We start from the raw sequence: 72,089 nt of genomic DNA, 5'->3' as shown, positions 1-72,089 counted from the left end.
ACCATCTGGCACAACAACCCATACACTCCATATATCCTTGGGTGGCATCGATACATAGATGATGGCCTATGCCTATGGACCGAGAGCAAAGACACACTCCAAGAATTTCTTAACTATCTCAATACTAACGACCTTAATCTCAAGTTCACTGCCCAGATCAGCGACAAAAGGGTGGAGTTTTTAGATCTCGATATCTCCATCACTGATAATCATATTCAGACTAAGACCTTTCTAGAACAAGTGGACTGTAATTCCTATATTCCAGCATCCAGTAGCCACCTTAAGAGACGGCTTACCAACATACCTAAGAGGCAGTTTTCCCAGATTAGGTGAAATTGCTCCAATCTTAGGCTATACGAGGAACAATCTGAAATCCTCAAGAATAGATTTCTGGAAAGAGATTACAATAGTGATATAATCAACACAGCATTCGAAGAAATCAAAGAAACAGACAGGGAAACCCTCCTTATACCCAGAACCAAGAAAGACACAAACGAACAATCACAACCTGCTTTTATAACCAAATAAAGTTCCAATCATAAGGAACTGTAAAAATTGTTAGAAAACACTGGCATGTACTGCTGATGGATGGTTCTCTGAAGGACATCCTTTTAAAAAATCCAAGGGTAATTTACAGAAAGTCTGATTCTCTTAACACCAAGTTAGTCAAATGTTGTATCCCTACAGAAAGAAAAGGACAGCAGGAAAGTTGGCTAAAAGAAAAAAGTGAGGGTTTCTTTTTCTGTACTAGATGTCAAGCTTGTACACTTACTAAACATAGGGGACTCAAACCAACCACCAGTTTCCATTCTAACATCACAAGAGAGTCCTACAAAATCAGAAGTAAAATTACCTGCGACACTATGGGTGTGGTCTACCTGTTAGAGTGCCCTTGCGGGCTACAATACGTTGGATGCACTATCCGCAAACTGCACACAAGAATTTCTGAGCATTTCTGCAATATCAGAAATCAGTCAGAGAGCCATAGTGTATCGGCCCATTTCCTCAAGCATCACAACCACGACCCTGCCACACTACAATTTTTAGGGATCTGTAAAGTTAATAAACAGTGGAGAGGGGTGATTATATCTCCCTTATCTCCAAAGAGGAGGCCAGGTGGATCTTTAACCTAAAAACCCTGACCCCAAAGGGACTGAACATCAATTTCGATTTCTTGAAATCTTAGGATTCAGTTCAGAAGGTACCTCCCATTCCTACCCGGGGTTTCCTGATATAGCCAATACCTGCGGGACATCATATCCATGTTCCAGCAATAATTACTGTTTATTCATCACTATTCCCAATATTAATCATAATCATGACATCTATGTTTGGAATACATTGTGTACCATACAAATATTTATTACATGTTGAACCAATACTCCGTTTTTCTTTTTTCTTTTTATTTTTCATCCAATCAATCAATGCATATATCTTACAAATAACATCTTGCAATATTGCCAACAATATGGGACTTCTTTATTAGCATGGCTTTTCGAATATGTCAAAGTCCTTTGTATTTTCCGCCTATTGTTTTGGATTACAATGCATCAGATTAACATCGTATTACCCACAATCATTCCAACAACAATTACTGTTTATTATCAACATTTCCAAAACTAATCATAATCACGATATCCATGTTTGGAACACATGATGTACCATTCAAATATTTATTACATGTGGAACCAATACCCTGTTTTACTTTTCAGTTTTTTTATTTTTTTCTTCCAATCAATTAATGTATATATTTTACAAATAACATCTTGCAATATCATCAACAATATGGCACTTTTCTTCTAGCACAAATTTTTCGAATATGTCAATTAAACCCTTCTATATTTACCACCCACTGTTTTGAATCACAATGTATCAGCTGTACATCAGATTAGCCACAATCATTGTTTGGACTACCACACATCAGCTGAACATCTGACCAACTATCTAATCACTCACATCTGGCAAATAAGGTCCGGATCTCATAAAAACTGGCAAGGATGACCAGTACGGTTACATTAATCCCTGCGGAAGACCATCTGCATCAACCACGGACGAAACGTGTTGGTTTACTACCGCTAAACACCTTACTACACAACTACCGAGACTTGTATATTTGAATACACCACCTAATAACATCTCTAGCATGCTAGAACATCTTTTATCTAAATATATATATATTAATTTATAAATATATATATATATTATTAATATATATATAATATATTGCGAACCAGGCCCGCAGCAACAAGGCAGGACTGGTTCGCGATTGTAAGAGTAGAGCGCGCATGCGCCACCTCCACAATAGAATATGGCTGCGGGAACTTCAGCAGGAGAAAGACGTACCAAAACTACAGGAGGAAATATCGCCCTGGACTGGACCACCATGCTGTCCTTTGCAATGTAAGTCCTTTTGGAACTCTTTACCTATTGCTTATTTTTATACGACATCCGGACCTCATGGCTATTGGAACTTTTACATGACTGAGTCGTACCTCTACTTTATAGCAACATTATCTTTAAATTCCCCTTTACATCATCATATGGACCTTACAATATATACCTAGCAGGATAGACTCTCTCATACCCCATCTTCAACCCAAAGATTGTTTTTCTCATTCACACACATTTTGGTCTATTCCTAAACTGCTAGTTACTTATGGACATAACACAGCTATTTAATAATGTTTAACTGTAATGTTACCACACTGTTGTTTTATATTTGGAATGTCTGACTATTTCCTCTGTTTGTAGAAATGTGATTTTGTACTTTTATACGGTTTGAAAATGGTATATTGATATATTGATATAATTGTACTAATATGCAATATTTGTTTAGAAGCTAAAAATGTTGATGTTGGTTATCTTTATGTGGCAATTACCTATTAACATAAATCACTCTGGTTACCTGAAGTACATTTTTTCATAGGATTTTGATTCAAGCTGCTATTAATTATTTTCAATTTGCTGAATGAAAAAAAGATTACTAGAGGTGCTCAAAATAGTTTATCAAAACAGTTCATTAAAGTTTCTCGAACCTTAGAATGTTTGAACCATGGTCCAAACAGCTGCTACACAGACAGAGCACTGGCAAATAGGAAATATGTTTATATTCTTGTAATTAATAAGCCAATAATTGATGACGCTTATTTTAGCTTTGGGTTTTTTGTTTGTTTTTATGCAGGTTCCGTATCCATTGTAAAGTACAATTCCTCTTGTAGCAGCTGCAATTTCAGATTTGGGTACCTGACCTCCGATGAGAGACCCGGAAGCTCTGACCTGCGCTCCCCTTTTGCCGCGTCTTCTACATTCAGTCTTAGTTTAAATATTAGAGGATGATGCAGTGGCGATCGCCCCCCCTAGCAGACACTAGCTGCCAACGGCTGCACAATATGTGCAGGTCCGTCCAGCCGTGACAGGCAGGGACAGTGTTCTGCCCGGCTGTTCTGATTGTGTTTAAAACACAATCAGAGCAGCCGGGCAGCACACTGTCCCTGCCTGTCACGGCTGGACGGACCTGCACATACTGTGCCTCCGTCGGCAGCCTAAACATTTAGAAAGGGGCGGGGCCTAAATCGCCCCGGGTACAGTACTTTTCTAGATCCGCCCCTGGGATGATGTCCCCTTTATCCCTGAGGGGAACTTAGCAGTTCCCAGATAGTAACCAGCCTGCGGAGATATCCCAAGGCCTCCATGACACAAGCTGGGTATACTGGCTATTCCCTTAGTAAAACAAAAAACACTTCACTTACACTACAGTACACTGTGCCTGCTCTGCTGGGCAAAAGATGAAACAAAGATGGAAGAGAAGGAGCCACAGAGGAAATAATAAATACAATCTGAAAACAAGTCGGAGAGAGCAACAAGAAAGCACTGCTTTAGACTAAGGCCATGTGATGTGGCAATGTGTGTGTGTTTGGAGTAAAAAATTCATTGCAGTCCACCCTAACTATAGATTTTTTTCTTTTCATGTTTTTTGTATCCACACAATGATTCTACAAATATTGGTCAAAAATATATTTTAATAAAATTGCACAAAACACTTTCAGAAAAAATGCAATGTAATGAACAAAATATATACTAAACGTCAGTTTAATTTGTGTACAGTTCATTCATCACAGATATCTAGATTTAAACTTGTGTGCTCGCAAAACTACAAACCACAAACATGCAAAATTGTAAGTAAGAGATTATGCCATAATCCTGCCCTTTGTTAGTTTAACACAATTAATGCTACCATAAATGATGTCCCTAACTTTATCCTGTGGGGTTTAACATTTATAAGAATATAAAGACTACAAACTTTCTTGTTTGGTTTGGTTAATGTGTGTGGGTTTCTTTATTTTTCCCATTAGTGAAAGCCACATTTAATTAACCATATTTTTTTTAATCACAAGGATCTGCCTCCAAATGATAATGTAAATAGGCTATGTGAGAGCAAGCTATGACCCTTATGGGCCCCCGACCTCCCCTCACTGTTGGAGGCAATGTGGACAATAATGCTCTCAAGGAAAGATCTGCTCCCTCCTTATGTGGGAAACAAAGGCAGAATTTGCTGCCAAGAAGCCTGTGAAGTTCACAAAAAGAGGAGATTGATCTCCCATTGTTGATCCGTTCATCAAACTGGCCAGTGAAAAGTGCTTTGGCATTTCAACTCTGGGAAGTCATTTAACTTGGGGAAACCATTAGTGGAAAAAAATACCTTTCACCTGTCACCCAATGCTGTAATCTGAAATCAGGTAGTATGCTTAATCACTGGTCTATTAGTTACAGAGCTACACTTTATTTGATTGTGAGGACTCATAGAATCATAGATAACGGGGTAGGGCCTGGACACTGAGCAGATAGGCAGCAGATTGTTTGAGCTCCTGTACTGCCGGCACTTTAAACCCATTAATTGGCCTCTACCTTATTACCACACAGTGTGCCCAACTGTTGTTTAACCCTCCTTCGGCCGCCAACTACCCAGTGCAATGAACTTTATTTCTCCATTTCTGCTGTAGAGTGGAATGCGGCTTACCCACCTGCCTCGATCATCCGAAGCGGGTTACTGCACAGACGCCCTGTTATGGACTGTCGACAGCTGGCAACTCATTACCCCACACACCTTATAATCCTGGTGCCCGATGTCAGCCAAACAGTCTTCCCGCCTGAAGTCACCTGCAGCCACCCATTTTTGACCCCTTCATCATCACAGCAGCTGCTCCTCATATGTCCAGTGACCTCGCCATGGAGGGAGAGTGTCGGCTCTCCTGGGACTGGCTTGTTTAGGGACCCTGGACTTGGAACTGGACTGAGTCCTTTCTCTGATTGCGCTACTCAAACATCACCCACGCTTTCCCCTACTGCATTTGGGAATCTCCCTTGGGGAGAGTTGCCGTCATTGAGGGGCTGCAACCATTTTGCTGACTTCCCTACTTGCAGTTCAGGCTACACTCTTTCTGTGCACCAGATTAATTATCTGCACCTGACTCCATTTTGAGCTGTTATTCTGCTTGTTCGCTCACCTCAACAGCATCAGGCTGTCAAACTAGGCAGTAAGTTTAAAACTCCTGTGATCACTGCCCTATAGGGGAACTTGCCACACAATTTACCGAAACTGGGATACTGTTCTGCAACTCTCTTAATATTGTCAGCTACCACACCCCTGATAATAATAGTGAGTTTGTGAAGGGTTTTCTTCTCCCTGGTCCACCACATTGCTCCATCCCAGCTTACTAAGTTTGGCTGTTGTCTCTCCCGCCACTCTGCAGTTATATTGGAATACTGCACTTTGGCTTTCTGACCCTTGGCCCGGGAATAGTGTTTCACTGCTTTTTTGCGGCAATGAACTCTCCAGGGTGAATTCTGCGAACAACTGGCTTCTTTAGACCCTGGTTGGAGCTTTCTACACCTATTTCCTTTGACACTGAACCGCCATGTCAGTTAAATAAACGTCCTTGCTTACGATCCTAGGGTTATTGATACTTTTTGCTCATACTATAACGCACTGTATAATTTAGCCCAAAAGCCCCCCTCTCCGGCTCGCCAAGCCTTTTTGGATAAAAGCCCTTTTCCAAAACTATTTCTTCCTCAGGTTAAATCCCTGCTTCACGATATTACTGAAGAAACAATTATTGTTGCTCTCAAAAGCCAAAAATCCTCTGAGGCCCTGGGCCCTTATGGCTAAGTCATGTCTTATTACAAGACATTTACCTTTGACTTGGTCCCTCACCTATCCACGGTCTATAAGATTTTGTTACATGGGGGTAAATTCCACCTGGATTCGACCCGTTCCAATATCATTGTCATTCCAAAACCTAATAAAGATGTTTCTCACTGCTTCTTCTATAAGCTGATATCGCTCCTGAAAGGTGATGTGAAGCTCTTCGCTAAGGTTCTGGCCAATCACCTTAACTATTATGATAGACCCTGACCAAGTGGGGCTCATCCTCACCAGGCAATCCCTGGAAAATGATTGACAAAACATTGGGTTGACATTGAGAGCGCCATGACTCAGTTATATGGAGTGAAAGTTCTCCCTTGGCTCTCAAGGAAGCCAGACACTGCCTTTTCTGCCCCTCCATTCGCTTTACCTTCATCCATTGAGATAAACTTCTTAAGCTCTACGACCTCACTGACTTTCCTTTCTCCTTTACACCTTTATGACATCTTCCCTTTATTCCGGCGGGTAACTCCCTGAAATTCGGTAGCCATCACTCAGTTTACACACATATGGGGGATTTCAATTGGCCATGTTACGAGTAAAAGTAACGCGGCCTGCGTCTTATTACCGTTATTACGGTAATAATGCGCTTAAATTACCATTATTAGAGTAGTTTCAACGCCGGCTTTTTGTTCGCAGCTCCCGAGCTTCGAGCAGAAAGCCGGGTTAATAGTTTTAATGCTGCGCTAATTCGGGGGGAATTGAATTCCCCCCATAGGGGAATTTTCTCCCCAATCATTCGCAGATCTCTGCAAGAAAACTGGCTTCTCTCCACCCTTGTATCTCCAATATTTACAGATCAAGGTTTCTTGTTTGCAAATACTGACTAGAAGTGCTAAACTTTTTGGCCCAACTTTCTTTTGAATGCCAATGTTTGTATCGAATAGGGCATGGTGGACTGAATTCCTTGATGTATTACGATACTCTTACCCCCACTGAAGTTCCACAGGAACTGTTTGAACTGGCGTGGGAACGCAATACCCGGCCGTCGATTGAAAGTGCGACCATCCCTCTTTGTCTTTCTCGTATCGCTAAGGTTTCCATAAAAGGAAAAGCATATAAGAAAATTTTTTACTCACCATATAATGAATTTCTTTTACTCCATTGGGGGACACTACGAGACAATGGGGTATAGTAGTGGGTGTGGGAGTTTAGGCACTTGTCAACTTCTTTGATCTTTACTCCCCTCCTCTACTATGCCCCTCCTCTCCTGTGGATACCTCAGTTTTGACTAACCAAGCGAATGAGAAGGAGGCGCCCTGAAGGGCAGAGAATAGAAGCATACAGATTCACATAACAGACTATTTACAGAGAAAGGGAGGGGGCGCAGTGTCCCCCTATGGAGTAAGAGAAATTGATTTTACGGCAAGTAAAATTCTTCTTTTCTCTTTCCTGCCTTTGGGGCACACTGCAAGACAATGGAGACATACCAAAGCTGCCCTTAAGGGAGGGAATGCGAAACACGTTGGAATATTGTCCTTTAATCCACTTATCACCTTCTACACTTTGTGCTCCGTCGGCACCATCTAGCATGCTAGGACTTTTCTATTGTTCTATTACAGACATTGATTTACGGAGACCAGTCTGCAGCGTGTACACGCCCCCCCATAGCAAGACCACCCCCTCTTCTGTTCAGCTTCAATCTGTAACGAGGAGTGAGGATTTAGATGAAATAGGAGGACCCAGAGTGGGTCTATGCACTGATACTTTGTCGGGCATTTACTTACCAACGGAGGTAAGCGTTCAGTTCGCAATTAACATTTGACAACATTGCAACAGACTGCGGGACCATCATTGAGAGCCCGTCTAAATCAAGATTTGCAGACGTTCCCGCACTACGTGAGTAACTGTGCCACTTCAGACTTTTTCTTTTTGGCCACATTGTATGTATCAGCTACTCCGGACATCTCCATTCCATTGCTGCTGTCACTATCTGCATCATACTTCTCTCAGCACGCATTTATCATATGATATTATCGGGGAACATTGCGGGTTTGCTATTGATTCATTGTGGCATCTCCGCATCTTGGGAGCCGCCAGGTCTTCTTAGATTTGTTCCTGTGATCACACTGCATGTGCCTATTGTTATTAGCAAACATTGGACAATCTCCAAAGTGATATACCTAATTTTGCACTTCCACACCCATTACTCCACAGTGAGTTACCAACTTGTGTGCAATTCAATTGGAGTTTGATGCATTAAGTGCAATTGTTTTTATTTATCAATGCCATTTGCATGTGTGTATATTTATTACATTTACAGTAACATTATATGCTGTTGTTTTTCCGGCCGGAATACATTGTTTATGAAGTTTTACCACTATTAAACTCTCTTTACACTCCTTTACAAGCGCCTAGAACCTGTTCATTGTTATATCTATACTTCTTGTTTGGGAGTTTTAGGGATTTCCCTATTCATTTACAGGTTCATTTCTTGGCTGCTATACATATTTGGAGGAAGCGCAACCCATCCCTTTTTTATACATCCCTAAGCGAATCTGGGACCGGGAGAGATGCTCAGACATAGTCCAGGCTGATGGTGGAGGTGATCCACTGAGCAATAGTCTGTTTGGACGCTGGCCAGCTGCGCTTTGACGCATTGTACAGGATAAAGAGATCTTTTGTTTTGCGAACTGTTGCGACACAGCACCGGAGGACCCGGACCATATCCAGCGATTGCAAGTCGTCAGTGGTGAAAGGCGGAGTGGAAGGCGGGAGAGGGCAGAACGCCGGCACCACGATCTCCTGGTTCAGGTGGAACCTGAAGACGACCTTTGGGACAAAGGAGGGTTTGGTGCGAAGAACCGCTCTATCTTCGTGGAACACAAGGAAGGGTGAGGTGCAGCAGAGCGCTGCCAACTCCGACACTCTCCGAGCTGATGGGATAACTAAGAGAAAAACCGTCTTCCAAGTGTGGTGGTGTAACTCTGCCGTCTGAAGGGGTTCAAACGGCGGATGGCTGAGTGCCCTGAGCACCAGATAGAGGTCCCAGGGCTCTACAGAGTGAGTGAAAGGGGGCTGAACATGAAGCACCCCCTGCAGAAACGTCTGACTTCGCTGAGAACCACAAGTTTCCACTGGAAATATATAGAGAGCGCCGAGACCTGGACCTTAAGGGATCCCAGCCGGAGTCCCTTATCTAGATCCTCCTGCAGGAAGGCCAACAGCCTAGGCAGGCTAAACCTGGAAGTATGGGCACCCCGTGACTCGCACCAAAGTATGTAGGGTCTCCAGACTCTGTGATATATATAGCCGAGGAAGATGACTTTCTGGCCTTGATCATAGTGTATATAACCCGTGGCGAGAAGCCTTTGGCTTTGAGGATTAAGGTCTCAATAGCCACACCGTCAAAGCCAGACGATCTAAACCGTGGCAGAGAAGGGGGCCCTGAACGAGGAGATCTGGGCGCATTGGCAGGCGAAACAGAGGTTCTGTCGACATTCTTAGAATGTCTGAGAACCATGCCCTGCGAGGCCAATGAGGGGCTACTATGATTGCGGGGACCCGCTCTCTTTTTAGTTTCTTTAGTACCCGCAAGAGCATGGGTAATGGGGGAAACAGGTACACCAGTCGGAACATCCATGGAGTTGCCATGGCGTCCATTGCGTGTGCTAGAGGGTCCTGGGACTTGGAGCAGTACAGGTGGACCTGGTGATTTAGCCTGGAAGGCCATGAGGTCGATCTCCGGCATGCCCCAGCGTTGTGCTAGGAGGGCAAAAACCTCCTTGCATAGGGACCATTCGCCTGGGTGGACCTTCTGCCTGCTGAGGAAGTCGGCTTCCCAATTGTCTACACCTGGGATATACATGGGCGAAATCTGGGGCACATGGCACTTCGCCATATCATGATTTTGCCAGTCTCTCACATGGCCCCTGCACTGCGAGTCCCCCCATGTGATTTAGGTATGCCACGGCCGTGGCATTGTCTGATTGAATTTTGAGAGGCTTCCCTGCTATGAACCTCTGCGCCCTTGTCAAAGTCCTGTGAACCGCCCTGAGCTCTAGGACATTGATCAAAAGTGTAGCCTCTTGGAGAGTGCCTGAAACCTTAGGGACCCTGTGACCCCTCCCCAGCCTACAGACTTGCGTCTGTGGTCACTAAGGACCAGAGGCCCATCTGGAGGGTCTGACCCATGGCTAGATTCTGCGTGGTCAACCACCACGCCAGGATTAAGAGAGTTGGTTTCGACAGGCGAATAATTTGCCTGTCTAGATGTTCCTGAGACCCTGACCACTTCCGTGGGATCTCTAGCTGGAGAGAGCGGGAATGGAACCAAGAGAAAGGCACTGCCTCGTAAACTGAAACCATGGTCCCCAGAAGCTTCATGCAGCTGAGCATGGATACATGAGGTCGGGCCAACAAGGTCCTGGTTCTGCACTGGAGGGCGCTGATCTTGGTTTGTGATAAGTAGACACTAAGTAACCGTGTCGAACACTAGACCCAGGAAGCGCATACACTGAGCTAGGAGGAGGGAGGATTTTGGTAAGTTTAGAATCCACCTGTGGGCTTCCAGGAACCACATGGAGGTTCGGATATGGCGAGCTAAAAGTTCTGCAGACAGAGCCTTAAAGAGATCATCCAGATAGGGGACTATTGTGACTCCCTTCTGTCTTAGAATTCCCGCCATAGTGGCTATAGGCTTGGTGAACACTCGTGGTGCGGAAGCTAGGCCGAAGTGTAGGGCCCTGAACTGAAAGTGGGCCGACCCTACTGCAAAGCGGAGAAGGCAGTGATGCCGATCCCATATGGGGACATGCAGATAGGCATCCTTGATGTCGAAAGATGCTAGGAACTCTCCCTGCTCCATACTTGCGATGACCGTCCAAAGGGACTCCATCTTGAACCTCTGGATAATTACCTGCTTGTTTAGGGACTGCAGGTTTAATATTGGACGTAACGATCCGTCCTGTTTTGGCACTAGGAAGAGGCTGGAGTAGAACTCCTTGATCTCTTTCCTGCGCTGGAACGGGACAATGACGCCGGCTCCCTGTAGCTTTAGAATAGCCTTCTGAAGTGTCTGGCGCCTGAGGGGGCAAGAGGGGATGGGGGACGAAAAGATCCTCGTGGGGGGAGACTGGGCTAGGTCTATGATGTATCCCCGCGACATGACCCCCCGTGTCCAAACGTCTGCAGTGGCTGCCCACCACTGGCGTTGGAAGCAAAGGAGCCGTGCCCCACCATGGATACCTGTGTGGGGGCGGGGAGGTCACGCTGTGGACTTATCATTAGGCCTCGAGGCTCCGCGCCTGGGCGCTCCTCTACCTCTGCTATAACCTGCCCTGGGTGCAGATGACTGACCTCTTGGTGGACCGCCCCAGCCCCGGGAGAAGGAGCGAAAGGACCGAAAATGACCCTGGCGTGGTTTGTGATATCCCATGGGGAGAACGTTACTTTTACCCCCGTGGCCACCTCAATGACCTTTTTCAGTTCTGCCATGAACAGAGTGACCACATCAAATGGCAAAATCTCTAATGATCTTTTAGAATTGGCATCCGTGGTCCACGAGTGTAGCCATAAGGAACGCCGGGATGCAATGATAAGTCTGCCAATCCGAGCATTGACGGACACCGCATCCATGGCTGCCTGCCCTACATAGTCAGAGTTCTCCTCGATATGCTCAGCCAGGGAGAGGAGTTCAGCGCACGGAGTGTTGTTTTGGATGCCAGTGATTAACTGCTCTGCCCACAGCTGGACAGTCTTGTTGGCCCAGGCCACAGCCATTGTGGGTCTGAACATGCTACCAGAAGCTATGTAGGCAAAGCGGAGTGATCGCACTTCTTGTCTGTAGTCCCTGAGAGACACTCGCTCTTGGGTAGGGATGGCTGAGGAAGAGGATAAACGGGCAACAGGAGTGTAAACCCTGGGAAAAGCCTCTCATTTAATAGAATCCTCTGCCGGAAGGGGATAAAGGCTTTTAAATCTGCCCGGCATAACAAACTGTTTACACGGTCTAAGCCAAGCGTCGGCTACCATCTCCACCATTTGCGGAGATGGTGGAAAGGCCTCCACCTATGCTTTCGTTTTTTTGAATAGGGAGAATCCTGAGGGGGCCGTGGGTTCAGGGTCCGGGAAACCTAAGGTATGTCCGATACCCAAAATAAGATTATCCACATTATTGGACGAGGCAGAATCTATTGTGCTAACCAAGTCCTCTTTCGGTGTATCCAGCTCTAATCCCCCTCTCCTCATCTGAGGAATGATCTGATTCTGGATTGCGACCACATCCAGAATGACTATTTTGGCCCTGTGGGTGACCGAGAGCAGGCGCTCTTCACTGTGAGCTAATGAGCTCTGGGAGGATGTGCCTGCGTCCCCTATGGTGTTCAAACCCAAGGCCTCCGTTTCTGCAGCCTGCTGCTCTGCTGACTGAGCTACGCTGGCTGCTTGTGTGTTTGCAGTAGTGTGTTCACTTACCTCTGTGGCCCGCAACATCACATTGGTGAGCTTCTCCATGGCTGAGGGGCTAGGGACTTGATCCAGAGTAGCTCTTCCATGGCTGCTGGTTGTTGTCCTGGGGCGGGATGCTCCTGAGTTCCAGCCTCATAAGCGGTGCAAAGAGTATTCTTGTCACGCTGTTCAACAGATAGCTTTGTTCTACATTTGGCACAAGCAAAATACACCACAGACACTCCAGAGGATCCCTTACTGTTAGGGATTCCCTTGTTAGACATACTTGAACAGTATTACAGTATCAACAACTGATAATACAATTTACAAATATAACTTGTCTGAATAGTAAAGTCTCTAGTCAGCGCAGCAAGATTTGTACAAAAGTCTATACAGTAGGTCACAAAGCTTGTAACAGCACTCCAATCTTTATGCAATGTTAAATAATCTGCTAGTGAATGCATATAACAGGCTTTCAATGGCAAAAACAAAAGGACATTTAACAGAGGAACGATACCAGTCGCTGGAGAGGAGAGGAGCAGCGTGCAGCTTGACGATGAATGAGACCCAATATGGCGATCACCGAGCAGGAACAGGAAGATGGCGGTGGAAGGTGCCTATTTAAAGGCAATTCCTATTTGGGGCACCTAAAGCTCTAATGGCCAAAATTAATAAAGTATCCTGGCTAAAAGCTCGTCTTTAGGGGATGGTCTGCCGACAAGAGGTGCAAGGTAAGAGGGCAGCAGCCGCTTCTTACCTTTCGCAGGAACCCAGAGTGAAGGAAGCCGCCAGGCTGTTCACCCTTCTGGGTCCTAGGATCAATCCCCGCGAGGCACCTTAAAGAAGAAGGTAAGAATTTAAAATAAAAACATGTAAATATCTAAACTAAACTACGTATAGGCAGGAGCCTATACCAAAGTGACCTAACTCCAAAGGCACTTAAAAAAAACTGAGGTATCCACAGGAGAGAAGGGGCATAGTAGAGGAGGGGAGTAGAGATCAAAGAAGTTGACAAGTGCCTAAACTCCCACACCCACTACTATACCCCATTGTCTCGCAGTGTCCCCCAATGGCAGGAAAAAGAAAAAATGTATACAAGTTTGTATTTAGTCCTGACCAGACTTCACAGAATATATTCTGGAACTTCCAATCTATGCTGGAGGAATTGCGGTCACAATGGGTCTTTCCTTCCCTTCTCGTGGGAATGCCCTATGCCATCTGCTTTATGGGACCAGGCGGCTTCTCTTATTTCTCAATTTATTGGCTACTCAGTGGGCCCAGATCCCCAAGTTATCTGGCTTTACTATCTGCTGCAACAACTCCCTGAACCTACCGATAATTGATCCAGCATATATACTCCACTGCTCACCTCCAAATAGTTAGAGACTGGAAGCTCCTGTTTCCCTAATCTTTCAGTGGTTATATCTAGAGTCTGGTATATTGCTTCCATGGAGTACATTACCTGCCTGCTTCACGATAAGAGTGCACACTCCACAAGGTGTTGGAACACTTAACATTGGTGGATGTTTCATCGGTCCTCTCTCCATGGATTCCATTAGTAAACCTGCTTCCCTGTCATTCTGTTTTGCAAACTCTGTTCAAGTATAATCCCCCGACTCCCCTTCCTTCTTTCCGTTCTTGACTTCAAGGTAGTCGGCAGCCCTTTCCTCTCCCTTCTCCTCTCAGGACCCCTGCATCCTACCTTCCTTTCCTCTCTTCTCACCTTTATCTTTTCCTCCTCCCGTAGAAATTCAGTCACTCAGTACCGGTTGATCCTGTTTAACACAAGTATTAGAATTTTTTATTTTTTTTCTGTATAACTTTGACCTCTGCATAATGTTATCTGGTATACCACTTTTGCAGATATTTTCATGTCGTGTTTCTTTTATTCATTTGCTGTAACATCTCTATTGCTGTTATAAAGATATAATAAATAATAAAAAAATAAAAAAAGTCATAGATAACACAAAGTTTGGACTGAATAGTTCGTCAACTATCAAACCAATGCTGATACTCACAAGATGACAGCAGGCGGCCAAGGACCCCAAAAATATGAAATTTATGTATAGCGAGATGGTACAGCTGGTTAGTCAGGTTACTGTCTCTAATGTGTCCAGAGAACAGAGATACTCTAGATTCCCAAAATAACCTTGTTTTGGTGTGATGGCTCTACTTTGTAACGTGTACTAGAAACTAGTGGAATCAAAAGGGATGAAGTATTTTGATCCTGATACTTAGTTCCTCATGCTTCAGCGATGTCACCAATTCGTAGTAAATAGATGGATATACTCTTGGCTAACAAATATGACTGTTCCTAAGGTTTGTTTCTTTAAAAGTGTACTTAAATCCCTTAAAATGTAATATAAAAAGACAAAAAACATTTCAGGATGCTCTTCATATGACAAAATCATGTTCTAGCTGTCATGTTTCAGTCTCTCTCCTCCAGAACAGTTGCTGATCAATATTGAAGTTACACATGGAAATTCCTACCAGATAAATCTCCCTTGAATTTGCCAAATAAAATATGCACTTCCCAAAACAGTTAATGCAAAAAAGGATTTTATTAAAAAATCAAAATTGACAAAAAACAAAAATGCACTGCCTAAAATTAAACTGCAAAGTTTCTAAACTTATATTCCACAACTAATGAGAAGAGCTGCAAAACCTGAACACTTTTCTGATGTCCTATGGTTGAAATATAGCACTTTTAAATGTTGCATTGAACAAATCTAATTGCCTGAAGTAACACCATCTCTCTTACACAAGACCTTGATAAGCAGCCAGTCCGCATTACTTGGAACTGTCCTGAATTACTCTCCAACACACTTATGGAGTCTATGCATTAATATAATGCGGTACTAGTAAATATGCATCGCTGCATATTTAAGCACTGCAGAAAACCATCATGCCAGGGCTACTCTAGGAGCCCTGGCAAAGTGACCCCCTCTGGTGCAATGTGTTTCACCTATCGCTGCCGTTGAAAAGGAGGAAATGCAATGCGCATAGCACTTCCACAGTGAGGGATCCAGCGACAAACAGACATGTAATGCCATCCTGAGATGGCGTTATCTTTCTGTGAAATGCAGAACTTTTCAAAGCCTCATGCATTGCAGAACTGCACAGTCCTCATATTAATCTTAAAAAACGAAAAGTGGATTATGGCAGCAGAAATCTTCTATACATCTTGCGACTGCCATTTTACAGAGAAAACTACTCTTTTCTCAGTTTTAATGGCCGATTGCAGTTTACTGCATAGACCCCTTAATCCTTAATGCTGCAGATAAATAGAAAGTCATCACAACTTATAATAAGGTTGTGAAATTATCTTCTGCACTTGAATTATAAAAACAAGTGGAAATCCTCTTTAGAGAAACAGCTATTTGCCTGTAATCATGAAAAAAAAAGTCTTTCTGTGCTACAAAATAAATGAACAGTTTTGGCTCAATGCACACCTATAAGTGTGTGTGGTATAAAATGATGAAAACCTGGAAGCAGTGTAAGCTGGCAGATGGTGTGAATGACATATTCTAATATGTACAGATAGAAAGAGCCGTGCGGGCTCTAGGCTATACAAGCATTGGGAGGATAAACAGCCCACACAACTCACTGCAGGCTGGCTTCTGTATTATTGTTTGTTTCCTGGGAAACAGAGATAAATCTTTTCTCAAGGACTATACCGATGTAGGTCAAATCTTGGCAGAGACTGGAAAAATTCCAGTGTGTGTTGGAGAGGTCACATTTCTGCATGCCCCACTCATCTCTTGGACTGGCGTACTAAACAAGACTGACAGCTCAACCTTAAGCTCTGTTGTGGTTTCATGTTTGACAACATTAAATTGGCTATTGTTAGAGGACAAGAGTGTTAGTCCACAGGTTTTATGTATTCTGGGAGAGTTTGATCTGCTGTGGTCAAATGGACTAGGCATGTGTAAGGCCGTAGGAGATCAGTCTGTGGTTGATCTGCGATACCAGAAACGCGCCCTGAAGTCATCACTGCAGGTCATGAATCCAGGGTTGGTGGGAGAGTGTACAATACAGCGGACAATATTATTGTGTCCTAGGGAAAGGAGGTTTCGGCGTTCGGCTGTTCTGGAATCCCAGCAGCACAGGCTAATTGTTCTTTCATCAGGGAGTAGCACGTAGTCTTCTGTGTGGTTGAATACAGCCTGAGTCCTGTGCACCTGTCTCCCACTCAGTCCAGCACCTACACAAAGAGTAACATAGGTTATTGGGGCTATACTTAGCACCTACACATAGAAATCAATGTGAGTAATAGGGGCTCTGTTACACAACTACACGGGCACAGGAGTAGCGTAGGGCAGCTGCTAGTCTCCTTATGCCCCAAGCACCAAATGTTCTGTCAGGCAAGGCCGGCTTTCATGCATAAAATGTAAAAGAAAAACACATTACCAAAACATGGGCCCATTTACGTGGAATTAATTTTGTTAAAGGTATGTTATTCCTCCAACATTCTATATTATATTTTTTGTTACAAAATATGTCTCAAATATTAAAGGCCTTTAAAATTTTGCCCCCTGCTGTTCAAAAAAGTTAATGTGTCAAGAAGGTAAAGTCTCTATATGCTCCGTTAGCCAACATTCCCTAGTGCAACAGGAAGGCTTTCCCCATCAGTGACATCTATGTGTAGGGCTACAATCAGCTATAAAAACATTCACATGGCTAGAGCAACTTGCATCAGAGCATTACATCATTTACAGGCTATCAGCTGACTGATGTGCACGCTACTCGGTACAAAATTCATACAGCCAAGTTATTTATAATAATAATAATAATAATAATAATAATAATAATAATAAGGGCAATTCCAAATAAACGGATGTAACTCTTAGATACAATGTTTTTAATAAACATCTGGATATCTTCAAATTTAAAATGCACATAAGGAAGCAAATTTTAACACAATTGTATCTACCACTGGTGACTAAAAATATGGTGTGAACAAGCCTCACCAATGTAGTCTGCTGTAAATAATAATACATTGTTTAAATGTAACGGATGTAACCGGGATAGGACATGGTAACTTCTGAAATAAAATACATGTCTGTCTCTGAAACTACAACAGATATTTATTACATACTTTTTTACAATAAAGTATAAACCCCATAGATTGTTTTAGTACAATTTTCAGGAAAGTCATTATTACCTTGACAATATTTAATGAAATGTATGTGTAACGGACGTAACCATCAAATACATTAATCAGGAAATGAAAAAAAGGCCATTTGCATTAACTGGTACAGGGTCATTTACCTTTCTAACAATGTTTTCAGATGGGTACCATATCTCATCATCTTGTTTAGGCAATACCCACCCACCTTTGGCTGGATGCATCCCCCGCACACAGAACTCTCCATTCTCATTTATATCAGTGACAGGCCCATAAAGTTCAATTCCCAACCATGGCCTTATCTGTGTGGAGTTTGTATGTTCTCCCCGTGTTTGCGTGGGTTTCCTCCGGGTGCTCCGGTTTCCTCCCACACTCCAAAAACATAGTAGTAGGTTAATTGGCTGCTATCAAAATTGACCCTAGTCTCTCTCTCTCTCTCTCTGTCTGTGTGTATGTTAGGGAATTTAGACTGTAAGCTCCAATGGGGCAGGGACTGATGTAAATGAGATCTCTGTACAGCGCTGCAGAACCAGTGGCGCTATATAAAAATAGTGATGATGATGATAAAATTCATCATTTTTATACTTTACTACAACAAAGTCATCTTTCTTAGCCGTGACATTTGCATCAACACTTTGTTGTACAATCAGTGTATGCCCGATAGCCATTACTGAAATAAGACAAAATGGCAGGATGTCTTGTGACACACTGTTACCATCCCATTTATTAAACTACTATGACTGATGCACTAGGAAATTAATTTTATAAATATTACAATTTTTTTTTTCCATGACCCATGTCCACTTTTTGTTGGAATTGCCCACAATTATTATTATTATTGGGCAATGTTAAATGAAGGGTCACCCCTTAAACCAGCCAAAAGTGACAATTCATCATAGAAGACCGCTAAAACATTGGAACCCTACCAATTGTATTTCCGCTTCACTGCAAATGGTTCCTTATTGGAAAGCAAAGTATATGTCAAAAAGAGGGGGAAAAAAAAAGTATGTATAAAAACAAAGGAGCACGTATCTGCAAATCCCTCTTAATAGAATTATTCAAATTATTAGGACACTATATGAAAGTACTCCGATCCAAGTTAGGTGAAGTTAAAATAATCTTTAATTAAAAATTAAAAACATAATGCCAGCGAATGAATGATTAAAAATGTATGAATGTTAATGTGGTGTGTGAAAAAAACATGCTAGGAACTGGATACTTTATTATATTACCCCTTATTATTAGTTTACATTCAGATACCGTATATCCAGTAAATTCTTATCTTCAATAATTGTGTTAATGATCCTAGGCTCAATATAATCGCTGTTACATATTATAAATGTAAAAAATTATTAACCTAGAACAATGCGGACAAATTAAAAAGTCTAGCACTGCATTGCAAATAATTACAGTATTATAGAAGAGTATAGTCGTAAATAATAATTAGTAATTGGTTCCACTAATATCTCCATTAGATTTCAGAGTCGTATATCTGTCACTTCCAAATGTGTAGTGATGTGTATAAAGTATACACGTGCTGTGAAGCAATATAGCAGATTTATCTCTATTGTCGGACAGTGAATAATTAATGCCTTAAAGATAGAAAGTTCACTTTGCACAAAGAGATTATGGTAGAGAAGGGGAAATACAAGTATATGATGTTATAATGCCGATCTTTTATTAACTTGGAGGAGATGAACGTAGAAAAAAAAGGCGAGATCGTAAATATAAGGCTTAAAAGATTAGCTCCGTGTTTAGTTACTCTAAAATAGCTGTAATGCTAACCAAGTAAAACAACTATTGAAACATGCGTGACGATCTCAACATTTTCAGTGAAAAGATTTGTCTATCTTGAATTGACTATTGCTGGTGAGTTCAATCAGTATTAATAACGAGCTTCAATAAACATAGATGTTAAAAGCAATTATTTGGGTGACAGGTTTTTTTTTTTAATCACATTAGACAGTTCTTTATAAGCACACCAATTGCCGATATTTAATATGTAGGAAAATTGTCCGCATTATGGATCAATTCTGTCACTCAAGGTAAACTATCAGGGATATCATTAAGCTTTAATGAATATATTTAATAGTTGTACATCTACCTTAATTTAGTTGTTTAAACCACACAGTCAGTCAGACATTTATTTAAGAAAAGATCGATAGTTCCCGAGTCAGTATTAGTAGCAAGTTCCCTTAGAGTAAATGTTATAACAGTATATTATTATTGTCGTTTATTTGTAAGGCGCCACAAGGTTTCCGCAGCGCCGTACATGGTACAAACAGTAGACTATACAGGGTAAGACAGTACAGAACAATAAACACAAAGTACCAGTACTTCAGAAACTCCAGGCAGGCAGATACAGTAGAGACGGAGTGGAAGAACAGGTATGGAGACAGGAGGGAAGATGGGCCCTGCTCATACGAGCTTACATCTTAAGGGAGGGTAAACAGAATCAGGTACATAAGGGAGCCAGTGAAGCAACGGGGAGAGAGAAAGGGGGCAGGGGAGAACCAGAAGAGGTGAGAGGTTAAGTGGATGGTTGGTAGGCCTTAAGGAACAGGTGAGTTTTAAGAGCCCGCTTGAAGGAGCACAGATTGGGTGAGAGATGAATGGACCGAGGGAGGTCGTTCCAGTGAAGGGGGGCAGCACGGGAGAAGTCTTGGATTCTAGAGTGGGAAGAGGTGATTAGAGTGGAGGAGAGGCGGCGATCATTGGCTGAGCGCAGGGAGCGGGCGGGAGTGTGAATGGAGAGGAGGTTAGAGATGTTAGGGTCAGTAGACTGAGAGAGAGCCTTGTAAGTGGTGGTGAGGAGTTTGAAAAGGATTCTGTAGGGGAAGGGGAGCCAGTGTAAGGAAAGACAGAGAGGGGAGGCAGAGGAGGAGCGGCGTGAGAGGAAGATGAGTCTCGCAGCCGCATTGAGTATAGAGCGGAGGGGGGCAAGGCGGGAGCAGGGGAGGCCAGTAAGGAGGAGGTTGCAGTAGTCGAGACGGGAGATGATGAGAGCATGGATGATAGTTTTGGTGGCATCTTGAGAGAGGAAGGGATGGATGCGAGCAATGTTACGGAGTTGGAAGCGACAGGCTTCAATATATTGAAGTAAATTAACTGTACGGCTTCACGATCAGACTCACATTTACTGGCAATATTCACCGATTCCTGAATTAACGTTAATAGTAGATTCTGATAAATGTAGTTTTCATCTGACTCAATATGCTTGTTAAGTCCCCACAATTAGGGTTATCTTTTAATGAATTTGCTTGTTCTTAAAATGATGTTGATAATCGTTTGTGATCAGTTAAATTTGATTAATGACACATCGGACAAGTACAGACTGTATTGATCGCGTAGTCATGAACTATATTCTATGACTACGTTTCTTCGTTCCTAATTCAGCTTCTCAATGAGCAATTCAGAATTTAAGTATTCTATTGCGGCGAGTGCTAATATAGTATATATTTTGTGATAACAGTTCCTAGCGTGAAACGCCAACTCTAATGTTTTTTGTTTTTTTTAAACACACCACATTAACATTCATACATTTTTAATCATCAATTCGCTGGCATTATGTTTTTAATATTTTTAATTAATAAAGATATTATTTTAACATAACTTGGATCGGAATACTTTCATATAGTGTGTCAATAATTTGAATAATTCTATTAAGAGGGATTTCCAGATACGTGCACCCTTTTGTGTACATACTTTTTTTCTCTTTTTGACATATGCCAATTTATGTATAATGGTAGCACCTCCCGTAGAACACTACATCCAATATATTCTTTTGAATAGGAGCACCTTGTACAATACACAATGCTAACTTACCTAATCTGGTGCAACAGCTTCTTTTCTTTAGTGAAAAGCAAAGTACCCATGTTCAGTAAAATAGGTCCATATGAATGTGAATTATTTACCATTTTGCACAGTATTTCAAAACTTCATGTTATTTTAAAGCTTCATAATAATTAGTGGAATGTAACATGAGTTGTTTCTTTTTAAAGGGAAGGAATGTCTACACCCAGAAATACCAGTTGTTTCACAGTAAATGCTACAACTGACAATCACAAATATTTTAGATGACATTTTAGGAACTTCCCAAATGTAAAGGCTGTAATGGAGAACTTTGTCCTATAAAGATCAGTTTATTTGACCTATAAAAACTACACACAGAATCTTCCAGACTTTATAATCAATGATGGGAGGTCAAGAGTTTGCATGGTCAAATGCTTCAAGCTCTGACAGCATATGGGAACTTTTATATACATACTTGAGAATGTTATGATATGCAGATATAAAAGAGAAATGGCATTTTAAAATTTCAAGGACCTTTTACTGAGGGACCAAGTGATAGTATTGTCCATTCAATCAGGAATTATTCTACTGTGAACAGTGCCATGTCAACTTTTTCTTTATTGTAAGCTCTAAGGGACTCCAAAAGTGGACATCTTTTCACATATGTAATGTCTTAAGAACAGGGGATGGCTATATACAAGTTTTTAAAATTATTTAGCTTTGTATTTGTAAAGGTCTAAAGTTCCAAACCTCCCTGTAAGTTTTAAATGGTCACCCATTTAAAACATACAAGAAGGTGTGGAACATTAGACCTGTACAAAATGCCTAGAACCTCATTTGGAGTTGAAATTATTTTAACAAAGGTATACAGTCATCTTCTGTTCCGAAGGCTCTTGGTAAGCCATATCTTTGAAATCAGTGAATGTTCCAGTTAGGACATTGAGAGTTGTCAGGGGGAGAATAAACTAAATACAATTGCAACAACATACCTGTGTATTTTACCAACATCCGTCCAGTAGAGATCTCCCACAACTTAGCCACAGAGTCTTTCCCACTAGACAGAATGTATTTGGAGTTTTTAGAGAAGATGGCAGAGCACACTTCAGCTCCATCGTGAGCCTTCTCATAAGTGGTGATACACCGGTTGGAGACACCATCCCAGAGTTTGATGCTGCCGTCTTTGCTGCAGGTGACGTACGTGTTGGCACTGGGGTTGTAGTTGACAGAGCAGATGGCGTCAGTGTGCTGATCTTGAGGGTTACAAGAGACAAAGCACTGGAAAGTGTTCACATCGTAGAGCCGTAGAGTGGGATGTTGCGTGCCGACAATGATAAAGTCTCCTGATGGATGGAAGGAAATGGATCGCAACATTTCTGCTTCCTAGTTAATTACAGAAATTACAACTTGTTAGAAGACTGAATTATGATGAACAGTTAATATCAAATGGTTTGGAGGGTGCTAGAAAATTAGGAGCAGCCGATTGCTTTCAAAGATTTTTCTTACTTATTTAGAAAAATATAATGAAGGAAGGGTTATTCTTGAAGAGTAAAAAATGGTCCTGTCTGCGAGAAAGAACTGCACCCAAGTTCCAAAATTTATGATTAAATAAAAGAAACAAAAACAAACTTCAACCAAAATTTTTTAAAGAAACCAAATAACAAGCGAAACACCAAAACATTGAGTACAGCGTCCACAGTAAATACATGTAACTTGACCCAAGACTATTTTTCTCCATTTTCATGGCAAAGCTGGCACCAAGTCCCTTAGGGGACTATTTATTAAGCCATTTTAAATTAACACACCTATCTAACAAAATCCTAGTGCAATAGATGTCAAAAATATCTCCCACATTAGGTTAAGCATCACACTAAACCGTAGTCCCTATAATTTCCAATGGGGTATGTGGCCTGGGCCAATTTAACAAGCTCCAAAAAGTCTATCTTTTCGAAGCTTGGCCCAGACGGCTAATGGGGAGAGCATCGTAGGAAAGTGATGTTCAGATCCCTTTCCGGCAGCTTTCCTGCTCTCCCATCCGTTAAGTAATGAAAAACAGGTTTGCGGTAACCGACCCAAGATCGCGCATTTGTTAATTAGGGAAAGTCATCCCTAGGACAACCTCATATCGATGTGCTGTCCCGGCATGAATTTTTAATAATACCACCTTCATACTGCCGCCCCTGCAATATCCTGGGTTTTTACAGGGTCTCGGAGCGTCCCAGCTCAGAAACACCATTCATACTGCACCTCGGACCCGGGAATTTCCCGGGTTGACCCCATTCATACTGCACAAGTCTGTGCCCTGGCAATTTGTGGGAGTCATCACCAGAGCAGTTTTCATTGGCTGAAAAATGGTGATGTCATTGAAAGGTGACTGGTTAATGCTGGAACACAGCATTTATATGTCTCATAATCTGGGGATGTGATGATTCACGCAATCAATATAATAATGTGTATAGTATTTGGGATCTAAGTACCTTTCTTCATCACTCAGCGACTGAGCTTATCATTCGGATTCCTGCACAATATTTACAAAAAGGTATGGTAAGAAGGTGTGACCAATGTGTAGACTGCAGCAGAACATACTCTCAGGCCAGCCTTCTAACACGCCTTGACAATTCATTTTGGCAAGATATTGTGATTTAAAGGTGCAGGGATAATAACTATTGGTGCTTAGAATGTAATTTTACTCTATGGTAATAAAACGAGGCAGCAACTTGACATGTACATTGAGCTTTCTTCTTTGTGACCCCTCTGTGGCTGAAGAATGAGCATTATACAGCTGCAGGGACTGGCTAAATGACCTTTAATTGTTGATGACATTTATATACTACTTATATTCCAAATTTAGTGTACTTGTAGCTCTATTCTGGTTGATGTTCTTAATTTTCTCACAATCCAAACCCAATTACTACATTTTACTCTTTCCCCTTTTAATAAAGAATAAAGAAAACTGAGAGGTCACCTTCAGTTCCAAAAAATGTATGTACACAGCACAGTAGAATCACTGTGAGATATGCTGCACACAGATCTGTACTATAAAACATACCCCTCACCATTGCCCCACAGTTCTTTATGATTCAGACAGGCAGACAGCCAATCATCTTGTTTTCTGTGCAACCCGGGTTGAAACCACCTGCCTCTTAAGGATTGACCTGAAGCTCTCGATGGGATTAAGGTCTGTGGCGTTCCCTGGCCATGGACCCAAAATTTCTATGTTTTGATCCCCGAGCCACTTAGTTATCACTTTTGCCTTATGGCAAGGTGCTCCATCATGCTGGAAAAGGCATTGTTCATCACCAAACTGTTCTTGGATGGTTGGGAGAAGTTGCTCTTGGAGGATGTTTTGGTACCATTCTTTATTCATGGCTGTGTTCTTAAGCAAAATTGTGAATGAGCCCACTCCCTTGGCAGAAAAGCAACCACACACATGAATGGTCTCAGGATGCTGTGCTGTTGGCATGACACAGGACCGAATGTAGCGCTCACCTTCCCTTCTCCGTACAAGCGTTTTTCCAGATGCCCCAAACAGTCTGAAAGGGGATTAAATCAAAGAATATTACTTTACCCAGTCCTCAGCAGTCCAATACCTGTACCTTTTCCAGATGTTTTTCCTGGAGAGAAGTGGCTTCTTTTCTGGCCTTCACAACTTTTGAACCTCTCTCGAAGTTCTTGATGATCCGATAAATGGTCGATTTAGGTGCAATCTTACTAGCAGCAATATCCTTGCCTGTGAAGGCCTTTTTGTGCTAGCAATGATGACTGTACGTGTTTCCTTGCAGGTAACCATGGTTAACTGAGGAAGAACAATGATTTCAAGCACCAACCTCCTTTTAAAGCTTCCAGTCCTTTATGCTAATCGTGGTTGGATTTACAATGAAGCATGACAGAGTGATCTCCAGCCTTGTCCTCGTCAACACTCTCACCTGTGTTAACAAGAGAATTACTGACCTGATGTCAGCTGGTCCTTTTGTGGAAGGACAAAAATGTTGTTTTTGGGGTAAAGTTCATTGTCATGGCAAAGAGAGACTTTGAAATTAATTGCAATTCATCTGATCACTCTTCATGACATTCTGGAGTATATGCAAATTGTCATCATACAAACTGAGGCAGCAGACTTTGTAAAAATTTATATTTTTGTCATTGTCCAAACTTTTGGCCATGACTGTAGATGCACTTCTAGTTTGCGGAGACATCTTCTGAGAGCAGAGAGTAGGCATACTCCTTAATGTGCATTGGGCAGACCAATTAGGCACACCAGTTTAAAACCAAAGCATTTTGTGCTCTATAAGCGTGCACCATAAATAATGCGCAAAAAACGTCAGTAACTGCACCAGACAATATAAAAATCATAGCAGCTGTACAGGTGATAAGTACAGTTGAGAAAAGATTGACAATGAAATAACTATACTTGTTGTCTCACTAACACATAGGTGAACACCACTGACCTGAATGTATTTGAAGGCTCTTTTGGCTGAGGGTTTAGAATAATCAAACAGTTTCATGGTGTAGTCTTTGGAGCCAGAGGCTAAAATCTGCTCAGTGGGGTGGAAAGCCAGACACGTGACCTCGTCAACATGGTCATACAGTGTCCGGATGACGGGGTGGTTTTCCATGTTCTGCTGGGCGGTCTCATTCATCATGACCTGGTAATGTGAAGAACAGACTGTAAGAGAAACACATTTGGCATAAGGATGGACAAGCAATACAATTACAAAACAGTGCTCTGTCTTTAGAATACCATCTTAAAACCAAGTCCAATCCTGAGAGAGAGGGTGACATCCATGGGAATTAATACATTTTAATGCACCTCAGAGTGAAGAACATTTCTGGTGATAAGCAAAGGATGGCTTTATACAGGCTGGGGGTAAGTAATGGTTTGTACGGTGTATTTGTTCAATATACCCTTGATATAGACACAAATTCTTTCACAGATGTCATGTCCTAAATCTTTAGCATTCAAACGTTTAAATGGCCTTTAATAGTGAAGTAGTAACATCTATTAATGAGCCCGCCCTCTTACTATAACAAAGTTGAGGGCTGAAACAATATTCATGGTAATGCAGCCTATCAATTCGTTAGAGGCTAGTAACATTGGTGAAATACTTCATTACCAATGTTCCAAAGGACTGATTCCCAAAATGGATTGGCTGTATTCTCAAATATTGGTTCAGCATCCACTATGGGTATAAAACCATGCTATTTTGAGTAAGTTCCCAGCACCCCGCCTTACCAATGCAGCTGTTCTCTCTCATTGGACAAAGGTTCAACCAATAAGAATCTGCAGCTTCTTACTGGTCTTAAACCCCACCTATCAATTTTAAGATGTGAAGGTGGAAATACCAGGAATATCCTGTTTCAGTGTGCAGCTCCTGAAGCTCTAATAGCTCTATTTGTAAATGTTAATATCTTTTATATGTGAATGTTGGCATAGTGGTTAGTCAGGCATGCTTTGCAGCACTGAATTTATATATTCCTCATATGGGTTTTCTCTAAAAAAAAAAAAAAAAAACACTGGTTGTCTAAAGTTTTTTTTTTTTGCTTTAATGTGAAAAACTGAGTCTTATTAAGGAGCATTTTACTAGAGCCTTAGGACCTTTTTGTATTCAATATGCATTTCTTGAATGGGAGTTCCTCATTTTTATAGTGGGCGGGGGACAAAACAATGTGTAGGCAATTACATCATCAAAAAGTTAAGTATTCTGATCTTTTAGAAGCAATGACCTTTCCATTTATGTGATTTAGGAAAAATTAGGCAAAACCAGATCAAGGAACAAACACAGAGAAAAATCTCCCAGCACACTGCTATAGCCAGCAAAGGAGCTGCCTTTTCTACTTGTACATAAAAATGCAAAAATCTCAGTTGCACACATTTGCAAATGTATGTTTAAGCCACCTGCCACTCCACGGTGCTTTTGCTAATAGGGTGGTCCTAACTCTAAACAGCGAGAGTCCCATATATTTGGTCCGTACATATATGCGTTTTTAAATTGAGAGCTAATTTACCAAGAGGTACCCCAGAAGCTTACAAATTGCAATACAGCGCCAGCACTCACCCTCAGCTACTGACACCAACATGCCACTCAAACAAACAATACAGAAGTGGAAGTTGCTCAATCAATTTATATAATTTATATTATTATTATCCTTTATTTGTTAGGCGCCACAAGAGTTCCGCAGCGCCGTACAATGCACAAACAGTAGACAGTACAGGGTATTACATTACTGAACAGTAAACAAAAAATACTGACACTTCAGGAGCTCTAAGCAAGCTAATGCGGTAGAGATGGAGCAGAAGAGCTGGTAAGGACACAAGAGGGAGGAGGGCCCTGCTCAATGAGCTTACATCCTAAGGGAGGGTGAACAAAACACAAGTACAGAGGGAGTGAGTTGGCGTATAAAGGAGGGGAGGCAGGGTTAGGTGGAAGGTGGGTAGGCTTTGAGGAACAGGTGGGTTTTTAGTGCCCGTTTGAAGGAGCTAAGAGTGGGAGAGACGGATGGAGCGAGGCAGGTCATTCCAGTGAAGGGGGGCAGCGCGGGAGAAGTCTTGGATTCTGGAGTGGGAAGAGGTAATCAGAGTGGAGGAGAGGCGACGGTCATTGGCCGAGCGCAGAGAGCGGGCAGGAGTGTGAATGGAGAGGAGGTCAGTGATATAGGGGGCAGTGGACTGGGAGAGTGGACAGGTGCTTGAAAGGGTGGGGTTATCCTGAAAGGAACAAACACAGAGAAAAATACCCCAGCACACTGCTCTAGCCAGCAAAGGAGCTGCCATTTCTACTTGTACATGAAAAAGCAAAAGTCTCAAAGGAAGAACTACTTCTCCAAAAGGGAAGTAAATGGGTAGAATAGTGATAGAGACATAAGGCTATCCTAATCTTGAAAAAAAACCAACGACCAAATAGGTTCTGAGGCATTAAAAATGGACAGACTAGATAGGTTATGTGTTTCTTATCTGAGAGAAGGCTCCACTAGCCCAGTTTAATGATAGGAGTGTCAGGAGCCATCCCTGCTCTGCCCTCCACTCGCAGGGATGGACCCCTTCTCTTTCTTACAGCGGTTGCACTAGTCACCCGCAACAGGATGCGCCTTCCGGCTCTGCCTCAGGCGTCCTCCGTTGCCCGTCATCAGGACAGTCTCCATGCTGACCGTCCATTCTCAATTAACTCTGTTATTTAAACCATTCACTGGACTCGTCCCCAGTACCTGAGTATTGCTTGCTCAGAGCTCCACTATTTTGGCATATACAGTATAATATATATATATATATATATATATATATATATATATATATATATATATATATATATATATATACACACACACATTTATAATTCCTGGTACGACCATGGCTATTCCTGATGACCTTTTTTGGATTATCCTTCCATACCTACTGGTTTTGACACAGCTTGCACTTCTTCTCTACATTTAATCACCAGTTACCCCACTAAGAACTACGAGGGCCATAACATGCACATCCCACCTAGTCCAGCCTATACCTCCCTATGGGGGGGCAGATATGTTTTATCTTGGTGTAACAGTGAGACAATGAGGCTCTGTCATACTTATCCTGTATATAACAAGGTTCATACAATCAACTTGTTTTCATATCAAATTACCCAACAACTTTAGTTCAATACATATGTGCTACTGGAGACTGTATTTAACATTATCTGAATTGAAAAATAAAAAAAATGTGTGTTACTTGCTGTTTATGGGGCTTGTGCTGTATGGACATAAAGAGAACAGGGCCCACCCTGCTGCCAAGTCATCAGCAAATTGTGAATTGTCAAGTACAATGGCAATTCACAGACATCAGTCCAATGACACAGTTGTGGAGGAGAGTGTTGTTCCCATTATCCCAACATTTTAACCTGCAACCATACAGTAAAAGCTTCTTATTCCCTAGAAGAGTCATAAGGCATGTACATCACACCTCATCTACACCGGTTCCCAGATCCATTATCTGTATGACAGAAGCTAAATAAAAAGGGTGTAGTTGAAAACACATTCATATACAAGATTTGGGGTTGACAAAAGTCAGAAGACAATGCAAGTACCCAAAACTACTATGTGAAGTACCGACAAATACACCTTTTGCATCTTTAACATGTAAGCCTTACATTAAAATGATTGTTGTACCAGAAAAAAATGAAAATCGATTACATATTCTACAATAACAAGAAAGGATGAAAGTGGAACTTTTACAAGAGAAAGAACGGTTTATGTTTGGCATAAAAAGGATTTACCTCGATCGGCATGGCACTTTTAGCTAGCATCCGCTCAGTGTCAAGGATCTTTATGGAGGCGTCGGCTGATCCAGTTGCAATCAGTTGTCCGTCTCTGCTGTAAGTTGCCACGCGACAGGGGCCCTTGTGTGAGGTTACATAGCAGGTCTCATACTCTGAGGCTTCTGGAGACATTGTCTGTACATCAGCATCAAACTCAAGATCAATGCCTGTGCCAGGGGCGACTGTATCAGAGCGGCCAATGGCATACTGCACTGCACTGTCATCATTCTCCATGCCTTTAAATAACAAACACAAGCTATGAAGAACCATTATAAAATTGTAAAGAGTTATAATTAATCTATATAGTATATGAGTATTTAGTTCAGTTCCATATATTGGAAGACAATAGTAAAATATTTCTTTATATAAACCTAAAAAACTTTGCTGCAATAACCAACTATAACATAAATCCACTTTTATTGAGAAAATAAAGTCTAATTTATAGAGATGCTCACTGCTCCCCGCGAACTGGTTTTGGATCTGGATTATCTTCGTGTTTTGGCAAAACCGCCCTCGTGTTTTGGTTTTGGATGTTTTAGAAAAATCACATAATTATGCTCTTTTTTTTTTTTGTTCCTACATTATTATTATTAACCTCAATAACACTAATTTAAAGTCATTTGCAGTCAATTTAGGTCACCTCACAGGTCACAATATTATTTTCATACACATTCAAACAAAGACTACAGCGACCTGGATGGTAAGCGACAGAGCAAGGACACAAACACACGGCACTTATTAGTACATCTGGGACACAATGGCACACAGCAGTGGCAGAAAAGAAAAATGGGGGTCCGCCCTCCCTCCCTCCCACCCACCTCTTTTTTGGGTCTTAAAAAGGAATTCAAAACTCGCGAGATCCGACGACGTCACAATGACGTTTTGTTTCGTTTTCAATTCCTAAGTTCGGGTATGTTTGGTTCTCCAGGAACCGAGCCTGAGCATCTCTACTAATTTATAAATATAAGTACATACCCAACTTAACTGATTATGTTATATCTAGCAAGGTGCATCTAACAAACCTTTCTTCAGTGGGAGGGGAATATTATTTGCCCATTCTGCTTATAACACTGTATCAACGTCAGCAGTTATTAAAACCCATAGCATAAGTAGCTCTCTGTGCTGGAGTGACTGCATTCACAGAGATCCTGGTAATTTTAGATTTCTCTATGGGTCTTAACTTTTATTTAATAAAAAACATATAGATCACATCTTCCATATCAGGAATGTGAGCCATGGACACTGTAATGATGGCTGTTCAAGGTATTTCTACTCACCCACTTTGATGAGATGGAGTAACTGTTCAGAAGGAGCACACACAGAATTGAGTTTAACTTCATTGACTAGACCATTTGCAATGTTAATGTGTCCATCATAGAGCAGCTGGCTGATGATTAGCTTGTAGAGCTGATGACGATCTTTAAGTGTTACCTTATATCTATACATTGTACCAGCTGACTGCAATCTGCAAAACAAATTACAAAATGAGTAGCTCACTAAATAAAAAAAAAAACAACATAGTATGGAAAGTATAATAATCCTATTATGAGTGCATTAGTAATATACCCCAGATCATTCATTTATATCAAAAATGAATAATCATCACAGTATGATGTACCAATTGTTATAATTCATGAGAACATAATAAAGACACAAGTACAAAGTGCATGATAAATTGAATTCACTACTCTCATCACATTATTTCAGTTTTAGATGAGCATGTGCTAGAAGAAATAACATGCATGCTATTCACAAGATTAATGGAAGCCATAATTGAATTCTACAAGCAGTATAAAAGCACTTAGGTTCAGGAGATTAACAATCTGAAGATTCCTGCATGGTGCAGCTAGGCAGGAACCTAGCCCAAATGTAGGAAGTGATCGGGCATGATAATGATCACACTCAAAAGTGATGTGCAATGTGACATATAAAAATTCTGGAAAAAACACCCGAGGCCACAGCTTCCCCATCACAACCTAATGTTGAGCATGTGATTAAAGGTTTGAACAAAAAAAGGCTGATATTCTATTTTCATTTATGTCTATGCTTCTAGGTTCATTTAAATATGTTCAGAGGTGCAGTGGGTCAAATTGAGAAGAGATGCCTACATTTTTTTTTACCATGATTAGATTAATGCATCGATCATAAGAAATATTTGTACACTTCTACAATGATTTGTATTAAAGGTAAGGCCATTGGATAAAAATGGCTGGATTGCAAAAATACAATTAGAACATGTCAATTATAATAGTCATATAATTGTACCAAAAATCAGTACAAGGTGTTAGGAACAGGATCCCCAACCTATGATGGTTAAATAACCACCTGTATCAACTACCAGCCCCCAACACTGCCCCCACACTGCCAAGTGTACCTGACACATACACACAGCGGAGACAAACATTCTAGTGGCAGAGCTTGACAGTTTGCTGGGAGCCACCAGTCTGACTAACGCTCAGATCCCCATGTAGGTGACAGAGTGAATTTTCATTGATACCAATTCAGCCCACAAAATGCCCCGCTACAAGCACGTAAACACCCTACGCTGACATTATCGCCTACTTTGACTAGTAGTACCAGAATTTATTGCTCCAGTTGGGGGTAACGCGGCCTAGCCCCGCTATGTACTTACTGATCTTTATACGTCGGTTTATGGATACAAACGGCTGTTGAATGATACACTGAACGAGGTTACGGGACTCTCATACGTCACCACCGCGACACGGGCAATCACCAAACACGTCACACGTTTCCCACAATCCCTTGAACCCTTACTGTCATTGCGCTTGCGATGTCTGACAGTAACCCCGCCCCTCTACGCTGCGCCATGACGTCCACTCAGACGTTTGACTTCAACGGTTTTTCTTCCAGCTGACAAATCAGAGACGGTGAGCCAGACATCGGCAGCCAATCAACGGCAAGTGCGGTTTAAAGAACCTTAAAAGCGGGAGGTTTGAATTGCTGGGAGGAGTTTTTGATGTTGAGAGGAAGAGTGGGGCCTAGGCGGTGGACTGCGACAGCATAGCTTGTTCAGTAGCGCTCCGAGGTGGTCACTGCTCGTCCTGTAATTCTCTGTCTGAGCCGTGTCCTGCTCTCTCCGTGCAGCGACTGCCAGCGAGGTGTGTCTCGTCTCTAGCTCTCCGTTACAGTGCTTACCGTTCTGTTATATATGGGCTCTGGTCCCAAGAGCTCCCAATATAATCAGCATAGTAAGAATTCTCTTTATCTCAGCTGAGCGCATCTGATGGGCCTGCGCTAGGTGGCCGTTAGTGTGGGCAGGGGGTGCTTCGTGGGATGGTGTTTGTAGACCTGCTACCCATGGTAGCTATCTATGCTTATTCCTGGGATTAGGATTATTATGAAATTCTGTAAGTAGTTTATAGATCCACTATGGGAAGTTCTTTTGGATTAATAGGCTGGAAATGGCTATGCTGACTATCTTTGTACTAATGCATTTTTATGCTAGTTACTATGTTTCCTGAATCGCACAATTTGTTTCTTGTTCTTTACATAGTGACCATGGGAAAAAAATAATAAAAAAACCTACTACCAATGCTCCTGGTGGAGAATGTAATATATTTGTACATAAAATGGAAATGGGGTGTGCTGGCTTCAATGTTATCATCTTTGTGGGAAAAATACAAGGGACTCCTGGGTTTTATTTATATTTATGTAAGGTGCTATGTAAACCATTCTCTTCCCTCCCCTGAAAATGGTAATTACTCTTTAACTTTTCCTGTATGGAAATGGTGTCTTCAATCCTGATACCAGTGAGTAGTAAGGGGCAATAAAAAAATATACTTAGCCTTGTTCTCATGCGATATCACATAAAACAAATTGTTTAAGCTTGGTGTATGCTTGATCCTGAAATGGTTTACTTTATTACAGGACACTATGGAGCAACGGCCAGCTAAAGAAAATCGTAATGGACTTTCTGGATGTAATATGAAGGTAAAGAACATAGTAATGTTCTTAATCTATTACTATAGTAGTATTTTTGTACCAAAATATAACTGATCACACTAGTTACTGATAAATGTTACAGAATAAACTCTAATGACAAATTCTGTGGCTTTTATTTTTTTCTTAACTTGTAAACCAGACCTGTTTGAAATATGTAATTATGTTGAGTCTGTTTCCTTATATCATTTAGTAAAGCAAAGTCAAGCCTCTTATATTCCCTATTCCGACACTTGCCAAAACTAGCTTGTGTGGTACAACAGCGTCTCAATAAATATCGGTGACTTCATTATCAGTCCTCTTCATTTGTCACCGAATAAAACAGATGATTAAGGCTGGGTACACATTACAAAGTGTTCAGCAGATTATCGGACCAATCAAATGATAAATGACTGTTTGGCATATCGCTTTATTGTGTATACTGTAATAATGAAAGATTATAGCTTGGTCTGGTTTTTAAACCGGATTAAATCTCGTTCAATGATAAAGCGTTGTCGGTCCAATTCTGCAATTTGCATTTGAATGGCATTGTCCATAGATCTCTATGGAGTGTGCAGAGTCACAATCTTTTCAGCTGACTGTTAAGGTGAATAACAAGCACAGATCTGAAGGTAAATCGTATGAAATGTGTTTAGTGTGTACATGTCAATTGGCAGGATTTAATTTTTTTTTTAAATCGGGAATAAAATTAAGGATATCACATCAATAGAAACTTTGTATAGTGTGTACCCAACCTAAGACTATCACGCTGTAGGCTTTACACTAACTTTTCACTGCAGCTATGAGCAAGAGGAAATATGTCTTACTACCCATTATTGCAAACTACCACAGCTTAAACTGGTGAGTTCCAACTAATGTGTATGGTCCCACTAACTGTACTAAGCTGGATGTGTTGCACAAATTTAGTTGAGCACGACACTTAAGTATTATAATTCAGATATAGAAGTAATTGAGATTGTCCTTAGTGTCAGTTTAATTATTTTTTTTTTTTACAATAGTTTAGCAAGTCTCTTCAGTAAATATTGATGGACTAATGTGCTTATTAGCATGTATTTTATGCTGTGATGATTAAGCTGTAGGGGCATATTACATTTTTGGCAGAAACACCAAAAATCTCGCGGGGCGCGCACTATTACCGTTATGTTAACGCCGCGGAAAACAGCAGGAATTGAATATGCCCCGTAGAGTCTTGTTATGAAACTAATCCATATTAGATTTGGTCTAATATGGACAGTGTGATTTTGGAAATGCACCACTCTTTCAAACAAATTTAAATGTCTCTTTTCAGGAAAGAGGTGGAACAGACTTGGCTCAATGATAGAACTGCTTGCTATTTCCTTGACCATTGGGACATGTGACCACTGTTAGGGTTAGTGGTACGGTTAAGGGTTGTGTTTGTGACATTTTTCTCTTTCCTACCATTAAACACTGCGAGACATTGGGGTATAGTAGTGGGACTAGGAGTTTAGGCATTCATCAACTTCTTTGATCTTCACTCTCCTCCCCTACTATGCCCCTCTTCTCCTGTAGATACCTCAGGTTTTTTTAAGGTCCTAGGAGAAAGGACACGTTGGTATAGGCTCCTGCCTATACTTGGTCTAGTTCTAGGTTTTACATGGTTTTTATTTTCCCTCTCGGGTACAGCGTGTGGATCAATCCTAAGACCCAGAGGGGTGAATAGCCTGTCGGCTCTATTCACCCTGGGTCCCTGCGAAGGTAAGCGGCAGCATAGCTCACTTACCTTGCACCTCTTGGCTGGCAGAAAAATGAAATGAGCTTATGGGGCCATATTTTGTCTCTGCCATTAGGGCTTTAGGTGCCTCATATAGGATAAAGGGCTGCTTTTCAAACAATGTAACTTAGTCGTGCGGGGGAGCCACAGTGTTTCAGCTCCCCCTTTTGATGGACATGCCGGCAAGTCCCTCCGCCTAGACTACAAGCAGTGGTGGTCAAGGTATCGATTGCGCTTCTTAGGAGGCGAATTGTATACTAAAGAGATGCTGCCTGGGCACTAATTCCAGCATGGGTGCAATACACACTGACCGCTATACTAAAGTATGAACTGATCGTCAGTTCATAGAGGTGGCCAAATTTGTGGGAGGTTTTGGAGGTGGGACTTCCCTCCATCCTCTTCCTACTTCCTGGCACGGACGCGGTGATATTGGGACATGGAGATTGTCGTGCTGCTTCTCTGCTTCCATCTATTCCTTCAGTGTCTGGGAATTGGTGTATACTCAAGACTTTTGCTTAGTATAGAGACTTGGTAAAAATCTTGCTGTACGGTGTACAGACTTTAGTGCTCAGACTATTTTTATTTTTTTATTATTTTTTGAATATTGTAATTGGTTTAATCTGTTATACATTTAAAATATTTCCAAGAAGGGGACATCCAAAAATAAGGGATCCGCTGGTATGTCTATGCTGTTTTATACATGTGCAAAATGTAATGTCAAATTATCTATTGGAAAGCCTAACTAGGAGGCTCTTTGCACAGCTTGTGAAGCCGAGATCCAGGAGTGCTGTGGTCCAGCCCAGGGGGCAGCAGCTATGGAAAAACTGCCCTGGGCTAAGTCTTACAACAGCCATGGCGGAGCTCACTAGGGTGATGCTACGGTCCAGAGGTATGTGAGGTTCCAGTTCTCACACTTCTACACACTCTAGCTGCTGCAGGCACATCCGCTCAGTCCGATTTAGTCCAGGGAGAGGAACGCCTGCTTATGGTATCGCACAGGGCCAAAAGGATTATTTCTGATGCGTAGCCATGGCCGCGATCATGATTCAGAGCCTTCCTCAGAAAAGGAAGGTGAATTAGAAATTGATCTACAAGAAGAGGACACACTTAGTTCTGTAGACTCTGCATCTGCCCATAATGTTGTTAATCTCATTTTAAGTATTGGTCATGCTTTTGCAGATCCAGAACCCATGGCTCCCTCCAGGTTCTTTGTTTACAAAAAGAAGGGTGCAGATGGCATCTTTCCCACCATCTCCTCAGATGATGGGAATGGTAGCCGATGCTTGGCTGAGGCCAAATAAGTAGTTTATGATGCCGTGCAGATTTAAATTGCTTTACCCTCTCCTGGCAGAGGAGTCTGTTAAATGGTAGGCCTCCCCCATAGTTGACACCCTGTAGCACGTTTGTCCTCCTTAGTGATTCCCATCCAGGAGGGATTCCATGGATAAAAAGTGCGATCAGGCAGTATTTTTAGACCCACTATGGCGGTGGCCTATTCAAAAAAGGCTATTCAGCTATGGGCTGAGCAGTTGGGGGCATTCAGGATAACGTCCCGAGCATATTCAGAAGACGTCTGATTATGTAGGCCAGGCAGCCATGGATGCTGTGTCCGTCAATTCTAGATTCTCGGCCCTCATTATTGCAGCTTGTCGTACCTTATGGTTACGCTCTTGGTTAGCGGACGCTGATTCACAGCGAGCTCTAAAGGGTTTGCCCTTTTGATGGAGCTACTCTGTTCGGATCAAAGCTGGAGAAGGTCATTCAGGTGCCCACAGGAGGAAAGAGCAACGCTCTTCCCATGGGTTCAAGTAGACCATGACAAGGACTTTTTAAGTCCTTTTGTTCGTTTGCCCGGGGCATCCTGTCTAGAGGCCAGTTCTCTGCCACCAGGGAAAGGGGAGTATAGCAGAGATAGGGGTGCTGTTAGGCGAGGATCCTCGCGACCGGGTGACAAGACCGCAGCTCGTCACCCGGGAATCTGTGGTGGGGGCACACCTTTGTTTCCAGCACCAGTGTCGGGCATCCACCACGGACGTTTGGACACTAGGAATTGTGTCCTGGGACATTGTCATAGACCTAGTTCAGTTCCCACCATGAAGGTTCTTCACCACAGCAACCCCCCCTTTGTCACCTTAGACGGAAGGAACTTCAGGAAGCCATCCAGAATTTGCTGGCAGCTGGTGTCATTGTTCCCGATCCAACACAGGAAAGAGGTCAGGGGTTTTAGTCCAGTCTCTTCCTAGTACCAAAATAGGACTTATGGTTACATCCAATTTTAAATCTACAGTCTCTGAACAAGCAGGTAAAAACTCAAAAGTTCAAAATGGAGTCCCTTGGGACTGTCATCGCCAGAATGGAGCAGGGAGAGTTTCTGGCCTCCATAGACATCAATGATGCCTACCTGCACATTCCTATAATGAGGGGGCACCATTGACTTCTCAGCTTTGCAGTAGGAAACTCCCTCCTAGAGTTCAGAGCAGTGTACAGGACGTTAATGCAAGCACAAAGGTTTCTGGCAGGGAAGCCTCTTCAGATTCAGTCAGACAATGCCGTGGCATATCTAAATCACCAAGGGGGAACACGCAGTGTATGGGCCGTGCGGGAGACAGCCAGGGTCATGGTGTGGGCGTAACGCCACGTATCAGATATTGACTGTTTACATGCTAGGCGTGGAAAATTGGGAGGCTGACTTCCACAGCGGGCAGAGGGTTAACCTGGCGAATGGTCTCAACAAGCAGGTCTTTGCCCTCCTAGTAGAACATTGGGGCATGCTGGAGATTGATCTCATGGCATCCAGACTAAAACATCAAGTCCCCCTGTACTGCTCAAAGTCGCGAGACCCTCAAGCACATTTCACGGATGCCATGACTGTTCCATGGCACTTCTGGCTAGTGTACCTGTTTCCACCGAAACACATGCTCTTGCGGGTACTAAACAAATTTAGAGTGGGTTCCTGTAATTCTGGTAGCCCCTCATTGGCCACGCAGGGCATTGTATTCAGACATTCTGAGACTGGCAGCGGATCCTCCCTTCCGTCTGCCAATGTGACCGGATCTTTTTCAAGGTCCTCTTCTCTGCCACGTTTTAGATCGGCTAACTTTGACGGCGTGACTATTGAAACCTTAACTCTAAGAGCCAAGGGTTTTTCACGAGAGGTTATTGGTACTCTGATCAAGGCCAGGAAATTGTCCTCTGCCATATATTGAGTCTGGAGGACATTCTTTGGAGTGAGGCCCAGTGTTTCTCCACACCAAGATTGCTGGCCTTCCTGCAGGCCGGTCTAGATAAGGGGCTCCGTCTGTGGTCCCTTAAGGTTCAGGTCTCGGCGCTCTCAATTTATTTTCAGCGGAACCTGATGGTCGAAAGGTATGTTCAGACCTTCCTGCAGGGGTTCCTTCATGTGCACCACCCCTTTGTTCATACCGTTGAGCATTGGGACCTCAACCTGGTGCTCAATGCGTTCATCCATACGCAGTCTGAACCTCTAGATTCTGTGGATTTGCACCATCTCACTTGGAAGACTGTATTCCTTTTAGCTATCTTGTCAGCTCATAGCGTTTCGGAATTGGCAGTGCTCTGCTGCACGTCTCCTTTCCTGATTTTCCACAAAGCCGTTGTGACTGGATCACTGTTAAATAACTTTTGGTAAAAAATTTATTTAAAGCAAATAGCGCAGCGCACTTTATGTAATTGCATTTGCACTTTTTTTTTATATTGTGGGATAGGTAATCGCTATTTCTGAGACCAGGGAAGAAATTCGTCTCTTGTCTAAACTTGCTTTAGGATAGGCCTATTTCTGATGCATATATCTGACACAATGAGCCTGTATTTACCAAGCCTTTGGTGTATTGTGTTTTGGGAAACTGGCTTGTTGTATGTCCCTTTTGTTGTTCTGTGTGAATATGAATTCCGAACGGTCTGATGAAGGGCATGTGTTAATTAGATCTTTTGATGTGTGAGGTTTAACTTGGAGACAGGAAGGTTTAATTGAAAACCTGCTGCCACATTTCCTGTATCTCAAACATGCAGGACATCACAGCAAGTTTTTTAAGAATTTCAAAGCGAAGTATAAATACTAGTGGCTTTGCAATGTATGTAACTTTGTTTGTATAAATAGAGTATATCCTGATGCTAAAAATAGCATGTGTCTGAAAGGTATAAATGCGCTGACTTGTACACTGAAATGTATCATTCTTCTGACTTCATCTGACCTGACCACTGATGCCCTAAATCAGTGGGACTGTCCTTGTCAGGACAGTTGAGCAAATAAACCATCTTGCTTCAAAGAACTGCTTGAAAACATCTTCAATATTGCTGTTTCCTGGGATCAACAGATTAGACCCTAAAATCGAATCCGTTCTCCGGCTGTGTCTGCGGTTTGGACCCAAGTGTTCTCAGTACCATCGCCCTGCCTGCTACCTGCAGCCCTGGTTAGTGTGATAGGCCAGGGGGTATCTGTCCACAGCATCCTTGATCTATAGTAAGAGGTCAGGAGTACCAGTCCGGGTACACCAGCAAGGAGACACGCTAGCAGCGTCAGTTATGCAGAAGAAACCCGGTTCTGGGTGCCGGTATAGGAGCCCAGTGGTGGCAGCAGCTTAAGCCCCTACTGCAGCAAGAGGGCGCATTTTGGATAACAAAAGGGAACGGTGGCAAAGTAAGCCCAGCCGGTTCCTCGCAACAACAGACAGGGTGGCATGGGCGGGCCATCCTGTCACAGCGGTTCTTTGCACCAAACCCTCCTTTGTTCCGAAGGTTGAGTCCAGGTTCCACTTAAATCAGTAAATTATGGTCCTGGCTTTCCGTCCTCCGCCTTCCTCTTCCTTCTCATCAAATGACAAGATGGATGTGGTTCGTGCACTTCGGTGTTATGTTGACCGCACGACCTGTGTCTGTAAGACCGAGGATCTTTTTCTTCTTTACGGTGCTCAATGGCGGGACTGGCCGGTTTCCAGTCACTTGCCTGCTGGATCACTTCTGCTATTAGACTGGCATATGCTCGAGCATCTGTCTGTCCCGGTATTGTTGAAGACTCACTCTACCAGGGCTGTTGGCGCTTCTTGGGCGGCACGTCATGGGGCTTCGGCGGAGCAGCCATGCAGAGCAACTACATGGTCATCTGTCCATACATTCTCTAAATTCTATAGGTTGCACTGCTTTGCATCCTCTAATGCGAGCTTTAGGTGCAAGGTATTGCATGCAGTCGTTCAAAAGCATTCTGCATTTCCTCCCTTAGAGGCAGCTTTGGTATGTCCCCAATGCCTCGCAGTGTCCCCGAATGATAGGAAAGAAGATTTTTGCTTGCTGTGAAATTGATTTCTCTTGCACCATTGGGGGACACTGCACGCCCTCCCTTGCTCTGTTAATAGTTCTGTTGTGTGAGTTTTGCTTATATTCTTTGCCCTATAGTGCTCCCCTTCCTCATACGCTTGGTTAGTCAAAACTGAGGTATCTACAGCAGAGGAGGGGGTGGAGAGTGAAGATCAAAGAAGTTAAGTGCTTAAACTCTTAGTCCCACTACTATACCCTAATTTCTTGCAGGGTCCCCCCCAATGGAGTAAGAAATTAATTTTACAGTGAGTAAAAATCTTATTGCCAAATAGTCTTGTATAAAGAATAACTTCATAGTTCCAAAATCTTCCTCCCTATCATACCTGGAAAACATTAGTTCAGGAGCTGGTCCCTGCTCGGCTCATGTGAATTGGGCTACACCAGCTCAGAATTCTGAGAGCTGTGCAGCAGCAGTATGGCTTAAAGCATGAAATTACTGCTAAGGCAACTATAATCTATGAAAACGGCTGCATTCTTTCATGGAGTCTTTCTAAATATTAGACATCAGTAGGGTACACTTTGAGGGTAACTCTCACTAACCTTCCACTTTTAAGCCATAAAGGAACACTTGGTGCTTATCTAGGTAAGATAAATAGAGTACACCCCCCGTCAATCTTTTCTTAGTTTTCTCCAGATATATTATGTCTAATGACTGCCTTACCTCCCTTACATATAGTTATCTAAAACATGAACCTCCCAGCTCTTTAGATGTAACCAACTGCTCTGCAAAGGTTAAATGTGTTCTGCAGTGGGGCTTTCAATCATGTTGTGCACCAGATGTGACTGTTTTTTGGGATCTCAGTTTCACTTTCATATTTCTTCACTTCAGAGTATGACTTCTATGGCTGATGGTCCAAAGCGTATCCCAGTGTCCCAGCAACAGACCACCCAGGCAAAGCCAACTGGAACATGTGGTGCAGCACAAAGAATTCTTTGTTCTTCGAATATTCCTCAGAGAGTTCTCTCACAGAAGCCGGTCTTGCCCAATAAAAAGCAACTGAATGTACAACCAACTAATCAGCCCCAACCAAAACCTGCAACTCTGGGGCCAAAGACATGCCAACCACACCCTGATACCGAGAATAGAGACCCAGCCTTAACCCACAGCTCTGCTGGTAAGATCTTCAGCTGTAATAGTAAATGCTGTCCCCACTCAATATTTGTAGTATTTGTAAGTGATTTGTACTTTCAAGTCCTTGTTCTCTCAATGATCAGATGCCTTTTGATACAGATTTCACTGGTCCATGTTTCAGTGCTCTGTATGTCATCTTGATCATTCAGTGTGACTGTAGCTGTTATTGGTTAATCTCCATTTATGTTTAGTGCCTAATAGATTACTTTTACCAGGGGTTGCTTTCCTTGTACAGTTCCTGACACTTGGCTCATTTATACAATTTAACATGGCTAAATATTGAATTGTATTAAACCTCTGCTAGAACCTTCATACAACACAGATAGTATGAATAATGGCTTAAACAGAAAGCCCTGATGTGTTTACGTGGCATGTTAGAATTGTGAAATATAATGGTACACAGGTATGGCATATGTTCCAGGATCGTGGCAATGCCTATCTAAAATCTATCACTTCTTAATTGTCTTAACTTTTTTTTTTTTTTAAAAATAATTGGTGGAACTGAGACTAAATTTCTTTCAGTGACACTGCTCATGAGCTAGCCAGCTCATCATGCAGCGTCTGGCCTAGTGAAGTGGTAAATCTACCTTCCGCTGTCCCATCTATTACGGTATATTTGACACATTAAGGTCTTTATTGCCACTATTAGAAAATCAGCCTTGTATTCAGGAAGACATGGGAGCCTATTAATAGACTCCTTTATCTCCAACAAGAAGACTGATTAAAGATCTTATACCAGTTTCAGATTATACTGCATTATGTTTTAAATGACTAGTAGAAACCATACTCTGATTCAAATGCTGTCAATGTCCACTTGTGTTCTGAGAAATGCACGGATGCTCTGAAAATGAAGGGTGGTAATTCATAGCATTTTCTGATCTATTCCGAAGGACTTAGGCAGCAGACTTATGCTTCAGTCACAGATCTACTTACACTTTTGTAGATTGCAGAAGAGATGGAGTAATACAGTTCTGTCTTCTGTAGTCGCACTGTGTAGTGTTGCAACCTATGGTAATGTTAGTTTAAAATTAAAAAAGTAATTGTGTGGGGCTTCTTTTTTTATAGATAAGAAAATCATTGCAGATCAGGGCAAGACTCCAGCTGCTTCTACTGTCAAGGAAGAGGGTAAAAAGTACGTTGGCTAAACAGTTTTGCAGAATATTGTATGTGGACTGATAAGCAAGCTCTCTATATGGAACATTATGTAGTACATGTGTAAGCTTTTCAGGATATCCTAAGAGGGTATTATTCCTGTTGGTATGAAATTGTTGTGCAAACAGTATATAGGCTTCTGTTAAAAATGTAGAATTTCTTTACAGGAAAGAACACAATGCCCAAACTTGTAGTTTTAGTCACCATTATCTGTGGTAAGCAAAATTACAGTTTTACTTTCTTGTGGGTGTAGCATGAACCTCCAAAGAAAGCTGCTAACAGTGATGATGGCGACCCAATCACACACAATAAAAACTTACTCTAAGTAAGATTGTGGTGGAGGCTAATAAAACAATTGTATTCAGCACTGTGCCAGTAGTATTACTTCATTATACTGGTTGTTTGTCTCTTATATAATTAATCAATGCATACTTTGTTATAACAGTGTACAGATGTGACATAAGATCAATCTATAACGCGACCTTGTAGTAACTATTGAAGTTGAGGCATTTGTAAGTTGGGTGACTGACGTGAGTTTTCTGCTTGCCATCTCTTCATCCTGATGGCCTGTTGCAAGCAAGACTGGTCAGCCATGCGATCCACTTAATGTAAGTCTCCAAACTTACAGCATAAATGTTTCTGCAGGAAGCAGTGGTGTTTGGAGGACTTTGAAATTGGTCGTCCTCTAGGAAAAGGAAAGTTTGGCAATGTGTACCTAGCCCGGGAGAAGCAGAGTAAATTCATCCTGGCACTAAAGGTTCTTTTTAAATCCCAGCTGGAGAAGGCTGGTGTGGAACATCAATTGCGGAGAGAAGTGGAAATCCAGTCTCACTTGAGGTGAGTATAAATATATTTTATTGGCAGTTGTTGCTCTTAGATATGATACCTGGGCTATACTGTAGCTGGTATATCCAGCTTAACATTGTGTAACATCTGAATCCTACATGTTTTTAAAGGAGACTTCCAGTCTTGGACATCTCTCAAATGAGCCCCTCAATTTGGCACAATGAGCAAACAAACTAATGTCAAACTTTTGATTTTGACTAGTCTTAATATGTCCAGGCTTTCACAAGTAGGACCTTAGATGGATGATGTATCTCTGCAGCATGCATATCTACTGAGCTCAATGTTATAATCATGGTGGGGGGTAGGGAAAATAATCAGTTTCTATGTAACAAATTGTGTTTGAAGTAACAATAAGGGCTGTAATTCTATTCAAGCATCCTAAAATATTATTTTAGACATCCCAACATTCTCCGGCTATATGGTTATTTTCATGATGCCACAAGAGTCTACCTCATCCTGGACTATGCTCCCCAGGGAGAGCTCTACCGGGAACTTCAGAGGTGTTCAAAGTTTGATGATCACAGATCGGCTACTGTAAGTAAAATGTATACTAATCTCTAAGGGTGTGTGGTCCTGACCATGTCTAACAAGCGAACATTGACTACATCTAGTAAGGCTTTCTGTTTTAAACTACTACCAAATGCCAGTCGGCACTGATTCTGCAGGTGCTTCCTCATTAAATATATACAAGGTTTCTTTTTCTCTTTTTTTTTTTTTTTTTTTTTTTTGGTCAAGCAGGATCTGATGTGGTGGGGTATTTGGGTCCTCCTATATTGGCAAGTTATGCTAACGCAAGTCTATCTGGCTGGGAAAAGCGTCTGCAACTCCTTTACTGTCCAGGGCACTTGGCTTTCTTCCATTAGAGGAATTTTGCCACCAATATCTCATTTGAACCACTGAGCTGTCTTTCTGTCGGGCAATCACGCAGGATACAGTTGCCAGCCTCAAAGCAATACACATTACTGGTAAAACTATCTAGCAGCATACACAAGCTGTAAATCCATTGTTCCAGGAAGTCTATGTTGATACCATTTGCCTGTGGGAGTAGTAGTAGTCTTGGGAGCATATGCATTTTAACTTGGGTGATGTGGCCAATCCACAAGATAAAAAATTTGTTCAAAGAGTAGTTTATATTTTAATGGTTTCTATAAGGAGAATAACATGATTAAAAATTGCAGTTTCTTGGTGATGCATATTCCTAGATATTTATTTTTTGGTTTGTCCAGTTCCTGATTCATTTTCTAAAAGTGGTTAGAGTGCCACCTTAAGTGCCTACTAAACATCTCTTCCCGGTCTCCACCACAGATGGTGGCTCTGCATAAGCTGGACATAGCGCAGGTCCTTAATGTTTACCTATACAACACTGCTTATTTCCATTCTACCAATTTGCTGCTCCTGATCCCAGAGATTGCACAGAAGTATCAGGTGGTATCCAAAGCCATCATGTAGGCTCTCTATTCCCTGCCCTTCCATGTCACTGCACACTACCAGGTCTCTACCATTTTGTCACCAGGCCTCTGTTACACAGGCCTGTAATGTGCCCACATGTTCTGTGTATGCGTTACCAAATTCTACAGAGTTTGTGGGTTATTTTTTTTTTTTTTTTTTTTGGGGGGGGTTTTTTTGGTGCGAAAGTGCTACAGGAGACAGTACCTTAGGAGTTTTGCTACTAATTGTATTTTAAAAAGCTAAAGAACATTATTGGGTTCTTTCTGCTCTTGCACTATAGTTTTCAGCTTTTATGACGCCTTAGGGGGAGGGGGGGGGGGGGTGGTTGGTATCCATCCTCAGTGGCAGGGTCTCTACCCATGGTGCCATCTCCATAATTGATTGATATGAAAATACTTTTACAATAAGTGCAAACATGCAACCCCTCTTTATTTTTTTAACTTGACTAAGTGATTCCTTTCAGTCGGTGCAGCGCTAGCCAAAGGCCTGACACTTTGTATCAAGTTGTAGAGTGCTGCAGAGTATGCTGGTGTTTTCTAAATATGGCACTTAACAGGCATGCACTGTCATATCATGCTTTCACAGACCTGATTTTATAGGTCAGGTTGCTAGTAAACAGTGAAAAGCATTTTGACATTAAAGCACTGCAACTGGACAGCTTAAACCAATTGTTTTAGCAGTCTGCTTCTTTCTGGCTAAGGTTTTCAAACACTGAGAGGCTCTGCATTAGTATTTCTCAAACCACACACTTGCTAAGAATCCAGCTAGTGTGACTTGGCCCCAAAGCTGTGCTACTCTCCTCTTGTTTGTTGGCTTTCTGTAGTCTTCAGTCATGTACAATATAGGATTGCAATTCCCTGGCGCTCAACCACTGAATAGTGTAATTATTCCAAATATAACAATAATGAAATGTAGTGAGAACTCTTAAGCTAAATGCTGTTTATACTATAAACCACTCTGCCCAGAGTTAAATCACATAATAAATACAGTGATCAATGAATTAAAAAAATAAATAAAAAATACACATATATAAAAAAGTCAAGTCCAAAATATGGACACTGCATGAATTGAAGAATGTTCCTGAAATGGCATCTACATGTCTATAAAAGAATGGATAGGACCTTCCCACACACCTTCTCTATATTGTTCCAACAATGAGATACCAAAACTCCCAGGAGAACTTGGTTAGTGGTTAAAGGGTATCGTCATTCTTTCTAGTGTTTCCATATAGTTTTGTATACCTCTTCCAGCTGGAAAAGACATGGTTGTCGACGAACTGTTCCGATTGTAGCCGTGTGCACATGCGCACCAGGTCCTGTAAGTTCCTTGTAAGAGACTGCTTCGTGTCTAGTCAATTGTAGCCCTACTCGGAAAATAGGTGTCAGATCTATCCATGCAGAACTCACAAGGAGCTGTTCGGCATAAAAGGTGTCTGCAATGTCTGAATGGTATATATTTCAAACGCGTTTCACCTCGGCAAACAGATTTCCTCGGGGATAATAATAAATGCATGCTTACTGTGTGTTGCCAGTTCAAATACCTCTCCCAATTCCTGATTGGTTGATTATTGGAAGGTGGAAGTACGAATCTATAATTAATCCAATACATGCCGTTAAGATTACTGACTGGATATGTTCACACATTTGATCACCTATCAACACAAAGTGCCACCCAATAATAACTCCAACAAGAGCAAATCCACTTTTTAGTGGAAGCCATCATATTTTTTTTTTTTTTTTTGGACCATAATTATTTTTGGTTTGAAGGAGTGTGCTGCAGACAGGTTAGCAGGACAGCAATGGGGACGAAATTCACCCCCAGTTACACAAACCTGTTTGTGGCACACTGGGAGAACCTTAAAATCTGCAATGACAATCCCTACCTAGGTAGCCTCATACTCTGGTGTCGCTATATAGATGATGTGATTGTGATATGGGAAGGAGAAATGGATACCCTCCTATCCTTTGTAGATTACATCAATGATGATGATCTCAACCTTAAATTCACCTCCACTATCCACAAAGAGGATTGAGTTTTTGGATCTGGAGATCACTGCTCATGACTGCAATTTCCACACTAAGACCTTCATGAAGGAGGTAGACTGTAGTAACCACATTGTAGCGACAAGTAGCCATCACCCCCAGTGGCATAAGAGTATACCAAGGGGCCAGTTTAAGAGACTACATTGAAATTGTACACATATTAAGGATTTTGAGGAACAGGCAGCTGACCTTGGTGTTAAATTTGAGGAGAAAAACTACAATCCCTCTATAGTCAAAGAAGCCATTAAAACAGCCAGGGAAACAGATGAACACATCTTACTTCAAACAAAAGAAAAATGACCCAGGATATAGAGAAAAAGGTTAAGGTAAGATTTTACACAGTATAGGGACCATGCTAAAAAATAAATCTGCAAAACAATCTCTAATGGCCTATACTTCTAAAAGACGAAAATTGGTAGGTCTTATTCCTACTAGACCTAAAATTACTTTTAAAAGATCACGTAATCTCCAGAATACTTTGGTAAGGATTGCAATACCTATTGGAACGCATACTATACAGAATACCTGGATGAATAACAATAGAGGTTTTTATTTTTGTAATAAATGTTCTGTGTGTAAAAACACATGTCCACACTAACAAAATTATTGTGGAATTTGTGTCCCACCACAACGGCAAAAAGTTTAGGATTGAGGACAAGATCACATGTGTAAATTAGACTTGCTGAGCACTGTAGGAATATTAAGAACAAAGTAGAGAATCGGTGTTTGCTCATTTAATGCAACATAACAGTGACTAATACGTCGCTGAAATTTCTGGGTATAAAAAAAAGTCAAGAATAATTGGAGGGGTGGAAATTTTACAGCAAACATTTCAAGAGGGAACAATGAATATACAATCTAGGATCCATTACACCACATGGCCTCAATATAGACATTGATCTACGGAGTTCCCTTAAAAATTGATCCCAGCTCCACCCATGAGAGATAGATAGATATGAGATATTTGTGTGCATTTTAATTCCCGATTTATTAAGGAATGTACATTTTGATCTCATCTCTCTGTATAAGAAATGCCATTTTTCTGGCAGTGAAATTATACATGTTACAAGGTTTGCACACTGGATTACTATCTAACAATATAGACATCAATAGAAACGGCACATTTAGAATTACAGGTACAACTTCTCCCTGTAATTTAGGTCTATTATTGGGCGGTGGCCACCTCCTCCCCCTCCTTCCAGTAATCAACCAATTGGGAACTGGAAGGAGGGGTATTTGAACCGGCAACACACAACAAGCATGCATTTACTATTATCCCTGAGGAAGCCTGTTTGCTGAGGTGAAACTCATTGGAATCTATACCATTCGGCATAAAAGGCATCGGCAATAAATGTCTGAACATCTCCTTGCAAATTTTTCACTGATATGTCTATCAGACACCTGTTCGCTGGGTGGGGCTACAATTGACAACATACTAAGCAGTCTCTTACGAGGAACTCACAGGACCTAGTACACATGCGTACACCCACTTACGGCTGCTATTGGAACAGTTCGTCGACAAACATCTTTCTAGCTGAAAGAGGTATATGAAAATGCTAGTAAGAATGACGATACACTTTAACCACCAAGTCCTCCTGGGAGTTTTGGAATCTCATTGTTGGAACTATATAGATAAAGTGTGTGGCAAGGTTCTATCAATTCTTTTATAGATATTACCTGCAGACTCTATTTCAGGAACATTTTTCAATTCAAGCAATGTCCATATTTTGGAATTGACTGTTTTATATGTTTGTTTTTTTTTATTTTAATTCATTGATCACTATCTACTACATGATTTAGCTCTGGCCAGTCTAGCTATATGCTGTTTATACTATAAAGCGTTATCACTACATTTCATTGTTCTATTTGGAATCCTTACACTATTCAGTGGTGGAGCGCCAGAGAATTGCAATCTTATATTATATCATTTTGAGTGGCAGGGAAACCACTCATTCCAAATAGGCAGCACCCCATTGTATTTTACCTCTTTGAGGAAATAGACAGCACTTTGTTATTACCAATATTCAGTCATGTACAGCCTACTTGGATGTTGGTACTGCAACCAGAAAAGGTAATGGTAATTTTTCTATCCCTACATTTTTATTTTTTTTTTCTTCTAGTATATGACTGAGCTGGCAGATGCACTCCTGTATTGCCATTCCAAGAAGGTTATTCACCGGGACATTAAACCTGAGAATTTGCTACTGGGCTCCGATGGGGAGCTTAAGATCGCAGACTTTGGCTGGTCAGTGCATGCACCATCCTCACGGTGAGTCTAACAGTGACCCATTACACATCCTGTTCAGCACCACTTATAAGCTGTTGCAGTATAGAAATGTTTTATCATGCTATCAGTTTGTCTGGCATATTGCCACATGAGGGCAGAATACCTTCTGCTGTGTTGGCTAAATCTAAACATTGTTACCAGAACTGTAGGGCTTATGGTGGTGGTAGTTGGGGGGGGGTGGGGGGAAGGGAATGGAATTGGGTAGAATTAGCTCCCCTGTTCTGGAAACAAATATTGTAGAGCTGGCATATAAATTAATTTGTATGGTCATCTTGACCACTCATAAATTTTCCTCCTCTTTGCACGCAAACTGCAGAAAGCAATTTCACATCTGTAATTTTCAGAAATACATTTGCCTGCTTCTGGACAAACGGCAGGCTTTGATATCTGGCTGAAATTATCACACCATCAAAGCCAGAGTATTTTATCAATGTAAATAGTCTGTTTTGTCTGCTTCTCAAAGCAGTTTGATGCAGAATCTCAGAACTGACAGACCTGTTAGTTGCACTCTATTTAATTATAGAGCAAGATGTTCTAGCCTTATTTCAGCGAATCACTTAATGTCTAAAAGATGGATACCAACATATTTACAGATCAATAATACAATGTCAATAGAGATGTAAGCCCCCCCCCCCCCCCCCCCCCCCCCCCCCCACCCAAAAAAATCTGTAGGGCTTCCACTTTTGGGAGACTTTCTGTGCAGGATTATCGGTTAAAGTGAATTGGCATGGACAACAGTTGCTGATTAGATAGGAACTGAAAAGGTTTTCATTTATTGGCAAAATATAGCCTGGTTTTGACTAACAAATCTGTTCATGACTAAGTTGTGCATATGACTTCCTAAAGAGCACACCATTCTGCTGATCAACTGTAAAGCGTTACAGAATATGCAGGCGCTAAATGTTTCTCTTTAATCTTACTCTGACTTTCCACTCTTGTTTAAGTAGCAGCCAGAGTTTTCAGTGGAGGTTATTGGTTTTTTGGAAATAGATTTTTTTTTTGAGAACCAGAGCTTCATAAATACTGGTCATGAAATTGTTCATAATGAATTGATGGATTGACTTCTCCTGAATCGGATTAAGTCGCCTCCACTTTGTCCCATGTAACTGGTTTCACAAGCAACTTTAGCAGAGAATTGCTTGTACACATGACTTATCCTGATATTAAATAAGCTTTTCAAAAACATTTTAGGAATAAGCTTGAGAGCCAGGGCCTTTTTACCTCTGTCTGTATTGTTTTAGTACAGTTTGTTCCCAATTGTAAAGTGCTATATAAATGTTGATATTTAGGTGTCCTCAATCCCCCATGACTGTATGAAACAATGGAGTTGCCATGATTTTTGTATCTTTTGCTGTATTAGGAGGACAACACTGTGTGGAACTCTAGACTACTTGCCTCCTGAGATGATTGAGGGTCGGATGCATGATGAGAAGGTGGATCTTTGGAGCCTTGGTGTCCTCTGCTATGAGTTTCTGGTTGGGAAGCCTCCCTTTGAAGCTGAAACTCACCAGGAAACTTACAGGAGGATTTCAAAGGCAAGTCATTGTGGGAAGGAGGTGTGACCCAAGTAGTAAATAGGATTTCAGACAATTCATGCTAAAATGTCACATTTTAGGGCTGTGAGGTTCTGTCATGCAGCAGGTGTCTCCGTGGGATGTTTATGGTTAAAAGTGTTTTCTTTATGAGTGAAGACTCCTACTATATACTATAATTGCTTTTGTCTTGCACAGAAACTCTTCATGGCTAATTGAATCTGCCCTGTACACTCTACAGAATCAAATGAATACTCTATGACCTTTTATCTGTCTAGTGGCAGACTCTCTAGCCATAAAGTCTCTCCAGTGTCTTCATCTGCACCAAATAAGATTCTGTTTGTTCACAGTACAACTGCACATTCCAGAGTTAAAACCAAACATACTTGGACTTTAGCAGCATATATTGATTTGGCCAATATCTACAGAACATGCAGTAACAAATGAGGCACTGTATTTGCTACAAGGTTAACTTTTCTTCCAATAGATAAATCGTGTTCTAGTTTATAAAGCACCACCAATTCCTCAGCTCTGTACTGTGAATGTCATTCACATTGGTCCCTGCCCCATTGGAGCTTATTCTAAATTCCCTAATGCACAGACTACAGTTCATTTTGTTAGCAGCCTACTAGTAAGTTTTTAGAGTGGTAGGAAACCAAAGCACCTAAAGGGAACCCACGCAAACACAGGGAGAACTTGCAAACTCCACATGGTATTAATGCATTTTGCGTCGCACTGACTTGAATGCTGCAATTGTATGTTTACTAATTGCTGTAAGATTTAAAAAAAAAAAAAAAAACACTCTGCTTAGTCACACTATGGTAACATTTCCTAAATTTATTCCTTTTTCTTTTAAGATATACAGTCATTGCCAAGAGTTTTGAGAATTACACAAAGCTTGTTGCTTCAGTGTTTTTAGACCTTGTACAGAGAAGGGAAGGTGAGCGCTACCATCCGTACTGTCATGCCAACAATAAAGCATCCTGAGATCATTCATGTGTGGGGTTACCTCTCAGGCAAAGTTGTGAGTGAGCCCACTCCCTTGGCTAAGAACACAGCCATGAATAAAAAAAAATGGTGCACCTTGCCATAAGGCAAAAGTGATAACTAAGTGACTCTGGAATCAAAACATCAATGTTTTGGGTCCATGGCCAGTAAACTCCCCAGACCTTTATCCCATTGAGAACTTGTGCTCAATCCTCACGAGGCAGGTGAACAAACAAAAACCCAAATTCTGGCAAACTCCAAGCATTAGGAAAGAATCAGCTGCCATCAGTCAGTATGTGGCCCAGAAGTTGATTGACAGCATTTCAGGGCAAATTGCAGGTGTCTTCAAAAAGGGTCAACACTGCAAATATTGACTTTCAATTACATGAATGTAATTGTCAATAAAAGCCTTTGACACTAATGAAATGCTTGTAATTTTATTCACAATACCGTAGCAACATCTGGCAAAAAGGTCTAAAAACACTGAAGCAGCAAACTTTGTGAAAACCAGTATTTGTGTACCGGTAATTCTCAAAACTTTTGGCCGTGACTTTATGAAGAGCAGATTTCACATAAAAGGGCATATGGAATTAAGTACATGTTGGGATATACACTTTGGTTTTGGAATCTTCATACTGACTTGTGTGTTGTAAAGCATGCTATTAGAATATTAACTTAATGTAGCATCCATTAGTATTTTGGCAATTACCAATGTTCAGAAACGGACTGTACGCAATCCTTGTGTAACCAGAATCTTTTCTATTTTGTTTTTTTTGTTTTTTTAGGTGGAGTTTCAATTTCCACCATATGTGTCAGAGGGAGCTAGAGATCTTGTTTCAAAACTGCTGAAACACAACCCCAACCATAGACTGCCCCTGAAAGATGTTCTTGAACACCCCTGGGTTATACAAAATTCCAAGCATCCCAAGAAGGTGGAGAGTGACACACCAAAAGATCTATGATGAGTTGGCAGAGGGGATCTCCAACATGCTCTTACATCGCTTCCTGCAGCAAATGTTTCAGTTCATCAACCTCTAACTATTTCATGCAATCATATTATCCACTCACATCTTTTGTGAGAGTAATTGCCGTTATACCATACACTGAATTTTAAACTGCCTACTAATCAGTAGGTCACGTTTTTTTCAAAATGGTGGCTTAGAATTAGTCAGGTTTTAAGAAACGTGGAAAGCTGTAGTCAGATTTGGGTTTGACTGGTGCAATAGTGATATGAATGCCCTTTTTATGTATTTATTTAGGCTGCTGATGCAGTCTTCAACAGTTGCTTGAATCTGTGAATAGGTCATCTGATCTACTATGTGTGTGTATATATACCTGTTTAAAAAAAATGATGTACTTTTTATGTGTTCTGTCTTTGGCTGTATGTGAAAGGCAACTTTACTAATTAAAATTTAAATTTTTACTTTGTTTTTTATTTCCCACCCCCCCACCCCCCACTTGCTCCTCTAAATGGTTGCATTGTGGCATGTGGCTCTGAAAGTTTCAAATGTCAAACTAATATGCCTTCCCCTTTCCATCTTATTGTGGGTGTCGCCTGCATATGCCATTCCCTGCCTTGGCAATTGCTATACCCACTGTGAATGAATCGGTTTTGCAATTAACTGGATGGGGACATCATGACTCACAAGACCTTGTATTTATTATAACAAATGAGCATGCACTGTTTGTGTACAGGAGGAATATTCTGATTTTAGACCATTTGTAAGAGTCAGGAATGTGGCTTTCACCTGTGTCCATACCTAATGTATGCAATTCTAGGTGGCAGATCTTCCTTGTGTGTTAAACTTTGCTGCTCTTTGAAAGGTGTCCTTTATAGTATTGCTGAGACAGGTGCCTAGAAATGAGAGCTACTTTGAGCTCTTTAAATATACATTTGACATCTAAAACCTCACCCATACCCACTGTTCTAATAAGGATGGTTGCTTCTAGACACCTAGTGACTAGTTAAAGAGATGAATAATGGCTATCTTGATCAGTGCCATAGCACACATGGTCAATACTACTAAAACTGATAATGCTTGGGGAACTAAGTAACATGCATATTATGACCTTTGCACATTATTCATTAACTGTGTGTCCGATCTAAGCTTTCATTCTAAGGTTGCGAAGTGATCAGTCAACAGCCTGCTGTGCATTGGTCTGGGGACTGACAAACCCTTCCCATTTCAAGCCAATGGGGAACTTATGGACTTGCACTGTGGTTCCAAGTTGTGATGTTACTACTTGCAATCTATGAATGTAATTTTAACAACTCTCCAAATTGCTGGTGGCAGGCCCTTTGGCAGATAGAATAGTCTAGAAAACATTGAAGGTAATTAGGATGCAGTAAACTGCTGATGCAGATGGTTTGAAGCCATAAGAACCATCTAATCTGCTTGGATTGCAGTACAGGATTGTCTGAAGGCAACAGGTGTGAGCAGAAATACTTCTCTTGGCTATTTTTCTTACAGCTGTTGTGTAGGATTTACTTACCTGTGTTTCATCCAAGAGTTCTGTTAAAGCACATAAGCAGTATTACCTCTGGCTGTCTATTCAACTGGACATTTTATAGAAAGTGAATATAAAGCATACAAATTGATGGAATTTCCACATGCATCACCTTTCCTGATGCATTCTACATCTTTTTGCAGACCTTCATGTTACATCTGGCTGTGAATTTCTAGACATTCTTGGCACTGGCAGAACCTCTCATCCAGTTTCCAATATTAATCATGGAATTCAGGGAGGAGGGAAGAAAAAGTTTTTGAATCTAGGGAATTTGACTGCAGGGTTTTTTTTCCACTGCCGGGTTTAAAAAAAAAACCCCTGCACAGGCTTTGACCCTCTGGCACAACCAGTTTTAGCTACCACTGCGTAAATCGTGCAATTCTAAAACAGGTAAGCCAGCCACCACACATTAATCGGTGGTGCTTGCAAATTTTTTGGGGAGAGAAGGGTTTAATGCGGTCATCAATTGAAAAAAATGCATTGGCATACATTTGCATTGTATTACACAACCTTTCTATTTTAGAATATCTACATAGTTTTTTTTTTTTTCGTTTAACTATACAATCTATACCTTGACAAAACACATTAGTACATACATAGTAGTACCTATTACACCAATATATTGATTAGTGTTTATTATATTTATGAATTTTTTTTACATGCTTTGTGTAAAAGAAAATAACATTTCATGTGCATTACTGAGAAACATAATTCATTTATTTACATTATTACATTATTTTAAATAGTTTTCTTATGTTAAGTTTTTGCATAGCTATGAGAGGTGCGAGATAAAACTGGATATTTGACAGTTTACCGTGCCGCGTTAAACAATTGAATAGCATTTAAAGCTTCTCCCTCCCTATACTTTCAATGGATCTTCTACTTGTCCGAGAGGACCATTTGTGCAAAACAAAAAGGTGTGTTAAAAATTTAATTGAATATTGGGTAAAGTTAACCTGCTCTATAATGAGTGAAAACCGCATTAAAATGACTTAATGTGGTGTAAAAAAAACCTGCAGTCAATTGAATTACACCCCTGTAAAGACACATGCAAGATCATCCATCACCAATCAAATGTTTCTGTAGTTCTGGAACTGCAGATCACTCAAAAAGATTAGTCATGTCATTTTGCAGTCGGCTGATATTTCACCAAGGCAGCCTATACTGCTTTCTTACTGTATATATCACAAGTCATGTATATTAATGTGTTAATAGATATCAGTGCATTGCCAACTCCAATAGAAATGTTTGAAGGGCATTACTCTACTGCTAATCTACACAACCATAGTGTTTATTGCATCCACAAGAAATAATATGGGCTATCTGACATAGCCAACAGGCGTTGCAGAAGAGCCATAGCAATAAATCTAGTTACTGGCTCGCTGCTGAAAAGGTTTCAAGAGCTTATACGGAAATAGTTATTTTTCTATGTCTTGGATTTAGCAAAGTAATTTAAAATGATTATAATCTGCTCCTATTTTTCATGAATACGTGCACCAATTCCATATATAACCCAGTCTTCAATTCTAAATGTTCATTACATACTATGATGCAGACCCCTGATATATTTAACTATTTAAACATTTTTAATTCACTGCAATAAATGAGATTAGCCGTTTTTAGTTAGCTTGCATACAAAACATGCAATATGTGAAAGAAGGGCTTGAAACCATTTTACTTGACTAAAAAAATAACTGATTCCATTTTTTTTTGTTTGATGAAAAACCATAATTTAGCATCTATATACATGACCTGGATGAATTTGACCAACTAGTAATAATGGTTATTGACTAATTGTGGCAATATGTAATCATGTATCAAAAACATACTACAAACACTACCCTCAACAATATAAATATAATTAATATTGAAACATCTTTGCTCCTTTAGCCAGATCCAGTAAGATTTTAAATTCTCTGAGCATAATATCTCTAGATGATAAATCCCATGGAAGATTGAAGGAACCAATTGAATGCTAGCTATTTTTTTTTATTTATTTTTTTTTTTATTTATTTTTTTTTTATACAATCCTCCAAGATCTACAGGAGGAAGAAGATGAAATAGAAATGAATAAGATGGGGGAGTAGGAGATCTAAGAGATAGAAAAGGAAGCGTTTGAAAAGAGTCAATAGGAAAAAATAAGTACAATGTCACATCAATTTGTAGAAGAAAGCAAAATCATTGTTTCCCAATGAGAATATTTACCTACAAATAAAAGTATTTTTTGAGTATAGTATCTTAAGACCTAGACAAGATCAAAACCAATCTCTCACAGAGGTATCATGGCAACTTGAACAGAAAATAGAAAAAATATCTTGAGATAGAAGGGTAGGACAATGTGATTATCTAACCCTGAGAAAAGTGAGGGAAGGTTGTCTTATGGACAACGTTTATTTATAAGAAGGAAACTCGCATACAATACAAATGCCAACTTATAGGTTACTGTTTTCTAATCCAACAGATAATATAAAAGAGTTGTGTCACAGGGTTATAGAAAGTCTACAAAGCAGGCACAATTGTCAAAAATGAGCATGATATTTTGAAGACTCCAACAATGTATCAAAAATACATAGAAGTGAAAAAAATACCATTGAGGAGATGCTTTTTAGATATAGGTGTAGTAACTTACCTCCATAAATAAAAAATACAGTAGACGTCTTGAGGATACTTAATGGGTCCATTTATAAATTGAAGTGTGGTTAGTGACATAGGGCCTGACTCATTCAGGAAAGTTAAGCAAGTAAGGCAAAACCAGGTCAATTTAAAGTGTGATGGCAGATTTATAGTTGGGGTAGGGCAACCCCTAGATAAACTCTAAATTTCAGTGTACAAGCAGCCAGTATTTTCCTTATGTGCAAAATAATAAACTCATTTGCACTCCTTGCTTTGCAACATGGTTTTGCCCAGAAAACTTGAGTAAGAAAAATTACTCAATTTTTGCTTAACTTTCTTTAATGAATCAGGCCCATAGAGTTACTACACACAAGTATCAGACATTTTATAGGCAATCAAGCCATAACAGTTTTCATTACAAGAGGACAACAATGCAGAATTTAACAACTTTTTCTATTTGCAAGTAAGCGGTACAACAACAATAGGAGTGGTATGTGCTGCCATGTACGGTAATAGGTACCTAGGGTGGTGGGAGAGAGAAGTGGTATTTGGAAATGTGACAGGCCTATCAAAATGGCTACTGAGCTCCATTTTGCTTTATTCATACTTTTCTGTGTGTATTGTAAAATGCTTATCTGATCAAAGGCTGGGCCGAGACATCTCCACATATTTTATCAGGGCGGTGTTTTAGATGCTTCTGCACATTATCAAAGAATGTATCTTTTTTTATCAGTAATGTACCAATAGAAAGTCTGAAAATATATTCATACCCTTATATGTACGTTTATTCCAAGACCCATTGTTCTCTGAGTATAAAACTGGAATGCAGCCAGAGAGGCCCTTGCCTCTTGACAGGACCTTGATGAAGAAAGGTGCCAATTGTTTTCCCAGCTTTCATGTGAAAGAGGGGTCCTGAAAATTTATTGTTACTTGAACATATTGACTTTCGCTTCAGCTTGGGACACGAAAGGAGGTGGCAGAAGGACAGTGGATTCTCCATATCTCTCCCACATTGCTCTAGCTCCAGAAGAGCGGCCCCAGTCTGAGCTGCCAGACAGGACCCTCAACAGCACTCCCCCCTGTTATAAGTCTTGTTGGCATCCACTCCATAACACCCTGGGGACGCAAACACAAGAACTGAGCCTTGCCAATATTTTTAGTCCTCCAGGGCCCAATTTATTTTCCTGAAAGCCCCCCCACAGATATGCTGACTAAATAGCATCCCTCTGTTTTCCATCTTGGACTCAATAACTACCTACCTTGCTATTAATTTGAGCTCAGAGGTCCCTACACCTACTGTCTGGGAGGCCCACACGGCGGTTGACCAGGGACAAGCATTAAATTTGCTTCCTGTTGGAAAAAATAAAGCTCTGAGACATTTCATAACGTGACCACGCAACTTCGCGATTTGGAAGACCGTCACAAACAATCACTCTTCAAACAAATACAAAAAGTTAGGCGGAGCTCCAAATGATTTAAGCAGAATGCACTGAGCGCAGTCTATGCTGGCCCATCCAGACTTTCTACGAGAAAAGTAATAAAGCTGACTTCTTGTCAAATAGGCTGCAGGCAAAACGGGGCCGCAGGCCATTACCTCACTCAGGGACAAATCAGGGGCACTATCCTATGACCCCAGGGTCATTAATGACACGTTTCGATCTCACTACAAAATCCTGAACAATTTACGCAAGACACAGTCCTCCTCGGCAGCTGACAATTCGGTGACACACTCTAGAACAAATGCTCCCTGTATTCTTCCTCCGCAGCTCTCCTCACTCAATCGAGACATCACCATGCGGAGACCACCTGCTTCACCATTGTAGTCATCCCAAAGCCAAATAAGGACCCGATCTGTTCTACCAGCTATCGCCCGATATCGCTTCTTAACGCGGATGTCAAATTTTTCACTAAGATATTGGACGACCCGCCTAAGTGCTTATTTGAAATCTTTGATTCATCCCGACCAGGTTGGATTTGCCCCACTAGACAGTCTCTAGACAATACCAGATGGACCATTGACATTATCACATATATCAATAAAAGTAAATCCCCTTAGTTATATTTGCATTGGGCGTTGAAAAAGCCTTTGACAGGCTTTCATGGCCGTTTATACTCTGTAGGTTTCGGCACTACGGCCTCCGGTGAGGCTTCTTTACACCTATTCAGATGCTGTACCACTATCCCTCTTTGACGGTTTTGACCAATGGCATGATCTCTTCTGCCTTCTCTGTGAGCAAGGGCACAAGACAGGGGTGGCCCCTGTTGCACCTACTATAAGCTTTAGGCATAGAACCCATGGCTGCCGCTATTCGACGGAACTCTGATATCACCAGGATCCAAGTTGAGCCTTCTCACTTTAAATTGTCTTTATTTGCAGATGACGTGCTGTTAACCCTCTCCAACACCTTAATCTCGCTGCCCAAATTGCTCAAAGAGTTAGCAGAATAAGGTTTGTTGTCTGGCAATAAAATTGATAACTCAAAATCTGAGGCACTAGCCCTCTAAATTTCTGACCCTGTTAATTCCACACTCGAAGTGAACTTCAACTTTCAATGTCTCTCTGAAACTTCGGTAATCACATCACCAAAGAATACAAATACCTGTTCCCTTCAAATTACACCCCTGTCTTAGACGTGATTAAATGCGACATAGTCATATGGGACGCGCTTTATCTCGTGGTTTGGTAGAATCAGCGTGGTTAAGATGAGCGTGCTGCCTTGCATCTTATACCTGTTTCAGACGTTGTCTATCCTGGTACCAAGGACATTTTGCCAGCCTTGCAAATGCTCTTTGGAGGTTTAATCTGGCAAGGCAAGAAATGTTTATGCCTTGCTGAACCCACTACTTCCGGCAGCTATAGGCTTCCCATGTTCAAACACTACTATCAAGGAAAATGCATTTACATTCACGCACTCTCTGAAATTTGTAACCTGGTTTCTCAGGAACCAAAGACCAGCATCGACTTACTCTCACCTACCCTACCCTGCAGCTCACACTGGATTTCTGAGACAGGCTTCTTAAATCTAGAGAACTCACTATATTTCCCTCTCCCTTCACACCACTATGGCACCACCCAGTGTTTCCGGTAGAGAACTCTCCGACCTACACACTGCCATGGTGAAAGGCGGGCATCACACAATTCACACACATCTCGGGCGATTTTTCACCCCAGTCATTCTCAGTCATTCCCCCATCTTTGCATTTCTCTTACTTGCAAATTAGGGGATGTGATGTCAAACCATGGCTGTATTGCGCTAGGAACTAGTCCATTAAGGCTACCGCCTTAATCGTTGTAATTGCATTGCTTTTTGGAGTTTGAGTGAAAAAGTTTCAATCGTTTTCTTACATTTTAGATGGTGTGTAAGTGTAACAAACCTTAATCGGTCATGTTAAACCATAAGGTTTTTTGTTTATGGAATTTCATAGCTTTTTATAAAGTGAAAATATTTCTAATTTAAAAATTAGAAACCTAGAATTTCATGACACATAAAAACCATGTGTCCCATCTAGTTTCCATAATTTTTTTAATCCCTAATAAACAAGAGTGTTTAAATTACTCTATTATACTAACCTTTACCATCATCATCTATTTATTTATATAGTGCCACTAATTCCGCAGCACTGTACAGAGAACTCATTCACATCAGTCCCTGCCCCATTGGAGCTTACAATCTAAATCCCCTAACATACACACACACAGACCGAGAGAGACTAGGGGCAATTTTTATTAGCAGCCAATTAACCTCTCACTATGTTTTTGGAGTGCGGGAGAAAACCGGAGCAACCAGAGGAAACCCACGCAAACACGGGGAGAACATACAAACTCCATACAGATAAAGCCATGGTCGGGAATCAAACTCATGACCCCAGTGCTGTGAGGTAGAGGTGCAAACCACTAAGCCACCGTGCTACCACCTCTATTGGATGCCTATCCCACCTATCCACTACTGTTTTGGTAAAGTAATTTTTCCTCTGATTTCCTCTAAACCTAGCACCCTCCATTTCCAGTGCATGTCTTTCTCTCCCACATTCCCTACTACCCATCAGCTTTGTAATCACATGCACACACGCCACCTCCAATGGAACCCACTTTTTTTCTCACGCCAATTGCTATCTACTAGTCAATCTCACATGACACCCCATTCTTACCAGCTTTTATTTACATGCCACCAAATATGCCCAACAGATTTTCTCTCATGTGCCATCCCATATACCCACAAGTTTTTCTCTCACATTCTAGCCTGTATGCCCACACCATATCTTATGTGCTACACCAGACCAGGCTAACCGTAGCTTTCCAGGTGTTGTGAAACTTCAAGACTCAGCCTGCCCTGCCACCTGTCGGCTGGATATCTACTGACAAAGCATATTGGGGCCTGCAGTTTCACAGCACCTGGAGATCCACGGGTTGGCCATACCTGTGCTACAATGAGTTGTGCAGCATGTATGTATATATGTTCTCGCAGGAAGTGGTGCAGCATGTATGTATGTAGTGTCTGGCAGGCAATGGTAGGGTGCAGTATGTATGTTCTGGCAGGCAGTGGTGGGGTGCAGCATGTATGTTTGTATGTTCTGGCAGGCAGTGGTGGCATGCAGTATATATGTATGTATGTATGTTCTGGAAGGTAATGGTGGGTTGCAGTATGTATGTATGTTCTGGCAGGCAGTGGTGGTATGCAGCATGTATGTATGTATGTATGTATGTATGTATGTATGTATGTATGTAGTGTCTGGCAGGCAATGGTAGGGTGCAGTATGTATGTATGTTCTGGAAGGAAGTGGTGGGGTGCAGCATGTATGTATTTATTTTCTGGCAGGCTGTGGTGGGGTGCAGCATGTATATATGTTCAGGTATGCAGTGGTGGGGTGCAGCATGTATGTATGATCTGGCAGGCAGTGGTGTGGTGCAGCATGTATGTATTTATGTTCTGGCAGGCAGTGGTGGGGTGCAGCATATATGTTCTGGCAGGCAGTGGTGAGGTGCAGTGTGTATGTATGTATAGGCAGGCAGTGGTGCAGTGCAGTATGTATGTATGTATGTATGTATGATCTGGTGGTGGGTGGAGCGCGTATGCATGTTCTGGAAGGCAATGGTTGGGTGCAGCATGTATGCATGTTCTGGCAGGCAGTGATGGGGTGCAGCATATATGTATGTTCTGGCAGGCAGTGGTGGGGTGCAGCATGTATGTATGTTCTGGCAGGCAGTAATGGCATGCAGTATGTATGTTCTGTCATGTAGTGGTGGGGTACAGCATGTATGTATGTTCTGGCAGGCAGTGGTGGCGTGTAGTATATATGTATGTATGTTCTGGAAGTCAATGGTGAGTTGCAGTATGTATGTATGTATGGTCTGTTATGCAGTGGCGGAGTGCAGCATGTATGTATGTATGGTCTGGCAGGCAGTGGTGGGGAGTAGCATGTATGTATGGTCTGGCAGGTAATGGTGGGGTGCAGCATGTATGTATGTGTGGTCTGGCAGGCAATGGTGGGGTGCAGCATGTATGTATGTATGTATGATGGCAGGCAATGGTGTGGTGCAGCATGTATGTATGTATGTATGTATGTATGTACAGACAGGCAGTGGTGGGGTGCAGCATGTATGTATTTATGTTCTGGGAGGCAGTGGTGGGGTACAGGCTGTTCTGGCAGACAGTGGTGGGACGCAGTATGTATGTTCTGGCAGGCAGTGGTGGCGTGCAATATGTATATACCACCCCAAATGGCACTTACCTATAGTGGTAATGACAGTGATGGCAAAGTAAAAGGAGCTGGAAAATTTCCACTGGACCCCGGGCTGATGATGCTTAGACTGCATGATGACAAGCTCCATCTGCTTGTAGTCCTCATTGGTGATGTTATACTTCGCTTTGAGACAGATCTTCTATGCTTTAAGCTTCTCTTCCTCTCTCATCTCGTAGTCCAACTCCGGGGCATCAAAGACAGTTGTCCCGACTAGCAGATAGGTGAATGTGCAGACGATGAGGGAAAAAGTCTGCACATTCTGCCATTTCATGGCTGCCAGCAATCGGCTAGGGAGGGGATTATGTCCTCCCTTATTGTCTTTAACTCAGCCTTTGCTTGTCTGAATTCTGGAATTTTGAGTGACCTATTTGTAAAAAAAAAATGGGTACATGAAATTTAGAAAACTCCAACCAACCTCAGCGTTAAATCAATAGCACCTACCTTTAATAATTAAATCTCCCTCCAGCCCCAACATAATAGTACTCACATTTGATAAATAAACCTATTTCCCTCCCTCCAAACAGAATTAATAGCAATTATATTTCATAAATATAACCATTTCCCACAACCACCCCTGTCAAAAAATAATTCATATTCACATGCGTGCATTTAAATTGTTTAAGTCTGAAGGGTCAGAGGAGTCCTTCCATAGGTACAAGGAATGTAATAAAACATGCAAAAAGGAAATTAGATTGGCTAAATTAGAAAATGAAAGACACGTTGCAAAAGAAAGTAAGACAAACCCCAAAAAGTTTTTTAAGTATATAAATGGCAAAAGGATTAAAAAAGATAATATAGGACCCCTAAGAAGTGAGATGGGTGAATTGATAAATGATACTAAGTAAAAAGCAGAGATATTAAACACGTTCTTTTCTTCAGTATTTACCAGAGAGGAACAAATGGCAGGAGTAATACATAAAAATGGAAATAAAACCATGCCATTAATTAATACTTGGTTGTCAGAGGAAGAAGTCCAAAGGCGACTGAAGAATATTAAGATAAATAAAGCTCCAGGTCCAGATGGCATACACCCAAGGGTCCTTATGGAGTTAAACTCGGAAATAGCTAGACCGCTATTCTTAATTTTCAGAGATTCAATCTCATCAGGCTCAGTACCAAGGGATTGGCGAATAGCAGATGTGGTGCCGTTATTTAAAAAGGGGACGAGATCACAACCAGAGAATTATAGACCTGTAAGCCTGACATCAATAGTGGGGAAACTACTGGAAGGTATTTTAAGGGACAGTATTCAGGATTACTTGGTACGCAATAAAATTATTAGTGGGAATCAACATGGATTTGTGAGGGATAGGTTATGTCAAACTAATCTAATTAGTTTCTACGAGGAAGTTAGTGGGAACTTAGACCAGGGCAGGACAGTAGATGTGGTCTACTTAGATTTTGCAAAGGCCTTTGATACAGTGCCACACAAGAGGTTGGTTTACAAAATAAGGGAACTGGGTCTAGAAATTCAAAATTTGTACTTGGATCGAAAACTGGTTAGAGAATAGGGAACAGAGAGTTGTGATAAATGGAACATTTTCTAATTGGTCAAAAGTCTTAAGTGGAGTACCTCAAGGTTCCGTGCTGGGACCACTCCTTTTTAATATATTTATTAATGACCTTGGTGATGGTTTAGAGAGTAAAGTTTCTATTTTTGCAGATGACACTAAACTCAGTAAGGTAATAAAATCAGAGCAAGATGTAGCTTCTCTACAGAGGGACTTAAATAAACTGGACGATTGGGCGGCTAAATGGAATATGAGGTTTAACACAGATAAATGTAAGGTTATGCATTCAGGGATCAAAAACAAGAACGCAATCTATAAATTAAATGGAATTAATTTGGGAGAATCTATAATGGAAAAGGATTTGGGAGTGCTCGTAGACAGTAGACTTAGCAATAGTGCTCAATGTCAAGCAGTAGCTGCAAGGGCAAACAAAGTATTGGCATGCATAAAAAGGGGCATAGATGCAAGGGAAGACAGTGTAATTTTGCCACTATATAAATCGTTGGTAAGACCTCATCTTGAATATGCAGTACAGTTCTGGGCACCACTCTATAAAAGAAATAATTTAGAACTAGAAAGGGTTCAGAGAAGGGCGACAAAATTGAAAAAGGGTATGGAGTCATTAAGTTATGAGGAAAGGTTAGCCAGTTTAGGCATGTTTACTTTAGAAAAGAGGCGTCTAAGGGGAGATATGATTACTATGTACAAATACATTAGGGGTCAATACGGAGAGCTTTCATGGGAACTTTTTACCCCAAGGACCATACACAGGACACGTGGTCATCCCCTAAGGTTAGAGGAGAGGAAATTTCACAACCAGCAAAGGAAGGGGTTCTTTACAGTAAGGGCAGTCAAGTTATGGAATTCATTGCCAGGGAAGGTTGTGATGGCAGATTCAATAGATATGTTTAAGAAAGGGTTAGACAAATTTTTAGTGGAAAGGTGTATCCAGGGATACGACCGTTAATTTAAAATAAAGGATAGTAGTGGATATAGGGTAAAAATTGGATTGCAATATTGAGTCTGGGGGAATTTTCAAAATTGAAACAGATGGGCGGTTGCCTACTCTGGATTAATTTCAAATATAAGTGCAGGATCGCAGGAGATCCAAAATAGGTTGAACTTGATGGACTGGTGTCTTTTTTCATCCTCATCAACTATGTTACTATGTTACATAAAATAAATAGCCCTCCTCCCCAAACTCACTCCCACATTCAATTAATAGCCCCAAACCACCCCAGCATTACATTAAAGGTCCCGTCACTCTACCTTAAAGGAATAGACCACACTGTTAAATGAAATAGCCCCACCATCACCCCACAAATAAAAAAGCACCCATTGAATAATTAGCCCCACCTACATTCCACCACTAAATTAATAGGCTACCTCCCACCCAAATTATATTAACATATCCCCCCTCACACGTTATAACTACATACCCCCCTCACATGTTATAACAACATACCTACCCTCCCCCACACACCTTTTACAGAGCATCCTATGGATCTGCAGGCACTATGGGCTCTGGTAACTCTCTGAAAAACTGCTTGAGAATGCAAGCTACATCACAAGACAGAGCATTTGATAGACTTTTATCTCCTCTATTGAGCTTAGACTTTAGCACTTTCTGTCGCACAACAGATCCAGACTTCCTGAAGAGTCCTTCAGTGTGGGCAGGGTTCTCCAAGTACCTACATACTTTAACCAGGAACATTGAAATATTTCCGTACTCTGGAATACATCATTGTGGCAGGGAATAAATAGGTGCTCCAAAGAATTTGCCACTCTGCATTCCCAGGCTCAGACCGTCGCCTGTTGTTTCAGTTTTTAATTTTGATCTCATATGAACGTAGATGTTGAATAATAATGAGCTTGGCCAGATTGTGATAGTCAGGAGTGTGCTTCATGCAGCTGCTGAACATCAGTACAACATGTAGCATGGGCTAGATTGACTGCATTGATAAAGTCGAATATCGTACCAGCAGTATACCAGTCTGTCACCAACATGCTCTTACCTAGATCAGCACCAAACTTATAAGGGGCTACCTACTGTAACTTTTTTCACCCCTTACTAAAACCCTTCCTACGTTCATCAACCTTAGTGTCCTTAGATGAATATACGTACACTGCAGAGATTACGTTCCAGTATATGGTATTATGAGCACCAAGTCACCACTAATCACTCACTGAGTGTCCTATGTACTCACACTCTGCCCTCTACCCCAGTAATTTCGTGTTTTACCCTCCCGCCATGTGACCGACAACTGTCCCTTGCTCTAGTGTCCAACACTCACGTACTCAATGTAACCCTCAATATCACTGGCCCATGTGACTTCAGGCTCGATTCTATCTTCACTTCCTATCCTCGTTTCACTTGCTTCCCCATATATTCCATACCTTCCCAGCTTATCCCCCCTTCTGTCTCATCCGTTTCCTCACTCTCTTTTCCTCTGAGTCCCGCTCTTCACAAAGAGGCTGGCTCCTCTTTGTCCCGGCTCTCGATCCTCCTGCTCTCACTGCTGCTGCTGCTGGGCAAGGGCTGATCTAGACTTTTCTTTTAGGGGGCGGTCTATCGATTAATTATGACCCCTCCCCTCTCCAGTCCAAACTCCTCCCCCTCACCAGTCCAAACTCCTCTCCCTCTACAGTCCCAACTCCTGTAGAACCTGTGCCCTACAACACTATGTGCATCACAAATTAATGTATTTTAGGATACAATTCGGTAAGGTTTGTTTTTTGTTTTATTTTAAGTGAAACACTATATAGCTATAAAATCATAATAATAAGAGAAACAAATAACAGATATGTCTGTCCCATTAATACACTGTGGCCCCCTTCATCACACTGTGGCCCCATTCAGTTTTTTCTGTCAGCTGCTCCTCTCTGCGTAGCTCCTCACTGACAGCATTGGGATAACGTTACAAAGGTAGGATGACATGGGAGCGAGGAGCTGTCCAATCGCACTGGTGGTGGTAGTGTGCAGTTTCGGACTGGGGCATGAAGAGCCATGAAATAGCGTGTGCAACACTGCAAAGCCTTAAGGGGTATGGCCAGCTACCCAGCTACCAGGGGGGAGGGATTAAAGTAACATCCCCAGTCACTTAATCTTAGTGATTCTACTTTCCTTTGGTATAGTGACAAAAAGCACTCAGGTGACTGGGGCAGTGATTCATTTTTCTTCCAACATAATGCATAGGACACATGACTGGTTGAAATGGGATAGTGCGGAGGCAAATATAGGATTTCTAGTGGTGGGTTGTCACTCCATGCTGCCAGAGTTGGCATGACTAAACATCATTGGCTATTATTTTAGCCAATGAGAGACTGAATTCCAACCCCTTCCAATCCATTTTAAATATACGGACAATGCTGCATGCACTACTGTTAGGTGCACACAGTTCACCTTTCACAAGCACAGTAGTATGAAGCGGGACACACTACCCAACTGTCCATGCAGTGAGGACAAAGTCCTGACTGAAAGTCACCCAAAACAAGAATCAGTACAGTTCTACCTTTTCTTGCAACTCTCCCTTCCAGCTGCCGCTGATCTCTTAAACTCAGTATATGCTTGTCTAGACCCAGGGATGTTCCCTGTTTGGGAAAAAGATAGTTAAATTAAATATGGAAAGTCGAGCAATAAGTGACCCTCTAGGCCTCCCTCCTCCAAACCAACCTAACGTTAAATCAATAAATCAATAGCACCTACATTTAATAAATAGGATTCCACTCTGCTACCAGCCACAACATTAAATCAATAGCACCCACATTTCCTCCCAACCTGCCCTAACATTAAATATTAGAATTTACAAAATATTAAAAAATATAACTATATCACCACCAGCAGCCCCAAAATTAAAATTAAATTGTTAGCACAACCATTTAATAGACAAACCTACCCCTAATCCCCCCACACCAAAACCAGCTTTGACATTAAATTAAAAGTCTTACCATTTAATAAATAGGTCTATTTTGCCCAAGCAGCCCCAATATCTTGATAATAGCATTCACATTCCCTGCAAGCCCTGGAAGTAATTTATTAGCCCCCCCCCCATTTAATAGAGACTCCACACTGCATTAATAGAACCCAACCCCACAATAATATAACCCCAAGTAACATTAATGCCCCCACCAGCACCCACATATAATATTAATACTCCTCCAAAAATACTTACCTGCTCTCCAAATAGGATGTTGGATTTGATCTCTTCTACCTATTCTTCCCCCACCAGATTGCTTCAGTCTCTGAAGTGTGAATAGATGGGAAAAAAGGAGAGGAGAGGGGAACAATATTATCTCACCATTGGATTCTCTCCAACAGAGCTGTTTCTACATCCCCTCCCACCAGAGCCGGATTTAGACCTCATAGGGCCCTAGGCAGGATACTGTTTTTGGGCCCCCTCCCTGAAACAATCCATAGCACTATATTTTTGCAGCCTACCATATACCCCTATAGTTACGTAGATATGAAAGCATGTGCCGCCGCATGCCTACCATATACCCCTATAGGTAAGTAGATATGAAAGCATGTGCCGCCAAAGGAGGTGAGGGCGTGGCTTGCATCTTTGGGGGCGTACCTAACATGTGAAAAGAGCAAGGCCACCCTGCTGCAGAAAAAGGTTCTCTCTGCTCCCCTGTTCTCTCCAGCACCCCATTCTCTCTGCTCCCCTTTCTCTCCAGCACCCCCATTGTCTCTGCTTTCCCTGTTCTCTGCAGCACCCCCATTCTCTCTGCTTCCCCCGTTCTCCAGCACTCCCATTCTCTCAGCATACTCCATTCTCTCCAGCACCCCCAATCTCTCTGCTCCCCTGTACTCTCCAGCACCCCATTCTCTCTGCTCACCGTTCTCCAGCACCCCCAATATCTCTGCTTTCCATGTTCTCTGCAGCACCCCCAATCTCTCTGCTCCCCCGTTCTCTCCAGCACCCCATTCTCTCTGCTCACCGTACTCCAGCACCCCCATTATCTCTGCTTACTCCGTTCTCACCAGCACCCCCATTCTCTCCAGCACCCCTATTCTCTCGGCTCCCACCTGTTCTCTCCAGCACCCCCATTCTCTCTGCTCCCCCTGTACTCTCCAGCACCCCCTGTTCCTTCCAGCATCTCCATTCTCTCTGCTCCCCTGTTCTCTCCAGCACCCCATTCTCTCTGCTCCCCTTTCTCTCCAGCACCACCATTGTCTCTGCTTTCCCTGTTCTCTGCATCACTCCCATTCTCTCTGCCCCCCCGTTCTCCAGCACCCCCATTCTCTCAGCATACTCCATTCTCTCCAGCACCCCCATTCTCTCTGCTTTCCCCATTCTCTCCAGCACCCCCATATTGTCTGCTTTCCTCATTCTCTCCAGCACCCCCATTCTCTCTGCTATCCCCATTCTCTCCAGCACCCCCATTCTCTCTGCTCCCCTTTCTCTCCAGCACCCCCATTGTTTCTGCTCCCCTTTCTCTCCAGCACCCCTGTTGTCTCTGCTTTCCCTGTTCTCTGCAGCACCCCCATTCTCTCCCCATTGCACTTTTGCCATGTTTTTTCATGTTTACATTACAATATACTTGTTCATGTTGTAAATGTATTTCCTCATTTCTGTATTACAGTTTTACCACTTGAATTATAACATTCTTAACTACTTGAATGAACAACATTAAAGTAGGAGTGGTTATGCTGTCTGTCTGTTTATATTCAGGCTAAAGAGAAGATTATAGTGAAGACAGAACAGTTACCATGTTGACCCCTGTCCAACGCCCAAAGCCCCTATAATGGGCATGACTGGCGCCAGAACTGATCTGATGTATCACGTTTTCTTTGACATCATGTGGATGGCCAGGTGTGTGCAGGACCATCTTAACAACATTATGGGCCCCCGGCAAAGCAGTGCATCAGGGCCCCTACATATATATATATATATATATATATATATATATATATATTTATATATATATATATATATATATATATATATATATAGATATAGATGTATAGAGATATAGATATAGATAGAGATAGAGATAGATAGATGTACTTGCTCAATGACCCTTGAAGGTTTTTTTGCAGGTTTTTTTCTTTTGCAGGATTATTTATTCTCATTAAGAGCCCTGGGGCACCCGGGCACCTGCCCATTATGCCCAATGGAAAAGATGGCCCTGGGTGTGTGTGCATAGTTTACCAGGGGAAGAGATGGTACCAGAATGCGTTATGGGAAGAAGGCAAGTCGGCTGAGGCAGTATGATGCTCTGAGTTATGTTCTGCTGGGAAATCTTGGGTCCTGGCATTCATGTTAATATTACTTTGAAATGTACCATCTACCTAAACATTATTGCAGACAAAGTACACCCCTTTTTGACAACGGTATTCCCTGATTGCAATGGCCTCTTTCAGCAGGATAATGCGCCCTGCCACACTGCAAAAATTGTTCAAGAATGGTCTGAGGAATATGACAAAGAGTGCAAGGTGTTGACTTGGCCTCCTCATCCCCCAGATCTCAATCCAATCGAGCATCTGTGAGTTGTGCTGGAAAAACAAGTACGAGCCATGGAAGCCCCACCTAGCAACTTAAAGGAATTAAAGGTTCTGCTGCTATCGTCTTAATGCCAGATACCACAGGACACCTACAGATGTCTTGTGGATGGGTCAGAGCTGTTTTAGCGACATGAAGGGGACATACACAGGCAGGTGGGTTTAATGCTGTATATATATATATATATATATATATATACACATATACATAACTATATATATATATATATATATATATATATAAAAAATATATATATATGTATGTTTTGGCGACATGAAGGGGACATACACAGGCAGGTAGGTTTAATGTTGTATATATATATATATATATATATATATAAAAAATATATATATATATATATATGTATCTATATATATATATATATGTATATATATATATATATATATATATATATATATATATATATATATATAAATAAATAAGCATAGAGCCAGGCACTTCAATTAATATGCAAAAACCAAAGGATGGTAAATGTCTGCGCTAGTTTAAAAATACAAAACAAGCAAAGTATATATAAAAAATACAGAGTGTACACAAAAACAGAGAGAATAAAAACCAGAGAGTCCACAAGGAAAGTCCATAAATAGAATATATAGAGATGATTTTTCTTTGTGACTCCGTTGTTAAAAAAGAGTAATCAAAAACAATATAGTGTAACCTGTATATCACTAGGTGCTATTTGAATAAAACGTGAATAAAACATTATATGCTAATTAATCTAGCAATAAAAAACAGAGCTTCATACATACACAATCATAACCATAAGCATGTATCTCAGTAGCTATTATGGTTGGAGAGAAAAATAGGATCTATGTGGCTATCCTAGTAGTATTAAATACATTAGAGAAAAAAAAAAAAAAGAAAAATGAAAATTCTAAAAAAACAAAAAACAAGTGAATGTTTTCTAGATCTCCCAGGATTCGAACTCAGCCCTTTACATATGC

The 72,089-nt window shown here is 41.4% G+C and overlaps 2 protein-coding genes across 2 annotated transcripts; one reads left to right on the top strand and one right to left on the bottom strand.

The window, feature by feature from the left end:
- Positions 1 to 15,131: 15,131 nt before the first annotated feature.
- On the bottom strand, positions 15,132 to 32,578 carry CSTF1 (cleavage stimulation factor subunit 1). Its single transcript, XM_075176476.1, has 6 exons — positions 32,427 to 32,578; positions 31,072 to 31,259; positions 29,753 to 30,030; positions 25,955 to 26,152; positions 22,499 to 22,889; positions 15,132 to 16,793 (listed from the first exon to the last, which is right to left on the bottom strand). Exons 2-6 carry the CDS (start codon positions 31,238 to 31,240, stop codon positions 16,534 to 16,536), a joined length of 1,296 nt encoding a protein of 431 aa, XP_075032577.1. The 5' UTR covers positions 31,241 to 31,259; positions 32,427 to 32,578; the 3' UTR covers positions 15,132 to 16,533.
- Positions 32,579 to 32,623: 45 nt separating this feature from the next.
- On the top strand, positions 32,624 to 53,667 carry AURKA (aurora kinase A). The gene is made up of 9 exons (XM_075176477.1): positions 32,624 to 32,913; positions 33,683 to 33,745; positions 41,647 to 41,932; positions 43,015 to 43,081; positions 43,747 to 43,938; positions 44,343 to 44,481; positions 49,559 to 49,707; positions 51,086 to 51,260; positions 53,030 to 53,667. The coding sequence occupies exons 2-9, from the start codon at positions 33,689 to 33,691 to the stop codon at positions 53,204 to 53,206; spliced, it is 1,242 nt and encodes a 413-aa protein (XP_075032578.1). The 5' UTR covers positions 32,624 to 32,913; positions 33,683 to 33,688; the 3' UTR covers positions 53,207 to 53,667.
- The last annotated feature ends 18,422 nt before the right edge of the window (positions 53,668 to 72,089 follow it).

Source organism: Mixophyes fleayi, chromosome 6 (assembly GCF_038048845.1).
Source record: "Mixophyes fleayi isolate aMixFle1 chromosome 6, aMixFle1.hap1, whole genome shotgun sequence".
Taxonomy (NCBI): Eukaryota; Metazoa; Chordata; class Amphibia; order Anura; family Limnodynastidae; genus Mixophyes; species Mixophyes fleayi.
The sequence above is the reverse complement of the archived record's forward strand: the minus strand, read 5'-3'. Positions and strand labels throughout refer to the sequence as shown.

Coding starts and splice junctions, on each gene's coding strand:
- CSTF1 (XM_075176476.1), bottom strand. CDS start 31,240: ATGTATAGATATAAGGTAACACTTAAAGATCGTCATCAGCTCTACAAG. Junction 26,153..29,752: donor AAAGTGCCATGCCGATCGAG/GTAAATCCTTTT, acceptor TCACATTACCAG/GTCATGATGAATGAGACCGC. Junction 22,890..25,954: donor GAGCCTTCAAATACATTCAG/GTCAGTGGTGTT, acceptor GTAATTAACTAG/GAAGCAGAAATGTTGCGATC.
- AURKA (XM_075176477.1), top strand. CDS start 33,689: ATGGAGCAACGGCCAGCTAAAGAAAATCGTAATGGACTTTCTGGATGT. Junction 43,939..44,342: donor GAAATCCAGTCTCACTTGAG/GTGAGTATAAAT, acceptor ATATTATTTTAG/ACATCCCAACATTCTCCGGC. Junction 51,261..53,029: donor CTTACAGGAGGATTTCAAAG/GCAAGTCATTGT, acceptor TTGTTTTTTTAG/GTGGAGTTTCAATTTCCACC.